Below are 72,089 nucleotides of genomic sequence, written 5' to 3'. Positions count from 1 at the left end.
AGTGTTTTTAAAATTTATGTTGTCAGATTCCTTAGTCAATCGAAATCAATTAAATCTAATATGGCTAGATTTTAACACGTTATGAATATGGTATAAATACAGTGGATGACACTTTAAAAGGAGCATTACCGCCGCGAGTGGCACTGCCACTACAATAGAAAAAGCCATATCTAATTAGTTAAATTCTATGAGATTGGTTTACTTTATATTCAGGGGAAAAATTGACAGCTCTATACTCCACACGATAGATGAATTAACAAGAATCATTTAAAACACATTGGATTTATCAATATTAATGCATAAATCTTGTTATGTTCAATTTATGTTTAACTAACAAATATCGATCACACACAGTTTATAAGTTTAGAGATCTTAAAAGTATGTAATCCAAATGGATGGACATTTGCTATACAATCAGAATACATTAGTCTAATTTCTTATGAGTGCATTATATGATTATATTATTTGATGAATAAATGAAAAATTTGTATATTTGGCATTAGTCAAATTTAGATGTATATCTTATGTTGATTAATCTTTGTTTAATTCTTTGGATTAGTTGATTTATTTATTTTTCATACAGTTCCCTGTATTAATAAAATATGCAGTAATTAAAATGCAAATCTACATTAATTCTTAGTAACATGTTGCAAAAAAACAAGCAAAAAAAAAAAATATATATATTAAATTAGACAAGTCCAACAAAACAATCAATGTCTGATACAAGAACCCCTGGAAGATGACATGTAGTTTAAGGAATACAAGTACAACATAAGTATTTTGTAAAAAATCTATAAGTGGCAGCACGGTGACTCAGCGTTGAGCATTGTTGCTTTACAGTAAGAAGGTCACTGGAGTTTGTGAATTTTGTTCTCCCCGTGTTCACGTGGGTTTTCTTCGAGTGCTCCGGTATCCCCCACAGTTCAAAGACATGCACTATAGGGGAATTGGATAAAATAAATTGGCCATAGTGTATGAGTGTGTGTGTGTGTGAATGCGAGACTGTATGGGTGTTTCCCAGCAGTGGGTTGTGGCTGTAAGGGCATCCGCTGCATACTGCTGTGGCAACCCCTGATAAGTGAGGTTTATTTATAAACTAATTTCGAGAGTAGCACACACTTATGATTGATAGCAGCTGGTCCACATTAGCTAACACTGATTCACCAATCAGACGACTCCTTAACCACTATACATAACCAAAGTATCTTACCTCAGCCATCTTCATCTTGAAGAATCCCCCTTCCACCCCTACTCCTCCATTTCCTTGTCAGGGCAAAACGGAGGCATAATGGTTAGCATCATTGCCTCACAGCAAGAATGTCACTGGCTCAGACACTACCTGGCCAAGTCCGCATTTCTGTGCGGAGTTTGCATGTTCTCCCCATGTTTGCGTGGGTTTTCCCTGGACTCTCCGGTTTCCTCCCACAGACCAAAAATATGTAACATAAGTAAATTGACAAAACTAAATTACCAGCCTAGACACTCCATAGCATTCATAATCTGTTTCCAACATTATCAAGCAGGGGGAATTCTCGAGACCTACCTGAACTTAGACTCCCCTCTCGCCCTGCAATGGGGGGAGCCCCAGGCTCGAAGATCTCATGAGCTCAGAGCTCTCTCCCGGGACAGCATGCCAAACATGCTTCATAATCAATCATCAACTAAGGGCGAACTCTTGAAATAAGGGACTAAGCCGAAGGAAAATGAATGAATGAATGAATTAATTAATTAATGAATAATCTATAAGTGCGAACTATATTTCACCTGTATTAAAATAGTAAATAGTTTTAACATGAATCTTTAAATGTTGGAATTATTAATCATATTATATACAGTGCATTCGGAGAGTATTCATAGCGCTTCACTTTTTCCACATTTATGTTACAGCCTTATTCCAAAATGGATTAAATTCATTTATTTCCTCAAAATTCTACACACAATTTCCCATAATGACAATGTGAAAAGATTTTTTGAAATTGTTGCAAATTTATTAAAAATAAAAAAGCTGAAAAATCACATGTACAAAAGTATTCACAGCCTTTGCCATGAAGCTCTAAATTAAGCTCAGGTACATTCTGTTTCCACTGATCATTCTTGAGATGTTTCAGCAGCTTAATTGGAGTTCATCTGTGGTCAATTCAGTTGATTGGACATGATTTGGAAAGGCGTATACATGTCTATATAAGGTCCCAGGGTTGACAGTGCATGTCAAAGCACAAACCAAACATGAAGACAAAGGAATTGTCTGTAGACCTCCAAGACAGGATTGTCTCAAGGCACAAAGCTGGGGAAGGTTACAGAAAAATTTCTGTTGCCCTGAAAGTTCCAATGAGCATAGTGGCCTCCATCATTCGTAAATGGAAGATCTTTGGAACCACCAGGACTCTTCCTAGAGCTGGCCGGCCATCTAAGCTGAGTGATTTGGGGAGAAGGGCCTTAGTTAAGGAGGTGATCAATAACCTGATGGTCACTCTGTCTGAGCTCCAGCGTACTTCTGTGGAGAGAGGAGAATCTTACAAAAGTACAACCATCTGTGCAGCAATCCATCAATCAGGCCTGTATGGTAGAGTGGCCAGACAGAAGCCTCCCCACCTGGAATTTGCCAAAAGGGAACCTGAAGGACTCTCAGACCATAAGAAACAAAATTCTCTGGTCTGATGAGACTAAAGTTTAACACTTTGGAGTAAATGCCAGGCATTATGTTTGGATAAAACCAGGCACCGCTCATCACCAGGCTAATACCTTCCCCACAGTGAAGCACGGTGGTGGCAGCATCATGCTGTGGGGATGTTTTCAGCAGCAGGAACTGGAAGACAAGTCAGGATGGAGGGAATGATGAATGCAGCAATGTACAGAGACACCCTGAATGAAACCTGCTTCAGAGTGCTCTTGACCTCAGACTGGGGTGACAGTTCATCTTCCAGCAGGACAATGAGCCAAAGCACACGACCAAAAAAAAAAAAACAACGGAGTGGCTTCACAACAACTTGGGGAATGTCCTTGACCTGAGCCCAGACCTAAATTCTATTGAACATCTCTAAAGAGATATGAAAATGGCTGTACATCGTCACTTCCCATCCAACCTGATTGAGCTTGAGAGGTACTGCAAAGAGGAATGTGCAAAAATTCCCAAAGACAGGTGTGCCAAGCTTGCGGCATCATATTCAAATAGACTTGAGGCTGTAATTACTGCCAAAGGTGCATCAACAAAGTATTGAGCAAAGGCTGTGAATACTTATGTGCATGTGATTTTTCAGGTTTTTTATTTTTAATAAATTTGTCACAATTTCATAAAATCTTTTCACATTGTCATTACTGGGTATTGTGTGTAGAATTGAGGAAACAAATTTATCTAATCCATTTAGGACATTTTTAAAAATGTGGAAAAAGTGAAGCACAATGAATACTTTTTGGATGCACTGTAAATTCCAGCCACAACTTTCATTTACTAAACAGAAATTAAAGTTCTCGCCAGCTACCAATCTGCAACATGATGATGGTTTAGTTCTTTGTGCACTTTTCTTGTGTTCAGTTATGCTAAAGGATGAGTTTTTGGTGGACATTCAGTAATGGAGTTTTTTTATTTTATTTTTTTTATGTTCCATTTTTCATTTGAACTTTTTTGGTGTAGATTTCACTACAATGTTCTTGTTATAGTGTAAAATTAGAAGAGTTATGATTAAAAATGATTTAAAATCATGTCAGTGAATGAATTCACATCCCTGCAGCTGTCAGACAGGTCTTGAATCATGTGTACGTGAATTTAGGCACTGGTAAGCACAGTGGGACATTGATGGTGGCATGAGAATGTCCTCGTTATACAGCTGCATCAAAGTTTGAATTTCTGAATAACAACATAACTGATATTTGATCACATTAATTTGATTAAGTTTTGAAAAATGTGTTGTAGAAAAATAATTTGATCTGTACCAGGAACATTTCAACCATGAATCATTTTTAAATGTTTCCTAAATTGTTCTGTACTTATCTAATTATGTTAATTAATGGTTAAATATAAGCAGATGATGTTTTTTTAAGTCTCTTGTTTTTGTCATGCTTTGTGATTCTGATTCACATGATTCAATATTTGCTCTTCAGAATTCCATCAAGGCAGTGTAGTAAGCATTGATTTAAGGTTAATGAATCTCACACAAAAACACACCTTTTCTATCTCACCTAATACCACTTTTCTTACTACTTAAAATAAATCATAGTCTTGATTATTACTTCATCTTCAGAATGTATCTCTGTATTTTTCTGTTTTATGAATTCTGCTTTATGTGTCTGTGCTTGGATTGTTATGTGCAGCACATTGGTACGTTGTGTGGCTGTTTTCTAAATGTGGTTCATAAATAAATGAACTTCAACTTGATGTACACAAGTATACAGAACTTTGCCACAACACTCAAAGTTGAGCTCAGGTGCATCATGTTTTCACTGATCATCCTTGTTGTTTTTACAATATGATTGGAGTATATCTGTGGAAAATTCAGTTGATTGGATACAGTTTGAAAAGATACACACATGTCTATATAAAGTTCCACAGTTAACAGTTCATGTCAGTGCACAAACCAAGTGATGAATTGTCTGTAGAGCTCTAAGACATGATTGTATTCAGTCACAGGGAAGGGTACAGAAGAACCTTTTGTAGAGTTGAAGTCCCAGTGAGCACGTTGGTCTGCATAGTCTGCAAATAGAAGTTTAGAAAAATGAAATGACAGCTCCTTACCTTAACCTGATTGAAAATCTTTGGAAAAACCTTGGCCACAAAGTTGGCTAAGACAAAGTTGGCTAAGAAACCCACTACAGTCAGTCAGAAAATTGTGATAGGCTAGTGATGTGCTGAAGTCATAATATAAGATAGATTGTGGAATCTGAAGGATTTAAGCAGTTTTGCATATTCAAATTTATTTTCAATACATTGTTTCCAAAATTAGTACCCAAAGTTGGAACAAACAGCTACAAAATGGGCTAGAAGCTACATAGATGGATGCCGTCATGATTTAGGTTAAACAATACATACTCTGTACATATTAAATGATGTGTAATAACAGACAAAGCAGTAGTGAACATGTAAAAACAGTTACTTAAACTTTTGTGGTTTGATGTTACTGTCCGATCCAATGTAGTTTTCACAGTCTCGTGTTGCTTTGTTTTTCTGAAAATTGTTTTGAAGAGTTGTGCTACTCTAGATTGTGTCTAACATTCATATAGTGCAATTATATAGGGCAAAAAACAATCACTGTGCAACAGTGTTTCTCTTCCATTAACATGAGAAAACAGAAAAAAATAAGATATTGTCAAAGACATTCAGTGTTTGTTATTGTTTCAGTGGTTTGAAGGTGAACATCTGAGTTATCTCAATTAATGTAAATAAGTTCAGACTATTTCCAAACCTAATACTCAAAACACTGATTATTTCACAAATGATTGACATCATTCTTGGTAGAATGTGATTCTATAGATTCTGAACATGTTCCTACAGCACTGCCTTTACCATAGCAAAGCCATTCAAAAAGCAGTGCACTGAAAATCTGACAAGACCAGCTAATCATTAAGGGTTGAGTATGACAGGAAGAACAGGTTGTTAGGCAAAGGAAACTTGAGTTAAACTAAGAGCATTGCAAACATGCATGACATGTAAGTACAAATTGGCATCATGAAACCTCTCGTAGTGCCAAACTCATAAATTCTTCTACAAATACTAAACTCACTCTATATGAACTCAACCAAGGTTCACAACTTGTGAAACACATCTGTAAGAATAATTAAATCCTTTTTTTCCCTTATGTACGGATTAATGTAATACCATTTTCATATAAAATATTTTTATTCATTGTGTGCCATTCATTTGATCTGCTGCAGTTTAAATTGAGTATCAGAATGGGGAAGAAAGGTGATTTAAGTGACTTTGAATGTGGCATGGTCGTTGGTGCCAGACGGGCTGGTCTGGGTATTTCATAAACTACTAATCTACTGAGATTTTCATGCACAACAATCTCTAGGGTTTAAAGAGAATGGTCCGAAAAAGAGAAAATATCCAGTGAGCGCCAGTTCTGTGGGTGCAAATTCCCTGCTGATGCCAGAGGTCAGAGAAAAAAGGCCAGACTGTTTCGAGCTAATAGAAAGTTAGACTTGTTACAACCGAGGTATGCAGAAGAGCATTTCTGAACGCACAACACATCAAACCTTGAGGCAGATGGGCTACAGCAGCAGAAGAACAGGAAACTGAGGCTCCAATTCACACAGGCTCACCAAAATTGGACAATAAAAGATTGGAAAAACGTTGCCTGGTCTGAGTCTCAACTTCTGCTGCGACATTCGAATGGGAGAGTCAGAATTTGCCGTCTACAACATGAAAGCATGGATCCACTTGCCTTGTATCAACAATTCAGGCTGGTGGTGGTGGTTTAATGGTGTGGGGGATATTTTCTTGGCACACTTTGGGTCCATTAGTACCAATTAAGCATTGTGTCAACGCCACAGCTTACCTGAGTATTGTTGCTGACCATGTCCATCCCTTTATGACTACAGTGTACACATCTTCTGATGGCTACTTCCAGCAGGATAACGCGCCATGTCATAAAGCATGAATCATCTCTGGTTTCTTGAACATGACAATAAGTTCACTGTACTCAAATGGGCTCCACAGTCATCAGAGCTCAATCCAATAGAGCATATTTGGGATGTGGTGGAATGGGAGATTCGCATGGATGTGCAGCAACTGCATGATCATGTCAATATGGAGCAAAATCTCTGAGGAATATTTCCAGTACCTTGCTGAATCTATACCACATATGGTTGAGGCAGTTCTGAAAGCAAAAGGAGGTCCAACCCGATACTAATAAGGTGTACCAAATAAAGACAGTTGTTAAAATTTTCACACTTTTCTTTTTACTTTTGAGCATTCTCAAAGTCCAATAGCCTATTACAGAATGAAACCAAAGATCAAAACCAGTTTCAATTCACCTCAATTCAATTCACCTTTATTTGTATAGCGCTTATACAATGTAGATTGTGTCAAAGCAGCTTCACATAAAAGGTCACAGTAAATAGGAACAGTGTAGTTCAGTTTGTAGTGTTTAAGTTCAGTTCAGTTTAGCTCAGTTCAGTGTGGTTTAATAATCACTACTGAGAGTCCAAATATTGAAGAGCAAATCCAACGATGCGCAGCTCTACAGATCCTGAACCATGCAAGCCAGTGGCGACAGCGGAGAGGGAAAAAAAACTTCACTAAAGGCGGAAGTGAAGAAAAAAAAAAACCTTGAGAGAAACCAGGCTCAGTTGGGCACGACCATTTTAATTTCTCCGCTGGCCAAACGTCTTGTGCAGAGCTGCAGTCTCAGTGGCGGAGGCTGGAAGCTGGCCTCAGCGAAGACTCGTCTGTCTCTGGAGCGTCATAGGAAACAGTCTCATGTTCTCCACTCTTCCATGACCATCGCAGTAGTTGTTCAGGATTCGGCCAGGTCCAGGATATGGAAACCTTGGGATCATCTCGTCGTTGGTCTTGGATCGAATCAGTGACTCTGCATAGTCTGAGGGCCTCGGGAAGAGTATCCCCAGGTGGAAATGGAGAATAAAGAAAATAATGGAGAATAAAGAAAATAGGAAAATTTCCAGGTGCGTACTCTGATAAAAACCTATGTTTACAATTCTAAAATGCACTGCATGACGCGGCACACGTGGTGGATGACCCCCTTTATGATAGTTTTGCTGCAGACAGATACAACGCTTTTTCCATCCCTGTTGAAACTCGCATTACTAGCGAATGAAGATTTATGTTAATTTGAGGCTGAACTCATTCTGTACTGTACAGAAGAAACGGTGGAGATTGATTGACAATGGTCTACAGCCAATCAAAATGCAAAACACAATGCACTGTAAAAAAAAAAAAAAACCTGTCAAGTTGCACAAAAAAAAAAAAAAATCCATGAAACTGAAACTGTGAGGCTGCGATAGGTGAACCGTGTTATAGCGATGGACCACTGTACTATGAAAAAAAAGCTGACATTTATTTATTTCTATCATTGCAACTCTCAGAGAGATTAGTAATGAATAATGGTAATGAATATGGATTTGGCAATGTTCAAATACATATGCTATGCTGCTTCTGCTGCATTAATTATTGGTGTAAGGCAAGTACATCGGCTTGCTACTGCCAGTAAATTCACATTAACAAACAGATTGTCTTATAACCCACAGATATAGCATACCTGTACATGAAACCCCCAAGACAGATCCATGCAGGTGGAGGAGGGTATTCGAAAATGTGCTGCAGATTGTTAGCGCAATGTGTGCCTGGGCGTTTAAATATTAAGGGACAAGCTCATTGGCTGCAAACAGGCGACAGCAACCAATCACATCTGTCATGTAGATAATGGTGTTGATTGAATCAGATTGGATAAGGACTTACGGTTGAAGTCAAAACTATTTGCCCTTCTGTGAATACTTTTTCTTTCAAATGTTTCCCAAATCTTTAAAAGAGCAAGAATTTTTTTTACAGTATTTACGATAATATATATATATATATTTTCTGGAGAAAGTCTGAATTGTTTTATTTCGGCTAGAATAAAAGCAGTTTTATATAAAAAAAAAACCTTCTTAAGGTCAATATTATTAGCCTCCTTAAACAATATATTTATATTTTTGATTGTCTACAGAACAAACCACTGTTAAACTTGCCTATTTACCCTAAGATGCCTAATTAACCTAGTTGGGCCTTTAAATTGCACTAAGCTGATTACTAATATCTTGAATAATATCTTGTAAAATAGCCAAATATTTCAGGAGGGCTAATGATTCTGATTTCAACTGTATATAATATTCATTGAGTGTCATTCATTGTATTAGTTTCATTGTATTTATTTGATTCCCCTCCACTCTGGAAGAGATGGAAGGGTGGAAGAAAGAAACCGAAGTGGACAACAAAGTGTTAGAAATAAGTGAAGAGAGAAGAAATCCATCATGAGGTGAATGAGGAGGTGGAAGGAAGAGGGCTAAAAGAGGAAGAGAGCTGAGACATTGAAAGAGAGGAGGGAGAGAGTTTGCAACATATGCATGCTGTGTGTCAGGTCCCCATGGTATGATGTGTTCATAGTGCCCTTCAATTTTTTTTTTTTTTTTTTTTTTTAATGAAATAGGCTGAAACCTATTTATTTATGAAATTGCAAATAAAACTGTTTTCATACTTGACTTGATCTGGTAAAAAAACATGTATAACATTAAAAGAATGGTAAAAAGTACAAAATGTTTATAATCAAATTACCTTCAAACATGTATTATGTTTTCCATGTTAATATTAAACAGAACAGCATTGATGATACAGAACACATATAATAATGATTTCTCATGGAATGGGACACTAATAGCTTTTAAAAAGTGAGCTTTGACATCACAGAAATAAATTACATTCATTTTAAATGATACATACTGTATGTGATTTATCATAGCATTACAGTACTGCTAATTTTGCTGAATTTTTCATTCAATTTGGATTTTATGGATTTTTTTATTCTCCTTTGTATAAAATAACTAAAACAAACAAATTTGAGAGGCCAATTTTGGCTAAGCGTTTTCAGCCAATAAGGGAAAACTTTTTATAAGTTTGTTTACACAAAGTTTGTTGAAAATGCATGAAAGTGGAGGTTCTAAAAAAAAAAATGTCACTGTAGGGATGGATTTTACTCAGACTTAAATGTGCCCTAATAAAACAACAAAAATTCTGAAATCTAAAGAAAAATGCTGAGGATAGACGTTACTTCATTCTTCGTTTATTTTCCACGTTCTTGCCCTCTTTCCTAAACTTGTCTTTCCCTCTGGTATTGATAAATACTCAGGTGTGACTGGTAATGAGGTTTTGTCACTATCTTTGCTAAATATTGATTAAATCCCAACAGATGAGTATTTCTTTAAGTCACTGGTTAACTTAAACAATATAACCATTCATTGTTCTCTTAGGGTATTTAAAGAGAAGGATGTGTCTTGGGGTCGTGAGTCGGTACCCAGACCAACTCGTAGTAAAGAGCTTTCAAGCTCAACACTATGCACATATAATTTGGACTTCCAGCTATACTCTTAGATTCAACTTTGAGTAATTAATGTTGTGTATTTACTTCTGAATTGGCTTTTGAATTCGCATGATACACTTTTATTTGGAAAAGAAAATGTAAACTTTTGATGCATTCTGAATTCTCCTGATATCTTTTATATTCAGTTGATTATGTGGAGGCTTTTACTATCTTAAAACTGTGTACATGATATCCAGATGAATTGTACGAGACTGGAGCAGTTGGCACAAGACGTTTCGATTTCTGGTTATCACTAATATTAGCAAGTTGTTTGTAAATTACTAAATTAACTACACTTTTAGTACAAGTGAGCAGGACTACCAGACTAATTGGTTATTAATTAACCCTGCATCCTCTGACTAACTTCAGAATGTCGAAATCTTGTTCGTGGTAACACGCAAACACCCAGACTGTGAAAACTCTGTGCAGCATTGGGTCCCTAATGAACATATCACTGAAGAGTATGGGATGAGATATAAATCAAAATTCTTAATTGATTCATGGACGACAAAAGTGACCCCTTCCTAATTAGAAATAGATAAATTTGATGGTCACGAAAAAATTGGAGTCAGATTGAATTTGGAGTTGAAAAACAAATATAAACAAATTCCAATAAATAACAAAATTTTTCTTAGGAGTAATAGAAAATGTTTACATGCATTTAACCCTCAACCATTAATCAGATTGCACTGTTGGGTCGATAGAATGGAATCTTACACCACCATTGTCATGTCCATGTAAACACCCAAAAATGAAAGTCGATCACATTATGTGCATGCATAGTACGTGTTTAGTGGAGTTTAGTTTTTTAGAATCAGAATTATTCTCAGGAAGATTCATATTCAAAGAATAATGTTCTTGCAGCAAGTGAACAATACTGAAGAAAATGCAAGAGGTTTCATTCTGGTTGCTTAAAGTGCAGACCTCTTAAGCCAGTTTTTGCATGCGAAAAAACAAATGATAAAGCATTGTCTTTAAACATTGGTCTAAACCAGGGATGTCAGTTTAGTTCCAACCCTGCTCCAACACACTTACCTGTAGGTTTCAAACAAGCCTGAAGGACTCAATTAGTTTGATCAGGTGTGTTTAATTAGAGTTGGAACTAAACTGTGCAAGGCTGCGGCCCTCCAGGAATTGAGTTTGACATCCCTGGTCTAAACGGTTCGTTTGGTAGAATCTAATTGATCATATGTTCAACTCTTTGTCAGCACAATGTTCTTGCAACTGGCACATACTGTACCAACCATTCAGTTGATTAAAAACTGCAGCTGAGAGTGTGATTATAACAAGAAACACATACATTTATAACATTAAATTTGGGTTACTTTAACAGTAGAAATAGAATCTAAATAGAAGTTCAAGAGTTCACACTTAGCTGATGATCAATTATAAGCTTGTTTGGCATGCTGTCCCGGGAGAGAGCCCTGGGCTCATAAGATCCTCGAGCCCGGGGCTCCCTCCCGTTGCATGGCGAGAGGGGAGTTTGATCTCGGGTAGATCTTGAGAACTCCCCTGCTGTAGTAGCTAATGAAGAGATAGAGATTGCTCTTAAGAGATACCTATTTACTAGGAGCATGTCTATAGTGCTGGTTTGGATTAGTCAATTAACTTAAGTTGCATGTTTTTGGACAGTGAGGAGAATCCTAGGAACCTGGGGGAGACCCACGTGAGCACGGGTAGAAAGTGCAAACTCTGCACAGAAACGTCTGCTGGTTTAGTAAAGCCTGGAACCAGAGACGTTCTTGCTGTGAGACAATAGTACTAAGCACTGGGCCACCGTGTCACCCATCTAGGAAAGGAGGAGGAGTAGGGGTGGAAGGGGGGATTCTTTAAACGAAGATAGCGGTGGTACGTAACCCAGGGTATTTGTAGTAGCTTAGGAGTCATCTGATATATTGAGAATTTGCATAATGCAGATCCAGCCGTTAACAATCATAAGCAGGTGATCCTCTCGAAATTAGTTTATAAATATAAACTTCACATATGTAAATAAATGAAATAATCTTTCTAACAACATTAAAGAAACAAAATTTACAACAATGGTGGAGTACGGGGTAGTATTGTGGTTGCTCAAGTGTTTTTCTAGCACTTCATCAGAAAAGTGTGGATTTACTTCACATTACAACCAAACAGAATGGCAAGACTTTGAGAGCCAAATCGTCATGGCATGATGTAATTTCTGACTGTTTAGTACCAAATTCTGGCCTGATATACATATAAGCTTGTTTTTGAGGATGTGTTAATGTGGATTGTTTTGAAAATGTCATATAAATGTGAAACCTTTTTAAAAAACTTTCAAAAACCATTTTTGGCTACATCGTTGTCATGTAAATGTAGTCTGAGACCCTACTTGTGTTACTGTATGTTTGTCTTGTCTGTTTTCTTGGTCTCCTGTTTCCCACTAGTCATCTGTTACCTTGCTTATTCATTAGTTCAATCCACCTGTCTGTATTTACAGCATATTTAATTGTCATTGATGTATTTAATTCATCAAATGTTCTAGTTCTTTGCCGTTTATTTTTGTTGCTTGTGGAAGGCTTCGCTCTTTTAGATTTTATTAACTTTCCATTAAAACTGCTCTTTGTTTGCTACTTCTATGTTGAGAGTTTTAATAGTAGCAGTTGCATAACAGCATGTAATACAAGCAGTGAAATGTGCAGCAGAGTGATTTCTTATAATTTCCATGTTAGCACAAAAGGTCAAGTCGAAAACTTCAAGTACATAACAATACAGCATCTGCTAACAGAATAAGTCATGCTTCAGTGTGAGGGTCTGCTCTTCTCTGAGGGGCATCCCACTCTTTCTTCCCCTCTCGTTTCCCCACTGTGAAAACAGGTCAATAAATGTCCAAAGTGACAAAGCTCACTTCCCTCCTAAGTCTCTCCATCCCCCTCTTCTAGTTGCCTGGCTTTCATGACCCTGGTGCGAGCTAATGAGTCATGGTAATGAAAGCAGACAGGGTGCAGAAGCGTTAGCCTACCGCTAATAAAGACTGACGGCATGGCTCCACACACATCCCCTTCAAAAACCTCTTCTTCTTCATTCCTACGCTCACTCTCTTGTTTTCTCAAAGCTGTGGAACCGAGTGAGAAGATGCAACGCCGCAGTTTTGAGATGCACCCAGAGGCTGCACTTGGCAAGCTAGGTAGTTACCTAGCATTGATTTCACACGTACTTTACACAATGGTGCACAGTTCCACAGTAACATGTTACAGGGTGTCCGCGGGGTTGTAAAAGTTAGTAAAAAGGTATTAAATGAAATTAACCAAAATTAAGGGCATTTAAAACATCATCTGATGAGGTATTACATTTAAGCCCAATTTTTTTAGATAAATTTTAAATTTGTGTTAAGTGCAGGCCTTTATTTAAAAATTTGCGTGGATTTATTTATATGTTGAGTGTAGGACCTGAGCGATATCATGTAAGGTGGTGTTCGTTCACACACGTGCTGAAACAAACTGGGTACCCCGGCTGGCTTGCCAGTGCCTGCAGTTGAACTCACAGCGATTTATTATGACACTTTTATCGATCAATTTTTCCTGCAAATGACAGCAGGAACTAACATTGAAGCATTGTCCTATTGACCAGCAGCACCTAATTATGTTCAAAAGAATTTAAAACGCCAAATGGGATGAATTTATACCCCATTTCGAAAGCAAAACACACTCTAATGGGTTATACAGTGTGTGGATGAGAGTGGGGCAGTGTTCTGGTTATGTTGTGGTTCTGTGACTGCTGGTGTTGCTAACAATTATGACAGGTAAAGTAATATTTAGGTAAAGTAATTTAATATTTTGGCCGTTTGTGCATCTCATCCCTGATTTAATGTGAGTGCCTAATAATAATAATAATCATAATAATAATAATAATAATAATAATTGCGACACAGTGGCGCAGTAGGTAGTGCTCCACTGGACTGAACATTGTCTTCCTTAATCTGAAAAATTAAGCAGACAAATGTTAGTATTTATATACAGTATTATATGTAAACAAAGGTAATGTTGGATTTTAATTACAATTTTTTTTATTATTAATTACATTACATCATCAATGCTGTAAAAGTAACCTTATGAAATGGAAAAACACTAACTGTGCTAAACCCCATTGAATAGCTATAGCTAACTTAGGCTTACCACTTAACAAGATCACTGTTGTTCATTGATCTTGCTAAATGTTGCCTGATCACTGCTGTTAAATATTACAATGCAAATAATTTGTTCAATTTCAATATATAATTCAGAATAAACATTGAAGCAAATCAATTTCAAATAGGAATGGGTGGTTAAAAATCATCGTGTATCCCCATATACATTGTTTGGCAAAAACTAAGCTCCTGAACAAGCTTGAACAGCATGTGTCTTTCCTACAAGAGCTTAAGACAATAAACATTATAAACTGTTAATGCCCACCTCCTAACATACTCACTGTTGATCTGTTACTTTGATCACTGCCGTAGGTGAGATTTAAATGCAAACATCTCAATCAAATCCACATAATTGAGTGAATTTTCTTAAAATAAATTTGAAGCCATCTTTCCTCAATTTTATTAGCTGAATTGCTCACTCAAATTAGGCTTAATAATTGCACTGGTTTACATAAAAAATAAGTGAAATTTATATTTTGATTTTATTGGCAAAATCTTATAATAAATTCAGATTATCAATTTTTTAAAGAAAATATGCAAATTATTTTTAATGTCCCCATCAATTTTTTTTTTTATTAAAATACAAGCCTCAAGTTTCATTTTTTACAGTGTACACACTCATTCAAACACATACACTACGGACAATTTAGCCAACCGAATTCACCTGTACCGCGTGTCCTTGGACTGTGGGGGAAACTGGAGCACCTGGAGGAAACACCACGCGAACACGGGGAGAACATGCACAGAAATGCCAAATGAACCAGCCATGGCTCGAACCAGCGACCTTATTGTTGTGAGGCAATTGTGCAACCCACCATGACACCGCATTATTAATATTATGATGTTTTACATTTTTATTATTCAGATGAGGAAAGTTAAAGGTGCTGGCAGGTTTGTTATTTGCCCAATAAATGACAATAGGCTACAGTTTATTTTATTTATTTTTTTATTTATTTTGTATGACTGAATTTTTTTCTAATGGTACAGTATATGTGGTATTAAATTAGTATTTAAAAATGAGTATTGTTTTCATATTTCTTTATTCTATATATTTAGCAAATGTTTTGGGTACCTCAAAAAGTGTGGGTATGATGACCATCCGACAAGATAATCCAGCTAAAATAGTGCTTAAAATATCACTAGAATGCAATATTTAAACATTATAATTAAACAGCACATAAGGCAAATAACTGCAAAAAAACACTTTTTGAGATAAAATAGAACCACCTTTTTCACCAGGCTGGCTAGGGGCCTGAATATGTTCAAGCACTTGAACAGAAAGCATGACAAAACACATTGGCTAACTCATGCTAAACTGGCTAAATTAAAATTTTGTGCAGGATTGGGAGTGAAGGTATCTTCTCAAAATGTGAAGTGAAGTGTAGCTGCTTATGGGGCCGTTCACATATCACATCTTTTGAGTGTGCAAGTTTGTTATTTCCAATGGAGGTGTGCGGCTTGCATGTGCATATTAGAAGTGGTGTGTGCACTCGCATTTTGCAGGTGCACCTAGTTGCAAACATCTCATCTTTTTAGAATGCCGCATCGCGAATCACGTGATAAGAACTGACTGATCTGGGGTGCGTTTCCCAAAACCATCATTAGCCAACTAAGGTCGCAAGTTCTGTCGTTACAAACATAGTTCGTTGATTTGCTATTTCCCAAATCCATCGCTCCAACGAACATTCGCAAACTTGCTCAAACTTGAGCACTTGAAACCACACCTCTGGAGCTGTAGTTAGAAACATAGTTCCTGGCTGTGTTCTATTCCCACTTATCCCCCCTATGCCCAATTCATTCAGAACGTTCTAACATTCAAAGTTGGAATTATTAAAAATAAAAAAGCATTAAAGTCATCTGTCTTAGGTGTAATTTGCTTTCAAACTATTTTTACAGTTAAGTTTTAGTGATCTTCATGTTTACAATTTTGCCCCCTTCGCAGTGCACTTTGAAAACATTGATGTTGAGATCTCAAAACTCAGGGTTCCTGGTAATACCTAGAATAGCAAAGTCGAGTAAAGGAGGTTGAGCCTTCTCATTAATAGCTCCTAAACTCTGGAATAGCCTTCCTGATAACGTCCAAGGCTCAGACACACTCTCCCAATTCAAAACTAGATTAAAGACCTATCTGTTTAGTAAGGCATACACGCAGTGCACCACTTAGCGGGTTTCCAAACAGGTTTCTGCATCTTGTTTATATACACTATGAACAACAGCTACGCTAATTATTCTCTTTATTCTCCATTTCCACCTGGGGATACTCTTCACGAGGCCCTCAGACTATACAGAGTCACTGATTTGATCCAAGACCAACGACGAGATGATCCCAAGGTTTCCATATCCTGGACCAGGCCGTATCCCGAGCAGCTACTGTGGTGGTCATTGAGGAGTGGAGAACATGATACTGATTCCTGTGACGCTCCAGAGACAGACGAGTCTTCGCTGAGGCCAGGTTCCAGCCTCTGCCGCTGAGACTGCAGCTCTGCTCAAGACGTTTGGCCAGCGGAGAAATTAAAATGGTCGTGCCCAACTGAGCCTGGTTTCTCTCAAGGTTTTTTTCTTTACTTTCGCCAAGTTTTTTTTCCCTCTCCGCTGTCGCCACTGGCTGATGGTTTGGGATCTGTAGAGCTGCGCATCTTTGGACTTGCTCTTCAGTGTTTGGACTCTCAGTAGTGATTTTTAAACCACACTGAACTGAGCTAAACTGAACTGAACTTAAACACTAAAAACTGAACTACACTGTTCCTATTTACTATGACCTTTTATGTGAAGCTGCTTTGACACAATCTACATTGTAAAAGCGCTATACAAATAAAGGTGAATTGAATTGAATTGAAAAGGGGAATTGATGTCATTTTGAACACAGCCTCATGGCGAAAGCTATAGGTGACCTATTATTAAAAGCGGAATTTATGTTACGTATGTTATTTATGTAACAAAAAACATAGCATACGTTAATTCTTTTAATTTATAGTAAGTTATTTATTAAGTATCTGTACTGTATATGACATGAGCCTGTTTGTTAGAACTTTCTGCTGTGGTTTGCATGTTTCAAATTGTAAAAAGTAGACTTTTAAAAAACAAAACAAAAAAAAAAAACTATATCCTACTTAATAATAATAATAATAATAAATCATCATCATTAATATTATCATTAAAGTAAATATATTTTAATAAATAGCCTCATTATTTTTTTTAATTATATGATTTATATATGATATTAGAATAGTGTTAGCTTTTGTAAGTGATTTTATGTTTTAGAATAATATTCTCAATAATATTTAGTAAAGCAAACAAAGGGCCTATATGTGCCATTTACATACATTTTAATTAATATGAAAGACGAGTGCATGTTTTTACCAAAACTTAAATTGGATTTTAGTTTAAATCCGTATTTGTGTAAAACAATATAATTTGCACAAAGAAATGATAGGGTTCTTCTAAAGAAGTAGTTCCTCCACCCCGTTTAGAGCATCATTATGGGCATTTTACGTCATAACTAACATAGTTCAAGCGGTGGATCTGCGACAGAGAAACTACAGGTTTTGCGAAACACTCATCACTACACTGTTCTTTTCCCAAACGATGCATCGTACTATGATAGTTCAGCCGCGAGTTACGTCATTGTTTGGAAAACGCACCTCAGCTTCATACTTTGTATGGAATATACACATTTTGGTAGACTAATTACTTCAGACAATCACACAGTAGGGTAATTTGGCATGTCATTATTTAACAATGGTTTGTAGACAATCTAAAAAAAATAGCTTAAGGGGGCTAATAATATTGACCTTAAAATAGTAAAAAATAAATAAATAAAACTGCTTTTATTCTAGCCAAAATAAAACAAACAAGACTTTCTCCAGAAGAAAAAAAATATTATATTAAATACTGTCAAAAATTCCTTGCTTTGTTAAACATAATTTGGTTAATATTTGATAAAAAAATAATAATAAAAAAAATCACAGGAGAGCTAATGATTTTGACTTCAACTGTATATGTATGTTTGTTTGTGTGAGCTCCGCTGAGGCACTTTGTTTGTGTGAGAGGTTATTTCTCCTCACGCTCCTCTGCTGCAGACACAATCACGGCTACACACAGAGATCTCTCAGATGTTCAGGTCTGAGGTTTTATGCCCTTGGGTGCCTCACACATTCCCTCATATTTATATTCAAGAATTGTTGCCAAGAAATCCCCAAAACAGCTTTATTCAGAGACATTTTCTTTTTACAAAGTTAGTTGCAGTAACTTGGGGGTTCACATGCATTTTGTAGATAGTGCAGGTAATATCTATGTATTTTTCAGCTGTACATATTACATCAGTACAGAATCCCACAGATTCTATGTTTCATGATGTTTTCCTGTCTTAAGTCGAGGTTTTTGTTTCTTGTCTACAAGTATCAAAACATTTGGAAAACCACTGCTGAATTATAGATCTCATTTATAACTCGTATGAAGTTTTTGTCAGCCTGATCACATGGGCAACACTACATACGTGTATACGGAGTCTAAAATATTAGTTTTATTCATGACCAGAATTAGCGTTGCCACAATACCAGACTAAAATATCAATGCTCAGTCAAAAACCTAGAAAGGCAGAGGAGTAATTGAATAATTGATGGCTCAACATATAACTTATAAATCTTAGTTTTTTGTTGTGTTTTTGTAAGCTCTATTTTATATGTAAAATGCTTCTGAATACCAAAAATGTTTTAGTACGGTTTGTGTTTATACAAGTGAGACAAGTGTGGTGCTATTCAACATGAGGAGGCACCAGCGGATGTGTATGAATGGAATTTTATGGTGTAAAAAGTGTAGTGTGACTGCAGCTTAATACTTATAGTATCATTAATATAATTAGTCATTAATAGAATTATTAGAAAACTGCACAAAAGGCTTTATAATGCAAAATAAGGATAAGTAATAATGATTAAATTAATAAAGGACAGATAATGATTAAGAAAATGCAAAGCAATGTAATATAAGTGCATCCAACCTTATGTGCCATTGTTTTCCCCTTTAAAGAATGGGGAGCCCGTAACATTGGACACGTGTGTCTGAGAATGCAGGGCGATGCCTTCCTATGTTCAAGCAGGAAACCATCACCTTTATAGTCAAAACTTGGGTGCTGCCCAAAGGTTTGCTTATTTCAGTGGTTTCCAAAGTGGGGGTCGGGTTGCTTTATTTCCAAAAAATTGAATTAATTTTATTAAACCATTAGAATTAACATATTTGCTCCATAACTTATTGAATATAAAAATTAATAGTTAAATAAAATAAATAAATAAATAAATAAATAAAAACATGCAAATAAAAAGTTATCAGCCTTTTAATTTTTTAAAATTGCATTTACACCCCCGGGGTGATCACTTTTAAAGTCACATGTAGCAGATTGATTTTATGGCACCAGGTTAAAATTTCTGGCACCCTTACAACACTTACATACAATAAAAATAAAAACCATGACTGAAAATGAAGGAAGGTTTTAGAGTAACGTTCTTCAAATTAAATTAAATTTGGATAGACTCAAAATTAAATGAAGAATAGACTTGGGCCTATTGGTGTGCATACAAGGTTATATATTTATACAGTATAACCACCTCAGAGGATATTGGGGGTCATGAGTCACTGTTGTTATTATGGGGGTCACAGGCTGAAAAGTTTGGGAACCCCTGGCTTATTAGGTAAGAGAGAATAGTGAGTTGATTAGGCCCGCTCTCTCTCTCTCTCAACTAAGTGCATGTTATTTCTGATTTGAGCTTTGTAGTGTCAGCGTGATTATCTGGAGTCAGCATTCTACCTTCTGAAATTTGGAGAAACTTTAGTTAACCTCAAGGTCATGAGATCCTCCATTGGTCATATGGTCGTTTTTGAGTGTATCAAAAATACTGGGTTCCACAAAATTCCTTCATGTTGTACCAACACAAATTGATTAAGTTAACTTAATTGTTTTTACAAATTTAAGTAGACTGAACACAAAACAATGAAGTTGTCCCAAAAAACCTGAAAAATTTAGCTGATTCAGCTTATTTTAATTGAGTATTTTGAACGAGCAGCAAAAACATATTTTTTGATTGAGTCAATATTTGACCTTCTGACATTTGGAGAAAACTGTGAAGTTAACCTCAAGGTCATGAGACCCTCCTGTGGTTATTTGGTTGTTCGTTGAGGGCAACAGAGGGGAAAAAACAACAACCCATCTCTCTCTACATTTTGTAAAAAATAAAGTTAAACAAATTCTATTGGCCAGCATGCGACTGCTCTGCATTTTACACACATTCATTGCCTAGTCAACTTGCAATGTTCAAATAAATTACAAAACCAATCACACTCACTATCTGAAGGCATGAGGTTGAATGACATTAAAAACTATAATGATATTTCACACAACACTTTGATTTCATGTGATCATATATCGCTATTTAGTACAGTTTTTAGTACACATGTATAAAATGACAAATATAAATAGCATAATGATGCAAATTAAAAAAAGTGCATTTTTTCAGGTTTAGGAGGTCAACTTAACATCTAAATCAGAAATGCTAGAAATGAAATAATCAAATGTAAAAATAAATTAATTCATTCATTTTCTTTTCAGCTTAGTCCCTTTATTAATCCGGGGTCGCCACAGCGGACTGAACTGCCAACTTATCCAGCACATGTTTTACGCAGTGGATGCCCTTCCAGCCGCAACCCATCTCTGGGAAACATCCATACACACATTCACACTCATACACTAAGGGCAATTTAGCCTACCCAATTCACCTGTACCGCATGTCTTTGGACTGTGGGGGAAACCGGAGCACCCAGAGGAAACCCACGCGAAAGCAGGGAGAACATGCAAACTAAATCCTGAATTCCTTTTATCACACATTATGAAAACTCATAACCATGTTGGATTTGTTTGGTTTTTTCAACCCAAAGCTTACTTAAAGCTTAATAATTGAGAAGGCCAATCAACCAACCAACCAACCAACCAATCAAACAACCAAAAATTAAATCAACCAAGCAACAATAATTGGATCAATCAACCAACCAACCAACCAAAAATAACAGAAAGTCAATCAATCAAACAGTAAATCACTAAATAAATCAATCAATCAATCAATCAATAATAATTGAAAAACTCAATCAACCAACTAACCAACCAACCAATAATACAACCAAAAATAGTCATTCAATCAGCCAAGCAACAATAATTGAGAAAGTCAGTCAACCAACTAACCAACCAACGATAATTGATTCAATCAATCAGCCAAGCAACAATAAAGTCAGTCAATCAACCAACCAACGCTAACTGAGAAAGTCAGTCAATCAATCAGCCAGCCAACCAACGATAATTGAGCCAATAAATTAATCGTCTAACCAACCAACCAACAATAATTGAGAAAGTTAGTCAACCAACCAACCAACCAACCAAAAATAGTCAATCAACCAAGCATCGATAATCAATCTATATATATATATATATATATATATATATATATATATATATATATATATATATATATATATAGGTAATACTGTCGCCTCACAGCAAGAAGGTCGCTGGTTCGAGCCTCGGCTAGGTCAGTTCGTGTTTCTGTGTGGAGTTCTTACTTTTGAAACATTCTTTAAAGGATGCTTAAGGATTAAAAGTGAAGAAAAGACTAGAAGATAAAGTTCTTCTAAAAGCAGACTTGTGGGGATTTAGGGGGATAAATGCGAGCTCTCAAGTGTAGAATAATTCATGGATATTGTTCATTACAAATGGCTCCGGTTTGTGCTGTCTTTTTTACATTATGCAAACACAATATACATTTATAAAAAACTATTAAAAATCCTGCAAAATCCTTGTTATCACTAAAGAGCTCATTATTATCACATTAGACATTCTTACTGTAGTTTGCAATGATAGATATGGTTGGTAGATCTTGATCGAAACATTTAGACCCAATCAATCAAAATGACAGTTGATTTTTATATATATTTTTAAGCCAATTCTGATTCAGAAATAAATGAATTATTCACACTGGTGTGAATAATCAAAAACATATAATCGGTTCTAATTTAAATTGATTGAATAAGAAAACGTTTTGTGGCTTGTGGTCTAACTAGAGGCCTATATAAGGTATAAAGGGTATAACATTGAGCTCAATATGTTTATAGCTTAGCTAGCTCTGCATTTGAAAGACCGTCCTAACTATTTCAGATGCATTCATGTTAATGGTTTAATAAGAGTCAAAAAAAAGTCTGTAGGTACAGTGCTGCATGCTCACAAGTTTGATTAAATTAAATGTTAGTTTGCTTATTTTACTATTAGATCTTTCTTCTTGATGGTAATTTCTAACATGAAGCTCAATTATGCAATTATGATAAAAATAAGAGAGTTTAATAGATTATAATTTGGACTAAATTGCTGCTTTGGAATGGTAATTATTGTGAAAATCTCTATACAAGTAAACCTCAATTTAATAATTATAATTTTTCAAAGATATTTTATTGGTTATACTGTATAAATCCAAACAGAGGCAGTCGCTGTGTTCAGCCCTGACTTTGTAAGAAAATACCAACCGCCAACATCCTGTTTTCTCTCGTAAAGCTAATAAGGAAGTAAGTGAAACTGCCATTCATCAAAGTTTCGCTAGGCCTGGCTCCAAAATAGAGCACATTTCTTTTGACCCCTATGTTAAAATGGCCAACTTTACAGCAGAAAAAAGGCTGTTTACAGCGTGGCGCAAATTTTTTTTTGGTGTATATAGCTAATACTATCCTTCACGTCAACTATGAGGGGGTGTTTTTTTGAATAACTCATTAATTTCATTTAAAATAAGTTATATTAAGTCTGCATATATAAGGGCATGGCCACTTGAGTGACACTTCACCTCAGCTGATTCCGGCTGATTAGCTGCTGAACTCAGCATTTATATCGTATTTTTTGTTTTGTTTTATGTTAGTTTTTGTTTTTTGTTTTAGTCAATTGCCTTTTGGAATAATTTCTTACAATTATCAGATAATTTGGCATGCTGTGCACTTAATTGTGTTTACAATCCATTCAAGCGGCCTGCGTTTCCCAGGTGAGTGAAATTCTTATATACTTCTACACCATATCTATAAATGTATTTGTTTTAAGATCATTTATAATTTTCTTTAGAACTTGAATGCACTCCAGAATCTGACAGATTGATTAGCTGTAGGCTATAAAACAGTCATCTGAAACGTCATACATTATAATGCCTGGATTTCTTAAATATCCTTGCATTTACTAACACAGATTATATTTGAAGTATTTGGAAGTAATTAATGTTTTCCTCCTGTAGAAAAACATCATAAGAACAATGCTTAGTGGCTCAATGTGTTATAACAGGGTTTTAGAAGTCTAAACACTTTATTGATAAAGTATACAACCAAGCACATGTGGTCAGAACACAAACAAGTTGCAGGTAATGAAGTATTAAGTGTTTCTCCCAAAGAAAAGTCAGTCTAAGCAAAATTCTAGCAGGCATCTGTAGCTTACTCACACTCCGCCTCTTTTCCCTTTTTCGGTTACCCATGGTCTGCGTGATGACGCGCGAACAAAATGACGACGGTTGGCAACGCCCACTTGTAGCTTCATTTGCACTCTCCAGAAACCTATAGGTGACGTCATGAATACTACATCCATATGTTTTACAGTCTATGGAAAATACATTGCTGAGTGGAAAAATAAATACATTTGCTTAGAAAAAATATTCTTCCTGAGAATTATTTTTCTTTGTATCCTTGGGTCATTAGCTTCTGTCGCACATACAGACCTTTGCAGAAAATTACTGGTTAATTACTATAAAGAGATCATGTGTGAACAAGCCATTTTTAAAAATACCAGGAAATGAGTACTTGCAATTTTCTAAAATGAGAAGTGGTAACATTTCCAGTAAATTTCTGGAATTTTCAGTAATTTCTTCTGTCTAAGGATGTACAAATTCAGAAAGCACTGACTTATGAAATCTACTCCAGCCAGTCAGAATATTCTGATGCTGATGACAAATTCCTGTTTATGAAAATAAAATCCTTTGAATCTTTTGTGCAGATTCATTTAGTTGCTGCTTGTTAGTCAGACAACACTTATATATTCCTCCTTTGTGCCAAAAAAAGATCAATAAAATACTTACACAGATAAACTGCTGTGAGATTACCTGCAAGCACGGCATTCAACTGTGTGTTGCACATACAAGCAAAGTGAAGTGCATTTTGCCAATCAGGGAGTCAGATTTCAATACAACACCAGCAGGCTTTCCTTCTAAGGAGGGTCTCAAAAACTGCAGCACATCCTCAAACACAAGCAAAAGTGTTCCATCCATATCTCTTCATCTGAGTTGTTAAAAAGTGCTTTTTCATATATCTTCAGACTTGGTTATGTTTTCTGTGTAGCCATATGCGTAAACATAATTGCTTTTTTAGCTTCAGGTAGCGCCTCTGCCTTAGGCAACATTTATTTTCCTCTCCTATAGTTCAGTTTTATGTTTTGTTTTTGGGATTACAGCAACTGTGAAAGTTTGAAATAAAAATTAAACCATCAACAAAACGATCAACATCCTTCATGTTTACAAATTTAAGTGCAGCCGTTTAACCCGTGTGTACTATTCAAATTGACTACCATTTCGTTAGGGTCGTAGCTGATTTTGCCCTACTGACTTCTATTTATAATGACTTTTTTTGATTGCAAAGCCATGACAGCATGTAGTCATGCATTCTTGATTGTTAGTGGTTTTCCCTTTTCGGAAGCGGTACAGTGTGTAATTTGTTCTGTTAAACGGTAGTGAATTTGGCCAGAGTGTATTATTGAATTTAAAAAAAAAATTAAAGCCTTTTCTCAAAATATGTGTCAAAATAACACACGCACACTCACATGCCACTTTAATAGGTATACTTGTCCAACGTCTCTGTTAAAACAAATTTCTAATCAGCCAATAACATGGCTGCAACTCTATGCATTTAGGCATGTAGACATGGTCAAGACAATTTGCTACAGTTCAAACTGAGCATCAGAATAGGGAACAAAGGTGATTTAAGTGACTTTGAACGTGGCATGGTTGATGGTGCCAGACGGGTTGATCTTAGTATTTCAGAAACCGTTGATCTACTGGGATTTTCACACACAACTATCTCTTGGGTTTACAGAGAATGGCCTGAAAATATCCAGTGAGCGGCAGTTCTGTGGGTGCAAATACCTTGTTGATGTTAGAGGAAAATGGCCAGACTGATTCGAGCTGATAGAAAGGCAACAGTAACTCAAAAAACCACTCTTTACAAACGAGGTATGCAGAAGAGCATCTCTGAAAACACAACACATCCAACCTTGAGGCGAATGGGTTACAGCAGCAGAAGACCACACCGGGTACCACTCCTGTCAGCTAAGAACAGGAAACCGAGGCTACAATTTGAACAGGCTTACCAAATTGGACAATAGAAGATTGTAAATATGTTGTCTGGTCTGAGTCTTGATTTACCCATCTTCTGATGGCTATTTCTGCAGGATAATGCGCCATGTCATAAAGCACATCTCAGACTGTTTTTTTGAATATGACAGAGTTTACTGTTCTCAAATGGCCTCAAGAGCTCAATCCAGTAGAGCATGTTTGGGATGTGGTGGAACCGGCGATTTGCATCATGGATGTGCTGCTGACAAATCTGCAGCAACTGTGTGATGCTATCATGTCAATATGGACCAAAATCTGAGAAATTTTACAATACCTTCTTGAATTTATGCCACGAAGGATTAAGGCAGTTCTGTAAGCAAAAGGGGGTCCAACCGAGTACTGGCAAGGTGTACCTAATAAAGTGGCCAGTGACTGTAGATAAACACTTGTCACTAAAAATCATTCCATTTGTTGAAACAAAGAGTGGACGTAAAACATCTCCAACAGCACAAAAGGGTTATTTAATGATTTAATTTACAAGTATTTTGAAATGGGGCTTTTCTGTAAAACAAACAGAAAATCCTTGCTTGTGTGAACAATTTATTATTATTGTTTTTAATTTACTGCTAAAGCCATTGCTATAATTTTATGAATATTTAGCTGTATTACTGTGTAAAAGTTTAAACGGGACATATTTGAGAACCAAAACAGTCAGCAGAACAAAAGACCAAAGTCATAGAGGATAATGCATAGTTAGGGTATCCATCAAAACCAATGACAGGACTGCTTACACTTCCAAAAACTCTACAAAGTAGGGGTTAAAGCTACACTTGCAGATTGTCTGGGCAATATTAACTATTATGTGATGTTTAACATCAGCTAATATGATCAAACGAGAGGTCATCCTGCTCTGAGAGGAAGAAAATCAAGCTAGTCATCATTTACTAACCCTCACGTCAGTACTGCGAAGACAAAGGATGATACTATGACAGAATTCTCATCCTTTGGGAGGACTTGAATGCTAATAGACCGGCATTGCCATCACACATTTCTACTTACCTGTTCCAAATGTTTAAATAGCTTCTCAAAACTTGACATTTTTCTGTACTGTTATTCTGCCGCTGTTTGTTCATGTGTTTTAGGACAGTTTTCCTAATGCTGGTTGTGGTTTCAGTCTGAGTGCACCTTTTTGTAAGCTTTAAATTATCAACATGATCAGAACTTGTGCACAGTTTTGCCTTTTGTTGTTCACACAGAAATGTGGTTTGTTTAGTCAGTTTTAGCCCATTTGGTTAGTTTTATTGTCCCCAGTTGAACAGTTGAGGAAAATATTTTTAGATGTGGCTCTATATCGGCACTGGTGACAGACATGCATTGGCACAAGGCCACAAGCTAGTATTACGAATGTGATATTACACATTGCTACGTGTATGATATTGCGTTTATACAACAGTTCGACGGCATAATCGTGTACAATAGAAAATCAAACACGGAAAGTCTAAAAATCCTTTTGTATGAGGAACTACTTTCTTCCGCCATTCATTCCCATCTGCAGCTGACTCATTCACCAACATCACTTTATAGCTAGTATTTGAATGATTCTATAGGCTAAAGTCTAAAGTGAAGACAAAGCTGCTGATTTTGCTGACATTTTAAGATTATAAGGCTGAACCGCATGAAATGCCATCAGTCTAGAGACATTTCTAGAGACTTGCAGCATATGAATTTTGGTGCCTAATTCCGGTGCCACTGGTGCTGCAACAAGGACGTAAAGCAGGTCGCACACCAGAAGTGCCGCTCGGCAATGCGCAGCACCATGCAATTAAAAAATTCGAAATAGCCCAGAACAATACCCAACCCTATTCCTGATATGTGAATCCCATCTCACACTCAATACACTACAATTACTATGGTATAAAGACAGCACTACAACATACAAATGAGAGAGATCAACTTAGAATGTCACTTACCTGTTTTAAAATGATTTGATCAGTGATTTTTTTCCTCTAATTTTCTCTTCTATTTTCTCCTCTTATGCAGTCTCTGTTGCCATCTTGTGGATAGACAACGTCAACCGTCTTTGCTCTGCTACAAAACAACTACATTCTCGACTAAAAAGCCTCAGAAGTATATTGTTGTCCATTAGCTGCAATATTTGTCAAACTGTAGTCCTTTGCTTGCCACTCTATGAGGGCAGAGTAATACACAAGAGTGAAGAAGCTCTATTACATGGTTTATTAAAGAGAATGGTCAGGCAGGCAATAGTCAAAAACAGGAACAAACAGGAGCATAAAGGTAATGCAAAATATGTAGTCAAAAAACAGGCGAATGATCAGGACAGGAGGCGAAAATAGCGGAAACAATAAACTATACAAAAGGTGAAAAACATGGCAACAATATGCTGTGGTCACACTACAGTTTGAGCATGCAAAACGCGGCGATGCGAAAAGGGGCGGGGTTAAACAAGCTACGACATTTTAAAAAGCGAGCAACAGGTTCATATTTTACATTTCTTACCAGAGAGGTCATGTTTGATCTTCGATTTGTCTCATGCAGTCACATGATGCAATTTCGCAGGTCAGAGTTCATCAAGCTTGAGCTTTGCATTGCAGTGAACTGCGAAACTTGTTGCACTAGTTTGCTTTTCCAGTCTGCCGTATTCGCGTGTTTATGAATGGAAGTCTACGGGGGAAAAGTGCAGTGTAATCATGAGTTTCAGCTGTTTGTGTGTGTGTGTGCTGCGAGTATCCGGATTATAGTCAGCTGGAGTAGATGTTGATTGGCGCTCAACATAATGGTAGTTGTAGTTCTCTAGCAATCTGCGTAGAGATAGAGCGATCTTCTCTAGCGATCGTGACAGATATTTATAAGTTAATAATGATAATAATAAAAATAATAAAATTATTACAGTATTATTACAAAAATGCTTTGTTTCCTCCTCTTTAATTATAAACTCTGTATTTTTATATCATTATACAGAATATTAGACCCCTCCAAAAAGACTAGATGCCTGAAATATACTCAAAGACATTTTATATGTTTTCAGTAAAAATAAATATTTAATTTATTATTTAAATAAATGAATAAAGGTAATTGCAAAACGTTTGCAAAAATGTTTAAAAAAAATTATTCCACTCTACTATTTCCCTCTAATTTTATGCTTTTTAATTTAATTTAATTTAATTTAATTTAATTTAATTTAATTTAATTTAATTTAATTTAATTTAATTTATGATTGTTATTTCATGTCATTCTTTTATAGGGTTAAAAGAAATATTGCCCTAAAATGTAAATTCTTTCATGAGTAACTCTATCATGTCCTTCCAAATTTTGATCTGTTCCTCACACAAAGCTGTGCTATCGCTTCAGAGGATTTGGAATATAGCACACACAGTCATATGGACTACTTTTACAATACTTTTTTTAAAATCATTTTCGTAGCTTGACAGTCCCAGTTACTATACAAAAGATCAACCTGGATAATATCTGGACACATCTAACTCTATTTAGTTTCCAGATGGGAGAAAAAAAGAAAGTAGGTTTTGAAAGACGTCTCTGACCTCATTGCAGCACAATGATAAAACACCGACGTTCTGTTGAAAAATGACACTGTTGTTAGATTTTCAAAGACCTTAAGATCACGATATCACAGTGAATAATTAAAGGCGCTTTTATTTGATTCCACAGCACGATATGGAATGTGGAGGGGGATAAACGATGTGTGTCAGGCCTGCTGGGCTCCATATGGTCCATCACCAAGGTTTTCACACTACATCACACCCATGAGATGGATGAACACAGGCTGCCTGTTTACCAGACATCCTTCAGATCAAATGATGAGGGCCAGCAGAACAGGTACCCAAGGCTGTGGCCCCTCAAATGTTTATTGTCTGTTACAGTGTCGCCATGCTCAACCATATTTTATGGTTTTTATATGTCACGCTACTATAGTGGAAAAGGACATTTGTTGGACCGGTGACTGAGAGATTTAAAAAGGTGTCATTCAAGGTTGAGATTTGACAGAGTCACTGAAGTGTCGAGCGATAGAGATAACTGCTTCTGACTGAAGCCTGAGCAGGATGGATGTACATTCACATTTAACCATTCATCTGCCTGAGGTATTTGGTGCTCAAAGAAGAAACGGTCACACTTTGTAACATTGAAACATAAATGTTACGGGTTTATGATGTTAACCATTATGTGCTGTTGGGGATGTTTTCCTTCACTCTGGGGTGATATTGTGTATTACTTTGGCCATAACTTTTTCTGTGTTTCAGCTAATTAATCAACCTCAGTCCTCATCAAAACTACTAAATTGTTTAGAAAATTACAGTATTTTAACTCTTTAATTGACAAATTCCTAAATTATGTCACTGATTTGCTAAAAAAAACCCACACAAAATTACTTATTTTTAGTATTAAAAGTAATCGTGGACTAGATTTTTTTGTTTTACCTTTTATCAAAGTCTTGGCCATGTGAAAGATTTGTAACAACATTGCCTTTGATGCATTGTTAGTTTTTGTGCAGCATAAATTATATATTTTTTCCATTTACTGTTGGTTGCTGTTTTTGCCCCATTGACTTCCATTATAACCACATTGTTTGATTGCAAAACCATGAGGTCACACTTTATTTTGATGGTTCGTTTGTTGAATTTAAGTTACATTGCATCTACAAGCCAGCTAATTCTCATTAGGATATAAGTAGACCCTTAGGTTGGTGTTAGGGTTAGTGTAAGTTGACATGTACTTGCAAAGTGTCTTATAGTCAGTTAAATGTCTGTTGAAGGAGCAGTATCAGCAGATATTAAGCAGACAGTCTACTAATAAACAAATGGACCATCAAAATGAAGTGTTACCAACTATGACACTATGTAATCATACATTTTTGATTGTTAGTGGTTTTCCTTGTTGGGAAGAGGTAATATTTGTAATGTTTACTGTTGAACAGTTCATTACATTCATTACAGTTCATTACATCATTAACCCTTTAGATGGGTATGTGGAAAAAAAGCTTAGTTTTTGGATTTTATATGAAGTTAAATGGAGTAAGACAGCAAATTAAAGCATGTGTATTTGTGTCTGTGAGTGTGTGACCTTTGTGCAGTTACCTTGATGTGTCAAAAAAAATCAAAAATATGCATCTTATGCAAGGAAAATGTCTACAATTTTATTTATAAACATTCATTCATTCATTTTCTTTTCGACTTAGTGCCTTTATTAATCTGGGGTCGCAACAGCGGAATGAACCACCAACTTATCCAGCATATGTTTTACGCAGCGGATGCCCTGTCAGCCCCAACCCATCACTGGAAAACATGCATACACACTCATCCACACACATACACTACGGCCAATTTATTATTTTATTTAGTTTATTCAATTTACCTATAGTGCATGTCTTTGGACCGGAGCACCCGGAGGAAACTCACATGGGGAGAACATGCAAACTCCACACAGAAATGCCAAGTCACCCAGCTGAGGCTTGAACCAGAGACCTTCTTGCTGCGAGGCGACAGTGCTACCCACTGCGCCACCACGCTGCCCCTATTTATAAATTTTTTTTTTTTTAATAATTAGTGTTAGATCTTCAGTGCACATGACATCCGATCTAATCTAATTAAACTAAAAACTAAAAACAAACAAACAAACAAAATGAAGAACTACAAACTAAGGGTCCTTGTACGTTGCATTCATTCAATTTTTGATATTAAACAAAATTTAAAAAACAAGGAAATTTTGCCACAAAAAATTAAATAACTGATTTTGGCTCGATTTTTGTTTTTGATTCAGGGTAGGAAAATGGATAAATGACTTTAAAAGTTTATTATCCACATGTAGGCAGTTCTGAAATGCCCATTTCCTCTGATTGGTCAACCAAATTTGAGCTTGTGACGTCGCCCTCAAAATAATAGTCCTGTAGTCCTCTGTGGATCAGCAGCCAGGCATTTAATTATTATTGAACGAAGAGTGAACATAACGTACACAGACCACTAAGCTAAAGCAAACATTAAAATATGCCATATTGCTCAATTTAGTATCATACAACAACCATCAAAGCAGTTCCTACTTAAAGCTAACGATGCTCAAAAGATGAACTCGAATTAAATCAGAAACCTGAAGTAATAAATCAGTAAACAAAGCATAGCAAAAAACCAAATGGAAAACAAAGGGTTGCTGAGGCAGAGCACACACCACACAGTGAAACTGCAGGCCTTTAAATGCACCCAGCTCGTCAGCAGATTGGTGGAACTTGTACCGTTGTCATGATGATTGGCATTTGAATAGACCAATAAACAACCTAAAGGTGTAGTAAGAGCAGAGACAGGAGGGTGGGAAATAAAACACACAAAAATCAGCAGTCATTATGTAATCATTAAACATGCTGGCAAATCACAAAACAATATGACTGTAGATCTAATAATCCATTAAACAATTTAACAAGCAACCGTTTATTTGACGAAGATAAAAACAGTCTATTATGTGGTCAGCTGCAGCATTTGTCAAACTATAGTGAGTTAAGTCCTCCGCTGGGAACTTGCTGTGGGCGGAGTGATACACACAGGTGAAACTCTCAGCCTATCAGATTTAAGAAACAGAAAGAGCTGTTGTACACACAGTACAGACTTCTTCACAGAAAGCAAGTGGGTCTTTACACAATTAAAAAGCTTAGCTCCTTTCTTTTTTACAATGTTCGACATTTTTTTTCTCTCCTCCACACACACAAGGAGTGATTTATGTGCATGTACCACACATGAAGTCAATATTATTAGCCCTCTCGTGATCATCTTTTTTGTTTTATTTCGGCTAGAATAAAAGGAGTTTTTAATTTTTTAAAAACCATTTTAATTTGAATATTATTAGCCCCTTTAAGCAATTTTTATTTTCGAACAAACCACTGTTAAACAATAATTTGCCTAATTATACCTTACCCATACCCATATCTAATTACCCATACCTTAATGTCACTGTATTGTTTACAATTTTATTACCTATGTATATTTTTTAGACCACATTATGTGCAATGTATATACTGTAAATTTTCTTTTTCTTAAACTCTACTATTTTTTATATATATATATTTTTATATTAATGTTAAGCACCTTGGGTCTGAGAGTAACGCAATTTCGATTCTCTATATGTCTTGTACATGTGGCTGAATTGACAATAAAGCTGACTTTGACTTTGACTTTGACTTGACCAGTTAACTTAATTAACCAAGCCTTTAAATTGCACTTTAAGCTGAATACTAGTATCTTGAAAAATATCTAGTAAATAGTATGTATCGTTGTCATGGCAGACAAAATAATTCAGTTATTAGAAATTAGTTATCCTAATATGTTAGTTTAAATAAGTTTAATAGTTTTGTTTCTTTATTATTCAATCAAAAATATTTAGTTTTAGAGAAAAATTATGTACATAGTAATTAAAAATTAAACATTTAGTAAAATAAAATGTCAATAATAATAACTTTTTTTTTATCTGCAAACTATTATAGAACAGAAAACAAATTGAATAAACTCACAATGAAAAACATGGGGGTAACTGAATGGCAATAGTTTATTTAAAAATTTTTTACCAATGGCATTTTTTTTTTTTATTTGAAATCTTAAATTTTTTTAATTACAATGTGTCTAATTTTGGCCTATAACTTCTTATGTTTATTTGAATAATAAAGACACAGAATTAACTTTTCAACTCGCAAGCAAAGATTCTAGATGTGCAATAAATGACAGCAGAACAGAGAAATGAATGAAAACTGTGACAACTACATAGTTAATTTTTTGCAATGCAAAACATTTTATTATCTTTGACTTAATTTTTTTTTATTAAAGGTTTTTTTTATTTGCACTTTTTTTAAAAATTACTATGTACATAATTTTCTTTCCGTAAAACGAAATATTTTTAATTTGAATAATAAAGAAACGAAACTAACTCCATACAAATATACTAATAATTCAGGAGGGCTAATAATTCTGACTTCAACTTTGTGATTAATATGATTTACAAGATTCACACACTCTGAAGCTGTGGAATTAGTAGTAATGCTTATGTTGCTATAATGACAGTACTACAGTACCATGTTAGGTGTGCTTTTTCAGTTGTTCCACTTTTCCTTATACGTGTGTTTTATATAATGCTTCGCTGTGATAATGTCTACATTTAATGTTATAGTTCCTCAATGTTTCATGGTTCCGTCACTGCAATGGACACACAGTCAGTTGGTGAAATGAAAACACACAGATTACAATATGACAGTAATGATCGTGCAAAGCTACAAAACAAGTGAGTATCAATCCTTGGAAGTCATTATATGCAGAGAGTCTTGGGGAAAAAGGAAGCATCTGGCGTATTAATTGCGTCTGCTTTACTACTGCTTTACCTCTCAATGCAACTGCTTGACTTACAAACACACATCCTTTAACAGATGGAGAATTTTATGCTAAGTGTTTTATGGAAGCAATCTGAACAGTAACCGGTGACAAACAATTTAGAAAAATCAGGATACCTTTAGCACACTGCATTTGTCACCGGACTCGCGTTTGGGTGAATAGTCACTTAAATTGAAAGCCTCAGGAAAGAATAGATTTTAATGGAGACCCATAATAAAATAGTGAATGTATGACCTTCCACAATGCCAGATCTGTATATATATCATTTCAAAGGACGCAAGACCTTTAAAAAGTGATTTTAATGCTATTTAAAGCAGCTTTTAAAACTGTACGTTTTTCATAAGCTACGGTCACAACAAGGTTACAAGCACAAAAGTTTCAATGGATGTTTTCAGTATAGCAGAGGTCATGAATAACCAACATCTGCGTCCTGAACATGAAGACGAATCTATTTTTTATGTCAACCAGCTATAACTTTTATGACTCCTTTATGACATTTATAACGGTGGAGCCGTAAAAATTGCTGTCTCGGCTCAAAGCAAAGCCAGTATTTTTCCTAATATGTGAGGGATTGTTAATTTTCAAATATTCACCCAAAAAGTGAAAGCAGAAGCGAAAATGACTGCGGTTATTTATCAGGTGCGATTGATGTTGTTCACAGCAGAAAAGCTACATGTGAGGAGAACAACTCACTATGGTTACGAGGGGAATGAAGTATTGAAGACTTTCTTGTGTTAATCCATGGACGCACGCTGTGTCTGTGAAGAAGCGAGTGTCATGCTGGGTAGAAAAACAACACGTATAATGAATATATATCCTTTGCTTTTAACAAAGAGTCTTTCTCCTTACCTAGCTGGCAACACACTACATGCTAAAAATGTTTAAAAGATCAGATGAAATCTTGCTAAAGTGGTGTCGCTCTGAGTTAGTTTTGCATTTTGATATTTTACAGAATGCTTTAAAAATGCCGGGTTGTTGTAACACAACTTGGGTCAAAAATGGATGAATAGAAGTTGGAATGAAATAAGGCGAGCAAGGCAAGTTTATTTATATAGCACATGTCATGCACAATGGTAATTCAAAGTGCTTTACATAAACAAGAATGAAAGAAACAAGTATAAGAGAATAAAAACATAATAGAAAATATTAAAAGCAGAATAAAATGTGTTAAAGCAGGTTATAAAATAATGAAAAAGAAAATAAAGACATAGTTGTGCAGTCTGCCATACATAGCACAGTGCTTATTCAGTAAGCTAGTCTTGATTTTGAATTGTAGCACATCTAATAATTTCTGGAATTCCAGCAGAAGGGGGGGCATAGTAGCTGAAGACGGATTTACCCTGCTTTGACTAAACCCTTGGATTTTCTAGTTTATTTGATCCTAAATATCTGAGTGATCTGTTTGTATTCAGTGAGCCTGTAATGTACTGTAATGTATTGAGCTCCTAGGTCATTTAGTGAAATATAGACGAGTGATAATACTTTAAAATCTATTCTGAATGTAACTGGGAGCCAGTGTAAAGACCTGAGGACAGGTGTGATATGCTCAGATTTTCCCGTTCTGGTCAGAATCCTGGCAGCAGTGTTATGGATGAGCTGCAACTGTCTAAAGCCACCTTTCCACTACAAATGACAAGCGACAGACTGGAAGTCATTTGTTTCCAATGAAGAGTAGTCCAAGAGCTGCGTGGAGTTCCGATCACCTCCGTATGCAAAAAATTTGGATCTGATTTGAGCTGCAGATACGTTAAAATATTTAAACCCCTGCGACTAGACTGTATGCAACTGGCTGACCGGATGTGATGTATTCGAGTGTTGTCCAAGCAGGACCGTGCGCGCGAGATAAGGAATACTAGTTTTTATTGTTTTTTTTTTTTTAAATCAGAAATAAGTCTATATTAAAAAAACATTCTATTCATAAATGAGTCATTTTTTTTAATGTTGTCTCCACATTCCCTTCAACATATTTAGCGGTCTATAGGTTTCCAGTATTTAACCATGGTGAACGCATGGATAATAAAGGCTCTTGCTTTTGCACTTCTTTATTTCGCACACTGCAAGAATCAACTTCTCTCCCATGGTGCACGACAAAACTGAAAATTCTGAGTGACTGCCACAAAGGGCCGTATTCTGACAGTCATGTCCAAATGTTGTGTGCAGTGGAAAAACGGCTTTACTGCCTTTTTGAGAAGGCTGGTGAGGAGCCCATTACAGTAATCCACCCTGCTGGTGATAAAAGCATGAACAAATTTCTCTCAGTTCTCACTTAAAACAAAGCATCTAATTCTTGTAATGTTTTTGAGATGATAGTATGCTAATTTAGTTACTGCTTTGACATGACTACTAAAACTCGTATGTGACTCCAGAATACCACCAAGATTCTTGACTTTATTTTTAGTTGTTTGACCCTTAGAGACAAGGCACACACTCAAAATAAAAATGTACTCTTCTTATTTGTATATGCATACAGTGGTTGTTATAAACCATGTATCTTCATTATTTTATAAAAATTCATCTGCTCTCATAATCTTTTGTCAAATACCTTAACCTTCCCTCTGTCCTTTCAAAATGACTTTTCACTTTTGGTCACATGGACTGCCTTTTGGGAGGAGCTATGTGTCTTGTTTCTGCCCTACTTTTGTCCATTCATCAATCTTCCTTCATTTTATTAGCAGCACCCACCCATATTACAACAATATAATTCATTCCCCAAAATACAAAATCATACACCGTCCTTCATTTTCCCCCTAATTTAAGATCATTTCAATGTGATGGACGTCACGATATAGGAAAAAAAAGACAAGCTTTAATTCGGTTTTAGAGCAAATTACATTTTTAAAATAAAAGTTAATGTGAAATCAATAAAACTTTTTTAGGTGTTCATTTCAATACGTTCATTTTAAAGGTGCTGTATGTAATTTTTTGACTCTTCTAAAGCATAAAAATACTATGTTTGCAGATATTTCAGAAACATGCTAAATGAGCACTCTTGTTCATCTGAAAAACAATGCTGAAGTCAGATATTCTGCTTTGAAATTGTGCACATTTTACCCGCCTGATGCCAATTAGATTTAGCCAATTATATTTTAGCAACCCGGGTTGCCTTTATAAAAAACAGTGCATTTCATTCAGTCAGGTTGGCTCTCGAATGAACCGAAATACAACCTCCGGTCAACAGTAGCAGCCTCTGAAATGAGAGGCAAATTCAGAGTTCCAAATGTAGTTATTAATATAAATATAAATACAAATATAAATATTATGAACATAAACATTAGGTGAGCAGTTTACATTGTAACCTCATGTCCTAACAACACGCTACATGATGAGATACACAGTGATAAGCAATTAGGCTGCTTGCACGAGATGAAACATAGCAGAAATTTAAATACAGCCATTCAGAAACACAGAGTAGTGCACTTACTGCACTCCAACGGAATGATAAGGTTTATAATCTATTTAATGCATGTTAAACCTCTTTAACTTTATTAAATGTAGGTGCTTAATCACTGCTATGTGTTGGCTTGCTCTGAGTCAAAGTTCTAAAGTTTATCTATAATCTAGGTAATCTATTATCTAATTCACATTTAGAAAATATAAATGTTCAAAGCTTTAGTTTTGTCACTTCAGGCTGAACATTTTTAATGTCGCCTCATACTTCAGTTTCTCATCAAATCTTCTGACCTAATGCTCTCTTGTATTTCGTACATCCTGCCTCTTTCAAGATGCTATTACTGCATGCTAAATTGGTCATTTATTCAACTAACCCTCCATTAAACACCATTAAACACTTGTAAGTATAAGAAAATAATAAAAAAGGAAATAAAGCTGCGTTGATCTGAACTCCTTATTCATTTTTTTAAATGTGCTGTGCTGTGGCATACCCAGAGGAGGAAAGAACACACACATATACACACAGGAAATGAGGAGATTTAAAATTAAAACCGTTACACACACTGTTTGATTTATTTGGTGAATAGCACTATAAAGACAGTGCAAATATGATTTCCTTTGGGGTGAATGAAGTCTGCTTTCGTGTTTAGGTCATATGAAGTGGCGCAGAATCAAGGTGTGGTGTGATTTTGCCCAGAGAAACAGCAGCACAGAACATATATGCAGAAAGCTGAATATTAAAGTAGAGAAATGGTGAGTCTGACTCTGCATTACTACTGTAGCACTTTTTATATTACTATTAGACTATGCTAGTCTTTAGTCCAACCCTTCTTCTTTAGTTTGATGCTAGACCTCAAAGGTGCTTGACAAAGGTTTGCCAAAGTAGTCCTGAGCCCATATGGCGATATCGCTTATAGATGAATGACGATTCTTGATGCAGTGCCTCCTAAGGGATCGGAGATCACAGTTGTTCAGCTTAGGCTTGCGCCCTTGTCCTTTACACACTGAAATTTCTCCCTATTCCTAGAATATTTTAATGATGTTATGCACTGTTGAAGGTGAAATATCCAAATGTCTTCCTGTCTTTCTTTGTTTTATAATTATCTTTTAGGGGTTTTCACCTTTATTGTATAGGACAGTAGAGAGTATTGACAGGAAAGATGGGGAGCAGAGAGAGGGGAAAGATTGGCATAGGACCTCGAGACGGGAATCAAACTCAGGTTGCCGTGAGCATCGGAGTGCATGTCTCGACGCACTAACCACTACACCACTGGCACCAACACGTTGTTTTTAAACAGTTCAATACTTTTCTCTCGTATTTGTTGTCAAACTGGTGATCCTCAGCCCATCTTTGCTCCTAAAGGACTAGACCTTTCTTGGATGTTGTTTTTGTACCAAATCATAATTGCAAAGACATGTTGACATCACCAGTTTCAAATCACACCATTATTTAGCAAGTTTACCAGATTATAAAGCTGCGGTCACACCAGAGTTTGTGTGTGTGAAATTCTGTTGTGCGGCGCTGCGAAAAGGGGCGGGATTAAACAAGATGATTAGACATTTAAAAAAGCGAGCGATTGCTCCATTTTTAAAATTTCTGTCCAGAGAGGTCCTGTTTTGATCCTCGATTGGTCTCACACAGTCAAGTGATGCGATTTCGCAGGTCAGAGTTCACCAAGCTTGAACTTTGCACTGCAGCAACCTGTGAAACTTGACGCATGACCTCGCGTTTCCGGTCTGACGCATTCGCGTGCATATGAATGGAAGTCTATGAGAGGAAAAGTCAAGTGTGACCACAGCTTTAACCTTGAATTGCTCCTGTCTCAACTTTTTTTGGAATGTCCTGCAGGTCTGAGAGACGAATTATGTAAATTTACAATTGAAATGAAGTTGACCAGACAAAACGTGAAAAACTTGGTGTTCATATTGTCCACAATGAAATACAAGTCAAAGTAAATTTTGAAATAACTACATTCCTTTTTATTTTGAGCTTTCCATACTCTCCCAGCTTTCTAATTTTGGTGTTGTGTATAAAGAAAGAAACAAACTCTTTACATCCTCTGTTGGATGTAACATATGGATGAATAAATAACATATTTTAACACCACTATTAATTTCATTGCAGATAGCCCTTGCTTCAGCATTTTTATTATCTAATATAATAACGTTTGTTTTTTTTCCGTGTGGATTCGATTCCTTTTTGAGTGACTCCAAGGTCAAACTCCTTATTCCCCTTTTCTTTGATGTTAAACGTGTCTTTGATTTTTGTTTTCCTTTCAATTTCTTTAAAGCCTCAGTCTATCCTCTTTATAAAGCGCCTGAAGTTTTACTTACCCCTGTGTGACAATAACCTGCGCCAGAGAGTGTTTGAGTGGTTGTCTAATCTCTAGCACATAGACCTTGAAATGACTTCGTATTTGTTAATTTCTTTTTCCAGAAAGTGAGACACGGTCGTCTTGGGTTTTGGGCTTGGCTTCCCTCCAGCTGTGTGTCCTTCCCCTGCCATCCTAACTGGAGCTCAGGCTGCACTGGCAGGCTGGGGAATGCTTTGAATGTTAATGAAATATGTCATCGCGAGTTGTCTCAGTAATTAATTGTTCACATCACATATTTGAAAGGCCACCAGGAAGCGGTCCCAGTAGCGCTGCGGTGTGTTGCCTGTTTAAGAATGGAGCTCCACTTTGAGGTTGGAATAGGAATGCATCTATTGAAGGGTAGTAATATCTACAGCTATTGCTGTGTGTATATTAAAAGCAGATTAAATAGAGTAGAGGTTAACATACTAGCTTTTGTTACCCCATAAATGCTACTAGTTTCTACACTCCAATACTCTCCTCCATTTTGTGGAGTAATGCAATGATTGATTCAATGGCTCAAAGTCACTTGTTTATCCCTAAATGGATGAGTGGTTTGAATGGACTTCAGCTACTCACTTATAAAGACACTCACTGTAGTTTTATTCTGAAATTTATAAGCGGTTAAAACAAACTGGAGTATTAAACAATTCAGTGACTCCCTATTAGAAACATCATTTAGCTTCATTTTTTAAATAATCGAATGAATCAATGGTTTCAACAGACTTGTAGAAATAATGATTCAATGATTAATGATTCATTCATTGACACTTTCACATGTAAGTTTTAAATCAGGGTGTACGCAGATCCTTAAAAAGTCCTAAAAAGTCTAATAGTATAAAGATAGTTAAATAGTCTTAAATAGTCTTAAAATGTCTTAAATCTGCTTTTCATTCAATCCAACTGACCCCAAAAGGAAGATTTTGTTTCTGTTTTGAAATCTACTTAAAATCCTAAAGTCTGTTTGTCACCCAGAACGAAATAGGTGGAGCCCAATTCAATAAAAGCTTGTGGGGATTTCGCAGATTTCATAGGGATTATACTCAAAAATAGCTGTTGACATCTGCGTCAACTCGTACATTAGCAAATACAGGACTAGAGATGCACTGAATCTGAATTTTTTGTCTGACTGGTGACTGATTCTGCTGAATCCCAGTTATTATTATTGTTTGTTATTATTAGTCAGTTCAATGATTTTTTTCAGTTTTTTTTACTTTTTCTATATGCAATAAAGAGTGTTAGGGTGGTATTTAGTTAGTTGTGCAGTGTGTTTTCTTTTCAAATTCAGTACTATGTATTATAAAATTGTATTATACTTCACAAATGGTCTTCAATTTCATTCTATGTGGCATTAAAAAGGAATTAAAGTTATAAATATAACTCGTAGAAATTATTTAGAATGCATCACTAAATTTCCCATGGCAAGCTTATAATTGGAAACACAATTATTTATACAAATATTGTGTATTGTTTCATTTTTTTTTCTCTTTTCTGCAAATATTACCAATCGTCCTAATTATTTTGTGAAATATCTGATATTTTGATTCTCAAATATGTGTAATAACTTGTATTTTGTCTTTTAAACAGCTTAATAATGATTATTTTATTTGATTTATGACAGTTAATGGGCATTGCCACATTTAGTCTACGCTGCTGGAGAGATCAGAGATGCTGGATTTACAAAATTTGTATATATATTTTTCTTCCAAAATACATGAAAGTAAGAGGCTGTTTAACTAGGAGAGCAACAGAGTAAATGTTCATTGTGTATATTACATGAATACAACACATTGTCAAAATACGCTAGTAGTTATGCATATTTAAATATCTGAAATAAATTAATGATTTTTATGAACTGGTAAACTTCATAATTCAATGATTCATGCATTAACACACTTACAAATTTCATTACTAAATGAATGGAATATTTGATTGGAGTGATTGGATGAATGATTCAATGACTCACCCAAAGACCATTATTAGTTTCATTCCTAAATGAGTAGTTTCAATGAACCTGTTAAATTAACAATTTATTGACTCATTCATAAAAACACTCACCAGTTTTGTTCATATAAGATTGAGTGTTTTAGATGAACTGGTTAAATGAATTATTCAATCACTCACATGTAAAGACACTCACTACTAGTTCCATTCTTAAATTTATGAATAGTTAGAATAAACTGGAGAATTGAATTATTCAATAACTCTGCATTAAATACATCAACTAACTTCTAATTTCTAAAAGAAGAAATGGTTTGAATGGATTCCTATAATTAATGAATCATTGACTATGTTTACATAGATATCAGTAATCAAATTATTTGCCTTAACCTGAGACAATAATATGAATACGGTGTTTGCAAAAGTTGCTTTTTTAATGTTCCTTTCATGATCCCGTTTTACATATTATAGCACATAATTTGATTAATGTCATTGCATCACCACGCTATCCACATTTCCTCCGGAGTTTCATGTAATTTCAGGTGTTTCATCTTTAATTTGTCGACTTTAATTGCAGTTTGGCACTTTCACGTTCATTCAGGAAGATTTCATGCATGCCCCACTATGACAAATGAGATATTGAATGCGAATATGAACTGCTGGAAGAGTGTAGTTTTAATGGAATTTGATACCACAGGCTACTAGGGTTGGGTATCATTAAGAGTTATTTCGATACCAGTGCTAAATCAAGACTTTTAAAATGGTACCGGTGCCAAAACGGTGCCTGAACCAATACTTTTAAGCCACTAAATTATGGTGGATGACTCAAGAAATGTTTTAATAATTAATTATTTTAATAGAACAATATAATTAAAGTTTCAATTAAACATCGATTAATATTTTATATATTTGAATTACATTAATATATTTCCTTTGATCATTTGTTGGTTAGCATGAATTTAAAATTTGCATTATGAAATTACATAAGCTTACTACTAATCTGTCATCAAAATAGTGAACTCCTCTTTTCTGGGTTTGGGGCTTGTGACTATGTTTACATGGTTATCAGTAATCTAATCATTTGTTTTAATCTGAACAAGACAATAATATGATTAAGGTGTTTACATGAGTTGCTTTTTAAATGTTCCTTTCATGATCCCGTCTTACATGTTATAATAAATAGATCGATTAATCTCATTGGTCATTGCATCACCACCCTATCCATGTTTCCTCCAGAGTTTCATGTAATTTCTGGTTCAAGTTGATTCCATGCCCCATCAAATGTGTTACACGCAACTTTTGCAAAGAATCTGCTTCACGTTGCAATGTCAGAATCCTTGCTTGTAAAATAAGTTTTAGAACGCTTAGTTTAAGCACATTTGATGAACGCGATCATGCGTGTTGATCTGAAGAGAGTCGCTCTCGCTCACCGAATGCACTGTACTGCGTGCATCCGTTCCGTAGGCAACAGGAACAAACACCTGGCATCGCCTGTCCATATTCCTCGAAGTTGTTTAGAATTAAATGTTTAGAGATGGTGTGACAACGCATACCTGTGTGCCTTTGATGCACCCCTTGATGCTTCTTACGTCCTTGTCGCAGCACCAGTGGCACCGAAATTAGGCACCGAAATTCATATGCTGATTCGGTCTGGTACATAACGGTTACAAAGGTACCAGTGCTATAATGGCACTGGGTTTCGATACCCAACCCTACAGGCTACATGAGGAAAAATAAACCTCAGCATTTCGTAATGCAGGTGTCTGTAGTCCTTTACTGACTCGGTAGGTGCAGAGAATAGTGTCAAACAGTCGTGTGTGTGTATAGACTATCCTGTTGCAAAATGCGGTGAAATCCTAATAATTTGATTAATGTGTTTACATGTCTGTACTGCACTTTAATAATCGGCATACCCCACATCTTAAAGGGCTGCTGTTCTCGTGTGAACCCACCAGAGGCCGCTGTTGACTGACTTTTTGACAGACTGTGCGAATGATCGACTGACCCACCCACCCCCTTCCCTAAACCCAACCAATTTTATCGATTTACCCCCCCACCCACTTCCCTAAACCCAATCAACACATTTCAAAAGCAATCCAAAAAAAATAAAAGCCTTCATCTGATTTTTTTTTTACCCCGTTTTCAGATTTTATCACATTCTCACCCTGCTATATACTTGTTTGTTTTATTTTTTTGTTTTTGTCTTACCCGCTTTCTGGAACCGCTCTTCACCGGACTCAAACCCCGTCGTCATGGTCAACTCTGTGTCTCAAGTCCGCCAACGTACATGGCGCACTAACGGGACAAACTAGTTGCAGCCGGAATGCTGTCCATACGGAGGTAAGCAGTACCTCCAACTACATAATTTGTGGTCTCCAGAAACATCTGTAGGGCTACGTTTTCAGAATGAGCCTGTGTTGTAAGATAGTGACTGTTTTTGTTTGTAAATAAGTGATTAAATGGACTAAAGCAGTGGTTCTCAACCACGTTTCTGGAGGACTAGCTCCACTGCATTTTTTTTGCACATTTTTAAAAACACACCTGTTTCAGATCATCAGCTCATTAGCAGAGACTGCAAGATCTGAAAAGGGTGTGGCGGACAAAGGAGTATGCAAAATATGTAGTGCTGGTGGTCCTCCGGGAATGTGGTTGAGAACCACTAAACTAAATGACTAAAATTTAGTTGTAATTTTTTAAAGAGACTTAAATTGACTCATAACAAATGATCATAAAGACCTAAATTGAACATAAAGAGTTGATATTTTGAGAAATGTTCTTTTAGTGCTACATTGGTAGTTAGTAGTCTAGAAAACAGATTGGTTACCAATAAAGAATGCATAAAGTCCTAATGCAAAAAAATAAAAATAAAAATAAAAACAGCACCTAATAAAAAAAAGCTTTTTTTTTCTTTTAATTTTATTTAATTGTATGCATAACATAAGCAGTACTAATAGGACATTTCTCAAAATATCTTTGGTTCACAGAGAGAAAAAGAAAAAAAGATTTAAAATGGCATCAGTGGGAGTAAATGATATGACTATTTTAATTTTGAATGAACTATAAAATGAAGCCTGTTTGGCTATCCTTTGCATTTCATTACAATCGAATATCTACAAAATAACAAAAGGTTAGAGCACAGTGCTTTTTTGTTAGTGAAACAACAGTAGCTACATGAACGTTTCCAAAATCTAATTTTAAAGTTAAGGAACATTTCAAAACTTATAATCAAATAAAAGGCTTGCTTTTATCAAGTTAGTGTTCTCAGGAAAGACTGTATCCTATGAACATGAACCAGAATGACTCGAGTTCATAATGCGGAGGAGACAGCAGTTAAGTAGTAGACCTCCTAAGTATGATGGAAACATTATTTAAGAACGGTAACTACCTCTATCATTACTGGTTCGTGCAGAACTATTCAGTCTTAGAATAGTCCTAATGCAAGGGCAGCAATATCAATTTGTGACTGTACATGCACTTTAGGCTTAAAGACAATCAATAGCACTCCATGATAACACAATTACTAGACTGTGGCCGAGATGAAGGAGCCAACCAGAACCCCACGTGAGGTTATGCTGGATCAATATATATATTTATTCTCAAATAAAACTCTTATTTTTAAAGGTCTGCTGTTGTATTTGGTTGACTGAAAACTAAAATGTTTTGTGGTGACATGTACTGCATCAAATTCTAATATTAACTTAACCTTAAAGTATAAAACGATTCTTCTATTGGGCATTTATAACATTTACCTAATAAATGTTTAGGCAATGTGTGTGTGTGTGTGTGTGTGTGTGTGTGTATATATATATATATATATATATATATATATATATATATATATATATATATATATATATATATATATATATATATATATATATATATATATATATATATATATATATATATATATATAATTAATCTAGTTAAGCCTTTAAATGTCACAATGAGTATTGTGAACAACTTTGATGAAAACATATGGTGGAACGCTTTTGCATGTCGAGATGTACATTTGTTTCTGTGGTAGCACTCCCCGGTGCACTCCTTCACATGAACAAGTGCCACGTAGCTAAACGCAGAGCTTGCAGGTAATGACAGTGGTTTGTCATTATGTCTGTATGTGTGAAGGGGGTAATGGTTACAAGTTTCTTAATTTCAGAATATCTACTTGTTGGAAGGAAAGTCAAACAGGTTTGGAACAAGTAAAGGGCGAGTACACAGACTTAATTTTTTTATTTATTTATTTTTTAAGTAAACTATGTCTTCTAAAATTGATTTGTTCAACTGGATTACTTATGAAGTCATATACATCATATATACCATTTTGGTATTCCCTAGTGGCTCAAACATTGTGTTGAATTAATATGAATTGTGTGGCACGATGGCTCAGTGGTTAGCACTGTTGCCTCACAGCAAGTAGGTCACTGGTTCGAGTTCCGGCTTGGTCAGTTGACATTTCTGTGTGGAGTTTAAATGTTCTTCCCATGTTCACGTGGGTTTCCTCCGGATGCTCCGGCTTCTCCCACACTCCAAAGACATGCGCTATAGGTGAATTGAATAAACTAAATCGGCCACAGTTTGTGTGTGTGTGTGAATGTGTGTGTATGGGTGTTTCCTAGTACTGGGTTGCGACTGGAAGGGTATCCTCTGCCTAAAACATATGCTGGATAAGTTGGTGGTTTATTCCGCTGTGGCGACCCCTGAAGGAATATGAATGAATTGCCTAATGAGGCAATAGCTATGCTTTCATCCACCTGTTTTTTGACCATTTTATGGAAATGCCAAGATGCACATACAGTACATTTTAAAAATGAGCATAACAACATGCACACAGACTAGAATAAACTTTATCCAATAAAAAAAAAAAAAATGCATAAACTATGATGAAAACACATTTACCTAATAAATTCTTGTAACGCCACGCCAGTAGAGGGAGCCCTCTACCGACTACTGACTCAGCTCCGCTCCCTCTGCGGTTACTTCCTGTTTGTGCTGTATTTCAGTGAGTGCTCAAGCCATGCTTCCTTGCAAGTATTGCCAGTTTACCTGCCTTACCAAGTGTTGTTCCAAGTGACTTTCATGCCTGTTATCCTGTGTATGACCTTGCCTGCCTTGTTCACGTACGTTCTCTGTCTTTGCTCTTTTGATCTGTTTTGGACTGATTGTTGTGTTACTGCACTTCTTCCTGCTCTTATACTTCGTCATCTGGACTTTCCCCTGTGTTTGTTGTTTGGATTGGACTGCTTCTATGTTGCCGACTCTCTGCTTGTTTACTCGTTTATGTCTCTGCCTAACCCCTTAAATAAACTTCTGCACATGGATTCTAAAACAGTCTCAGCCTCCACATTACAATTCTAAAAATAAGTTGTTGGCGATTCATTCTGCTGTGTCGTCCCCTTTTAAATCAAGGACTAAGCTGAAGAAAAATGAATGAATGAATAAATCAAAAGTGATTTTGTTTTGACAAATCATGTGATAAGAATGATTGCAGTGGGATGACATTAATGGGCAAACTTATCACATTGTAAGACATCTGAAAAGTCAGCCTTATCTCACGAGGAATCTTAACTATTTTGTCAGTTTAGTGTGAAGGATTCGGATTTATACCTTCCAGTCCGTCTCAGCATGGATCAACTTTTATCCTTTTCTCATCATCCTGTGTCTCATTATTTTTATTAAATATGATTATTTGATTATTTAAATGAGTATTTAACTTTTGAAAGGATTTTAACTAATGAATAAGTTAACACACAGCTTCATGTAAGAATGTTCAGTGCATTTGCCAGTCTCTTTGTAACTATTTTTAGGAGCCACTAAACTAGGTCAGAGGTCACAGAGACCTTGAGTGGAACTGAAGGGCTGAGGACTGAAAACAACTGTTTCTATTGTTATTTCTATGAGTTAATACTATCTAAAATGTGTAAAAGTGATTTTGCTATTTTTACGGTTCATTCTTTTAAAGTGATTCTACTTTTTATTCAATACAGACTTTGTGTAGTAAGGATATAACTGCCTGAATGTAGATTATACCGGTTTTTTAACCAGTTTTGATAAAGACGGCTGAGAGTACACTCAGCCTTGGGTAAGAAACAGATTGTGCTTTAAGTGTGTGTGTTCTATTTAATAGTGGAACCGTTTCACATGTCTGGTGTCAGCTCTAAACAGTCTACGTGGATGTCTGACGTTTATATGCTTAAGATATTGTTCAGAATTGTACGCACGCACCCACGTGGAAATTTGTTCTACACTCTCAGAAATGAAGGTACGCGAGCTGTCACTGGGGTGGTACCTTTTCAAAAGGTACAAATTTGTACCTAAAAGGTCCATATTAATACTTCAAGGGTACATATTTGTACCTACAAAGCACAAAAGTGTTCCCCTTATTTTTTAGGTACTAATATATACTTTTTCAGGTGCAAATATGGACTCTTTAAGTACAAATGTGTACCTTTTGAAAAGGTACCACCCCAGTGACAGCTCGCATACCTTCATTTCTGAGAGTGTAGTCTATCTGTGTTTTAACCAATCAGGTTAGAACACCTTTATGTATGACCAGCCTGATCTCATGAGAAAACGTAAGTATTTTACGTTTTGTCAGTTTAGTGGCTAATTCGAAATCTTACGATTTTAAAAAGGAGGCGTGGCACCTAACCCCACTCCTAAACCCAACTGTCATTGGGGGATGAGCAAATCGTACTAAATTGTATGATTTAGATCGTACGAATGAGCCACTAAATCAAAAAGTTACGACTTGCTGTGAGATTGTGTTGGTATGACGCAGTTAATGATGTTATGTGAGAGTATAATTGTTATTGATTTGTGACTGTAAGCAGAGCGGCCTAGGAACTCATTGCGAGTGTTGAAGCTGGCTTCTGCTGATGAAACTGCAAACTATCTTTAGTAAACTTTATTTATTTATTTGAATCTCTGACTCCGACTCTTCTTCATCTGACAGACTGGTCATTCTTTGGGTTAAAACTGTAATTAATCCCTACAAGTGGCTAATTTGTACAACTTTATACCAGTTCAGTAGTATGAAAATGTATAATTTTTATAAGGAGGTGTGGCACCTAACCACACCCCTAAACCCCACCTTCATTGGGGGATAAGCAAATCATATTAAATTGTACAAATGAGATTTAATACGAATTAGCCACTAAATAAAAAAATTTTAATTGCTGTGGAAATGTTGTTTCAGCCATTCTAAAAGCCAAATTCAGTGTTCTTACCTCCAGAATTGTCTTGAGTGGCTGCACTTCTGAAAATCAGTCTCACACCTCCAAAAGTCACAATACGTATATTGCCTTTTATCTTCTGAGGCAAAAATAATTTATCATATAAAATAAAACACCCACAGTGGGTTTTTCTACTCAGCAAATAAATAGTACTTTTTGATATTTGCTGCCAGTATATCAGAAAGTGATGGTTTTGTTCTCTTTGGCTATAATATGGAAATGATGCCCTTTTATGCAGTATTGTTGTACGCGATAGTCCAGTTTTGCGCATAAGTTTAATTCACAACTTATGTGGGAAGTATAGCTAATTATACTTTTATACCTGAAGTCTCTCTGCATAATCATTCGATGCAGATGTCCAAAGCATGTAAAACCTTCGCTGTTTAGTTGTTTAAAGTTGGACGTTCCCCTGCTTATTAAAAATTGTTGTCATATACATTATAGTGACCCATAAAATTGGTGGACAGACAAGAAACCTAAATATATTTGAAAGAAATGTCAAAGTAGCTAAAGATTTGTGCTTTCTACAGTATGTAATTGTACAATTAGTCACAGTGTTCTAATTTTACTTTTATTCATAGAGCAGGTGAACTGCAAATGTTTTGACAATCTTTATTATGGAAAATTATTTAAATGCCATAGTTTGAAGAGTCTAAAATGGGTTTTTATACACGTACACACACACTCACACATACACGCACATACAGTACAAGCACAGGAAACATATACATGCACATGCACAAAACACAGACACACACACATAAAATCACACACACATACTACTCTGATCCTTGCCGGAGAAAAGCCTTATACATTGTAAATGAGAATGCAGCACGACTCTTAACTGATGTCACAACCTTTTCATTTTAAGTTAAGAGTGAGTACAGACCTTGTACTCTTCATGATGGCTTATGAAATCAAGTATTTATGGTGCATTAAACAATACAGCATATGTTCTTTACGTGTTTCTGCACTTAAGATGTCATGTCATCACGGCTAGAAAAAATAGAATAAAATCCCACACTACGTTTATTTTCATTTCGGAAACTTGCTTTAAATTTTCATACTATGCACAGCTATTGTGTGCTGCCAGTTACAATGTTTTGCCAATTTTCAGCCAATTTTCCTCAATTCTTTTGACGTATATTAAATATCTACAACTGAAAGCAATCTTGGCTGGAAGTGAATGAGACTGCAATGTAAGAACTCACTGAAGTGAAGCAGCTTGATTTTCTCTCTTTGTATTGTGGAATTTTTTTCTTTTGATATTTCAAATATTATGCCATATCAACCAAGAAATGAGTATCACTTTTAAATATATGTAAATTTTAATTATTAATATTAATGTTTAAAAAGTAATTACATAAATACATATCACATATACCTGTGAGTGGGCCACTTTATTAGGTACCAACTGCTCATTAATACAAATTTCTAATCAGCCAATCACATGGCAGCAACTCAATGCATTTTGGCATGTAAACATGGTCAAGATCTGCTGCAGTTCAAACAGAGCATCAGAATGAGGAAGAAAGGGGATTTAAGTGACTTTGAACATGGCATGTTTGTTGATGCCAGGCGGGCTGGTCTGAATATTTCAGAAACTGCTGAATCTACTGGGATTTTCATGCACAACCATCTCTAGGGTTTACAGAGAATGGTCTGAAAAGAGAAAATATTCAGTGAGTGGCAGTTCTCTGGACGCAAATGCCTTGTTGATGCCAGAGGTCAGAGGAGAATGACCAGACTTGTTCCAGCTGATAGAAAGACAACAGTAACTCAAATAACCACTCGTTACAACCGAGGTATGCAGAAGAGCATCTCTGATTGCACAACACATCCAGCCTTGAGGCAGATGGGCTAAAGCAGAGAAGACCACACCGGGTGCCACTCCTGTCAGCTAAGAACAGGAAACTGAGGCTACAATTCACTTCGATGATGATGAGTCTCGATTTCTGCTTCGACATTTGGATGGTAGAATCAGAATTTGGCAATAAAATTATGAAAGCGTGGATCCGTCCTTCGTTGTATAAATGATTCAAGCTGCTGAGGGTGGTGTAATGGCATGGGGGATATTGTCTTGGCACACATTGGGCCTATTAGTACCAATTGAGCATTGGGTCAACGCCACAGCCTACCTGAGTATTGTTGTTGACCATGTCCATCCCTTTATGACCATAGTGTACACATCTTCTGATGGCTACTTCCAGCAGGTTAACACGCCATGCCCTAAAGCACGAGTCATCTCAAACTGGTTTCTTGAACATGACAATGAGTTCACTGTACTCAAATGGCCTCCACAGTCACCAGATCCTCAATCCAATAGAGCACGTTTGGGATGTAGTGGAACGGGAGACTCACATGGATGTGCAGCCAACAAATCTGCAGCAACTGTGTGATACTATCATGTCAATATCATGACCAAAATCTCCGAGGAATATTTCTTGTTGAATTTATGTCACGAATGACTAAGGTAGTTCTGAAGGTAAAAGGGGGTCCAACCCCGGTACTAGTAAGGTGTACCTGATAAAGTGACTATATATTAACAGGAAAAAAAAAAAACAATAATTTAAAGACATTAAATTTTTGTGGCAGTTCATATTGTTGCAAAAGTGTCTAGAAGCCATTCTCAGTATACTGTAGGTATACTTTTAATACAGTATATATTTATACAGTATAATACAGTATGTTTAAAATGTTTACAGTATAAACTTTTAATACAGTATATTATTTAGAAAATAGGATTATTAATTGCCTTTAAGTAATTACTTACTCAAATAAATGTGGATAAAAATTTAACTAATAAAATAAAATACTGAGACATTCATATTGTGCTCTACCAAAAATAAGATTATAAATAAATGCTGGAGCTAGAATCCATTTGTAATCTCTGGACAATAGTCAGACTAATATTAATGCTTGACAGCAAGTGCTATGCTTGCCGTCCATTCATAAAATACTTAAAGATGTGGTTTTCCACAATTTTTGATGACAAAATAATAACAATGTAATTTTTTAGCTGCCTGATCTCAAGCTGTGACAAGTCAACATGATTTGACTTTAACAAATGCTTTGCTTTTCTTGCTGTAACTTATACATGGACACTGATTACAGACTTTTAATGACCTGGAACAGTTTAATGACAGAGTTTTTAATAAAATGACAGTTTGGAAAGTGTTTTGTTTAGTTAATACTGCACATTGTTTTGGGCTATTCTGTGTGCCAGAGCAGAGTTTTGAGGCTCAGACACATTATACGTGTATATACTGGAAGAAGCCGTTTGTTGATGATCTGGGAGCAATTTTCTTGTTCCTTTAATAATAATGCAGGGTTTGCTTTGGACTGGGGTGGTAATTTTTGGATCATTGGGCAGAGGGAATTATATAGGAGAACAAGAGTGCCAGAGAGGCTTTGTATATAGACTTTCCCTCATTTAATCCACTATTGTCCTCCAGCTAAATCCTCGCCGCTGAATGAATGGCAGTAATTACAGTTGTCCCAACATTTTCTTCTTTTATAATAATGTTGTTACATTACATTCGAAGGGATAGTGAATGAACAGCTCAAACCCTCAGCATTATTTTGGATCCAGTGACCTATTTGACTAAACATCAGATTTTCCCTTTTCCTGAAACGAGGAAAACTCTGTTGTCCTGAAATGCTCTGCTCCCATGGGGACAAATTCTTCAAAAGGATATTTTAAAGGGGTCATATATCATAAGGAATGGAATTATCCTTGATCTTTTGAGATAAAAGAGCTAGACATAGTATAAAAACCTAGTGTAACTTTCAGAAGTCAAACGTCCCCTGTCCAGAAAGACCTTTTATTGAAACTAAGCTGCAAAAATTGCTCATTTGAAACTTCTGAAACTTTTATTGTGTGGATAGAATGTTAAAGAACAGATCAACTAATGATTTGAGAGTAAAACTGAGAAATATGCCAGTATTCAAGGCAAGTGTAGTATAAGTAACTGTAATTAAATTACCTAAAATAAAAGGTCCAGTTTTCAGAGTTGAAGTACAGTTCAGTTCAGAGTGCTTTAATTTCACTTCTGAAAGTCCAAACACTAAAGAGCAAATCCATCGATGCGCAGCTCCACAAATGCCAAACCAGGCAAGTCAATGGTGAGAGTGGCGAGGAACAAACTTCACCAATTGACGTAAGTGAAGGGAAAGAAACCCTTGAGTGAAACCAGGTTTACTTGGGCATGCAGTGTTGCCAACTGTTTTCAATTAAAAGGTGCTAAGATCTGCCTAAAACTTGCTAAATGTCGCTAGATTACATCATACGTCAATTTGTATATTACTGACGTCATCACGGTTTACCGTTTCTTTTTTTTAACCAACCTTTGAACTGCCTATGGTTAATAAAGAGGCATTTATATCTGTACTACGCTTTATGTATGCGTGTCAATTTAACTAAATGTATTGCTGTTTGAATAGAGTATATCACTATAGATGTGTAGTGAATTTGCAGTAATCTCTAAGGTGTAATAAACAGACAAGTTCCAAAACTGTCAGTAAAATATCTGTGATTAGGAACGAGAAAAGAATAAACGGTCAAATTAAATTGTTAAATATAAAACAAAGGAGAAGCAGATCAGTTTGACTGTACAAGGGAAAACCTCACACTTGCGGTGCTAAATCATTTACCATCTGTATGCAGAGGAATGATTTGCTCTCAGGCTGCAGGTGGGAGAGACTGCTGTACGAGGACTAGGCCACCTGTAAGTGCTCTGAGGTGGGGGATGGGCCGACGGCATTACCTGCAGCTCGTGGAGAAGAGTAGGAACAGTGCAGTACGGACACATGGGGGGATGGGGGGAGTTGCTAAACATAGTGGCTAAGTTGGCAACTGTGGGCATAACTATTTCTCATCTGGCCTTTCTTTGTAACTAAGTACACCCAACACTGGTTACTATGATAAATCGCATTCAGTTACTGTACGCATTTGTCTTTAAAGCTGATTCTGTAATTATTTGTGAATCTCCAATCTCTTACTACACAGAGCCATAGTCTTTTGCCAAACTACTCAAAATACTGCATGCAAAATCATCTTGCAAAATAGTTATTGTCACTTTGTAGTAAATGTTACTTATGTTAAACCCAAAGCATGTGCAAAAACACCACATGGCATTTTTACTCAACTCACTTTGCAGCTTCAATCGAGTGTTTAGAATATGTCCCGTGAAATGATGTGTCTTCTTACACAGAATAAAGCTTGCAATGTATTTCATAATAGCATTCTAAGCAGTGGCAAAGGTGTTGCATCATTACATACTTTGTCAGGAAAATTATAATAAGAAGAACTTACAGGGCTTGGACTATAACACTGAAACACTGGCCAATTTAGTGTTGGAGGTTTCATGGCTAAATTTTACCAGCCTGGTGGCCAATCTTCATTGATTGCACATTCCTTCAGAAAGAGCAGAGTGTTAATGCTTAATTAGCAGAGGTTTCAGCCAAAATCTTGGGCTGTGGACAGTGTAAACCGTGTATTGTTCTCTGAGTCTACCTTCACGGTCTTTCCCACATCCAGGAGAGTTATTGTGTGGAGAAGCCCCAAACAAATGTACCACCAAGACAGTTGCATTCCCAGAGTGAAGCATGGGGGTGGTTCAATGATGGTTTGGCCTGCGATATCATGGCATTTACCTAGGACCAATACTTGTGCTATATGGGCCAAGGTGTTATAATCCCCAGCAATCTAGCCTTTGTAGATCGCTGAAATCACCCGAACTACAATTCTGCCACCAAACTGCACTACATTTCCTCTCAGGCATCTCACTCACACACCAGTTCCAGATCCACCTAATTGCACACAGCTGGAAGCTCATCATGGATTGATATTCTAGACAATTTATACACCACACTTGCACACACACACACACACACACACACACACACACACACACACACACACACACACACACACACACACACACACTCAAACACACACACAAACACACAGAGTGCTGAGTCTTGTTTGCTGTAACATTTCTAAGCAATCCCTGCTTTTAACTGCCTGTATTGATCATTTTGCCTGTTAACACGCCTACGCTTCTGGATTACCCTCATGCTTCTGTTTGCTCCTGCTTTGACCATTACCTGCCTGACTCAGAGGTAATAAACTGCATTTGAACCCTTACCTTCGTTGTCACTCCAACTCCATATGTTACAGGACTACCGAACCATTCCGGAAAAACATGGCACCCAGGGGTTCAAACATTGTATCCTGAAGGCGGTGCTTTATGTTAGTATGATAATACATCAATACACACAACAAGACTGGTGACAGAGTGGTTTGATGAACATGAAAGTAAAGTTGAACATCCCCAATGGCCTGCACAGTCACCAGAGCTAAATATTATTGAGCCACTTTGAGGAGTTTTGGAGGAGCGACTCAAAAAACATTATTCTCCACCAGCATCATGTGGTGACCTTATCTGCTAGACGAATGGGTCAAAATCCCTCTGGCTAATTTGTAGGACTTGTATCTGTCATTTCAAAGACAAATTGATGCTGTATTGGCCACAAAATGAGGCCCTACCCCATACTAATGAATTATTGTGATCTAAAACCAGGCGTTTCAGTTTTATTTTTCAACTCCTGTAGATAAAACACATGTTGTCATGGTCATATCTTTATTAATCTCAATGAATCAGATGAAAGTTCTTCCTTTTATCCTACCCTATAAAGATTTACCATAGGCTGGTATTTCCTGTGTTTCTTCAGAGTGTATTTAGCTGTTCTGTGCGACTCGCAAGAGAGAGCACCCTCTGGCCTTTAGAGGAGATTTACTACTGATCGCAGTATCATACTTTCCTCACATGATTTGAAAGACAATACTTTTGCTAAACCACAAATGTGATTTTAGTTTGATTAATCATTCAGGTCTAATCTAATGCACACCCAGCAGCTTAGAAATCACCTGCGCACAATATAGAAACTATAGATTCTGCACGTTCATATCCATGAGTCTACATACTGCAACCCATTTCCTGAGCCAATAGCAAGCATCTCTACAACCCGATCTAAAGCCTGAGTGTCATTTACATGCACTCAGCACAATACCGATAACAAACTCATCTCGCTCAATGAGATTAGCTAACCTTTTCTACTTTTTCCAAGAAAGCCTACGGAGAAGTGTTGATGGTGACATAACCTTCAGAACACAATCCCTGCCTGCAGGCGCCGCCATGTCATGTTTCATTATTGCCTTTTCCCATCTCTACTCAGTGGCTTAGGGCTAATCTCCGCTATTCTAAATCAACTATTTTAGAGGAGCATATTTTGTTATTTCTGTCTCGTGTTGGGTTTGACACTGAATGTCAGGCATCTGGAGACAAGTCAGCCTTGTGTGCTGATTGAATTTTCAGATTTGATGGATGTATGATTTGAAGCCTCTGGTGTGTTATTCAGGTGTTTTGCAAATAGTGTAACTGACAGTTCAAAAGCTGTGGTTTCATTGCGATGCGACCAAAAGATTTCGCTCACTGCCAGAATAGTTTGGATTCCAGCAGGAAGATTCACAGTCTGTTTTGCTCACGGCTGGAAAGAAGCCGCACACTTTCTAACCTGGTTCTGTTACGGTCAAACTTTATTATTTTTATTTGTGGGTTTGTGCATGCTTGCTTTTCTTGTATTGATTGATTTTTTTTTCTTTTAGGCCTAACTTAAACCCTTTACACTAGTAAATCTAATTTTTTATCTCTAATGAATAGGGGGGATTGAGTCCTGGCCTTGTGTGTGTGTGTTTTTTATGTTAATCAATGCCTCTTCAAATGAGCAATTAAATTATGGTGCATAACAGTGACTGCAGTTTATTACCACTGTGAATTTTCTTTAGACATAGACCAACATGACATGCTTATTGTAATTTTATATAATTTCAGTTTTTTTGGTCAGTTTTTTCACAAAAATGAAAACAAAAAAAGGAATATAATAATTATTTGAGGATACAAATAGTCTGATTATTTAAGAGTACAAAGAAAAGAAATATTCAATTATTAATACGAACAAATACTCAATAACAATTGAAAGGGAAGACTATGTAAGTGAATATATATATATATATATATATATATATATATATATATATATATATATATATATATATATATATATATATAATACACTACCTGACAAAAGTCTTGTTCTAATAACTTGACATCCCAATCATCACAAAAACTGCAGAAGACCCATTGTAACCTGCATAGACCCAAGATTAGTCAAGTTTGGTGAAGGAAAGATCATGGTTTGGGGTTAGTTCATTCAGTATGGGGGCATGCTGAGTGGATGGCAACATCAACAGCCTGAGGTATCAAGACATTTGTGCTGCCCATTACACTGCAAACCACAGGAGAGGGCAAATTCTTTTTTTTTTTTTTTTTTTATATTTTTGTTCCCTGTCGATATATATTTCTCAGAATACACAAAAATCTATAAATGAGAATTTGGTTAACACTTAACATTTTGCAAATTTATTATTAATGTATTTTATTAATAGTTATGTTATAAAAATATATGCTTTAAATTGATGCTGAATCTCAGTAAACATTGTAAAATTAATTACTGTAAATCAAGTTAGTGATTGCACCAGAACTGGACAAATTGTATTATAATTATATATTGAGTAACAAACAGGCTTGTCAATGTCTTGTTCATTTATAAATCTAATTGAAAAGCAATGTTTACCGAGGAAAAAGGAAAAAGAAATACACTAAATAGCTAATTAAATGATTACTTATTGCAGACAGGGGAGTTGAACTATTAATGTAAGACATGTTTTGAACTCAGACTTGCATGTTTTAATTAAATGTTCATAGAGTGTTTCAAAAAATAAACACACACACAGACACACACGCACGCACGCACACACGCGCACACACACGCACGCACGCACACACACACACACACATATATCAAACAAACTAATATAAGGTATGGCATATCATGAGGGTGTAAAGAATCGAGAGAACTGTATTTTGGTCTTCTACTGTGCTTTATTTTAATTGATGTATACCTTATACCTTATGTGCTTTAGCTATTTACTTATTAATATTTATACTTAAGTATAACTTATTAAAAATATAAGTATACTTAATAATATTAATTTTAACTTGTATAAAGGCATGTCTTTGTGTTAGCATATTTAATTCTGAATCTGCACAATGCATACAAACAGGCTAATACACATTTTATTGTAGAAGAATATAAGTTTGGAAATGTAGTCCATTCATCTATGGTAGTTAAATTGTAATGCCTTAATGGGGCATTTGCGCACAGACTTTTAATTTCAGCCAGCGAGCCTCAGTGAACTATCTTTCCATTATAAAATTGCCATGTTTATAGTCTGATTTCTTTAAAAATCAGCAATCTTCACTGCCTGATAGATATACAATATAAAGTGGGTCTCAGACAGGACAAGAAGCACAGCATTAAATTTCTTAAAAGGTACCTTATGAAATTGAAAATAGTCACATTAAGCTTTCACCTGAAGTTTATCATTGGCTGAAAAACAATAGCTGTTCATATAGCCCATTAAACAATTTAAAAGAGTAAAACCTGACTAAAACAGCATTTTAGTTGAACAACATGACTAAAATAAAATAAAAAATAATGCCAAAACTGTTGGAATCAGCCTAAATGAGACTACACCCTAAATGTTAAAGCTTTTTGCCCCAAAATAAGCATCTATGCTGTTTTATTTACTGCCATGTTGTTACAAATTAACTTTTTGTGACAGGGTCATTGTGGGTAACTAAAACTATTTTACTAAAAGCAACATTAACTAAATTAAAATTTATTTAAAAAAAAAGATTTTGTTTAGCTTGATGTACTGTGAAAGGTGGAAAAAAGAGTACCTTTTTGATTTTTATCAAGACTAACAGACTATTTTATAATGTCTTTATTTATTTATTACAACAAATGCCCTGAATTTATTAACATGGGTTGTTAGGGGGTACATCAAAAGCTAATCAAATGTAATGCACTCATATTTATTTTTAAAAAGAAAAAGATGATTAGTTCTGATGTGTCAAACATATATGGAGAATTTATTTTTAGTACAGAATTCTATTAAACACAAACATGCATATATTGAGATGTGAAAATGGCACTGTGACAAATGTTCATGTCTTTAATGAAAAAAAAGACAGGATTCTTGTATGGCATGTGTAAACACTAACATTTAATAAAAAATAATTACGTTTAGTGAGTGTAAATAGTCTAAAGAGCAAAAGGTGGATTTAGTCAGAGAATAACAGCTTTTTTTTTCATGATAAAATTCATATTTACCACATCAAAAAAATTGTAAACAAGTTTTTTCGACTAAGCTTAATGACTTTCTAAAGTTTTGGAATGATATGAGGGGAAGTAAATGTCAACAATACTTTAATAATTTTTTTTATGTGAGCTGTTCTTTTAGTAATTGATTTAGTCTCGCAAACCAACACTACAAAATGTTTTCTTGTTTATTATAGTGAACATGCTGTGTTACTGATGCCGTTGAAGCCAGCTTTTTTAACTGAAGAACTAAAAAGCTGTCACAAAAAATTGCACTGAATAATTTCACTCATGATTTGAGTTTGACGCAGGTATGAAAGTATATGAATCCTCATCCTTGATGTTTAGAGGCAAACATCCATATTTAGATGTTACAAATGTTACTTGCATGTCAGTGTATAAAGCTTGCTCTTAGCACAACCAAATAAGGGAAGCTGTTTGAAAACTTTTCAAGAAAGGATATTTCAGAGCAAAGGAACAAATATATTTTAAAGTTAAGTATAACAAACTTTTTTGATTTGCAAGCTTTTTGTCAACTTAAAGCCACATACACCAACAATGCTAAATATAAATATGCAACATTATATTATATTGATTCAAAACTATATTAGCATTCACACAGCAAAGAATAATGCTATTGACAAATTAATTGCAGATGGTTTCTAATTGCAGAAAAGATCTCTATTATCATTCCGCCAATATTGTTCCTTTTATGTTTGCTGATTTAGCTGTGGTGTGGACTTTTTTATTCCTGTGGAATTGTAAATATATCCTCAAAAACTGATAATAAAACCTAGAAAAAAAAAATTCTAGAGACTTTCATCAAATGTCATAAATAAAATGGAGATGTAATCCATCACTTATAAAGCCTAGTAACTATATTGCGTGTAAACAACATGTTAAAATAAATTAAAACATAACATAACATAAACATTAACTGTATAGTAACGTGCTAAAACAAGTAAGGAACAAGTTAGGAGCATGTGAGCAATGTGAGTTCGTGTTTGAAAGTTGTTCGCAATATGACATGTGGTAAAACATGCTAGAAACAATCCAATCCAAAATAATACAATGTGGTAAACATTAAACATGCTAATTCATATTAGCATACTTTCAATATGGTATATACAATACCAACACATTAATTCATAGTAACTATATTAAAATCCTTAGTCAGAAACATTCTAATTAATGTTAGAAACATGCTTGCAATATGTTAAAATATGGTACCAATTTTTAAAATATGCTAGCAACATGGTATCCACATGATAGAAACATGTTAGAAACATACAAAATCATGCAAACAATCAACACATAAACAGTCTAGTTCACACTGACATCATTAAAACATTTCATTTGTGTGGTAAAACATGCTAGAAACATAATCCAATGTGGAAAACATTTAACATGCTAATTCACATTAGCTGTCAAGATGGTAACTGCATTGGAAATACAAAACCAACCTGCTAATTCATAGTAACAATATGATAAATATATTAAAATATGTTTGAACATTCTAATTATTGTTAGAAACATTCTTGTAATATGTTAAAATACAGTAACAATGCATTAACCATGCAATATGCCATGTGGTAAAACATGCTAGAAACATAATCAAATGTGGTAAACATTAAACATGCTTCATGTTACTGTAGCTGTCAAGATTGCAACTTTGCCAGAAAGTCAATACCAACATGCTAATTCATAGAAACAAAATGATCACAATTTAAAATATGTTTGAACATGTTAATTCCTGTTAGAAACATGCTTTTAAAATGTTAACATATGGTAACAATGCACTAACTAGCCTTGCAATATACCATGTGATAAAACATGCTAAAAACATGATAATCAAATGTGAAAAACATTAAACATGCTAATTCATATTAACTATCAAGATGATAGAAAGTCGATACCAGCATGCTAATTCATAGTAACAATATAATACATTTATTAAAATATGTTTGAACATGCTAATTCCTGTTAGAAACATGGTTGTAAAATGTTAAAATACAGTAACAATACCATTAACCATACAATATGCCATGTGGTAAAACATGCTAAAAACATAATTCAATGTGGTAAACATTAAACATGCTAATTCTTATTAGCTATCAATATGGTAACTGTGCCAGAACTACAATACCAACAAGCTAATTCATACTAACAATATGAAAATATTATAAAATATGTTCGAAACATCCTAATTCCTGTTAGAAATATGCTTGCAATATAATAAAATATGGTAACAGTGTATTTACCACATAACATATTGCACGGTTAAACATGCTAGAAACATGATAATCAAATGTGGTAAACATTAAACATGCTAGTTCATGTTACTGTAGCTTTCAAGTTTGTAATTTGGCCAAAAGGTCAATACCAACATGCTAATTCATAATAACAAAATAATACATATATTAAAATATGTTTGAACATGATAATTCCTGTTAGAAACATGCTTCTAATATGTTAAAATACAGTAACAATGCATTAACCATACAATATGCTAGTTCATATTAGCTATTAATATGGTAACTGTGCCAGAAATACAATACCAACATGCTAATTCATAGTTACAATATGATATGTATAATAAAGTTTGAAACGTGTTAATTACTGTTAGAAACATGGTTGTAATATGTTAAAATACAGTAACAATGCATTAACCATGCAATATGCCATGTGGTAAAACATGCTAGAAACATGATAATCCAATGCGGTAGACATTAAACATGCTAGTTCGTATTACATGTATCTATCAATATTGTAACTGTGCCAGAAATTCAAAAGCAGCATGTTAATTCATAGTAACAATATGATAACTATATTAAAATGTTTGAAGCATTATAATTCGTCTTAGAAACATGTTTGCGATATGTTAAAATATGGTAACACTGTATTAACCATCCAATATGCCATGTGGTAAAACATGCTACAAACATGATAATGCAATGTGGTAAACAATAAACATGCTAATTCATATTAGCTATTTCCTGTTATAGAAACATGCTTGCAATATGTTAAAATATGGTAAAAATGTGTTAACCATGCTAAAAATATGGTACCCACATGACGAAACATGTTAGAAACATACTAATACATGTTAACAAACATGACATACCTGTAAAAATTCCAGTTTTCTGACATCATTAAAATATTTGTGTGGTAAAACAGGCTCAAATGAGGTCAATATGGTAACTACACCAGAAATACCAGCCTGATCTCACGAGGAAACGTAAGTATTTGATATTTTTTCAGTTTAGTGGCTAATTCGTACAAATTCGAGTTCAGTAGTACGAAAATGTACGATTTTAAAAAAGAGGCATGGCACCTAACCCCACCCCTAACCCCAACCATCACAGGGTGCCAACATGCTAATTCATAGTAACAATATAACTATAAAAATTTGTTCGAAACATCCTAATTCCTGATAGAAACATGCTTGCAATATAATAAAATATTAGAACAGTGTATTTACCACATACCATATTGCATGGTTAAACATGCTATGATAATCAAATGTGGTAAACATTAAACATTCTAGTTCATATTACTATGAAGATTGCAACTTTGCCAGAAAGTCAATACCAACATGGTAATTCATAGTAACAATATGATAACTATTTTAAAATATGTTTGAACATGTTAATTCCTGTTAGAAACATGCTTTTAAAATGTTAAAATACAGTAACAATGCATTAGCCTTGCAATATACCACGTGATAAATCATGATAAAAACATAATTCAATGTGGTAAACATTAAACATGTTAATTCATATTAGCTATTAAATCAGTAACTGTGCCAGAACTACAATACCAGCTTGCTAATTCATAGTTACAGTTTGAAAACTATATTAAAATATGTTCCAAGCATCCTAATTCCTCTTAAAAACGTGCTTTCAATATGTTAAATATGGTAACAATGTATGAACCAAGCAGTATGCCATGTGGTAAAACATAATCCAATGTGATAAACATCAAACATGTTAGTTCATATTACATGCAGCTATTAATATGGTAACTGTAGCAGAAATTCGATACCAACATGCTAATTCAGAGTACAAAATGATAACTATATTAAAATGTGTTCAGAACATCTCGATTGCTGTTAAAAACATGCTTGCAATATGTTAAAAATGTGTTAACCATGCTAGAAACATGATATCCACATGACCAAACATGTTAGAAACATACTAATTCATGTAAACAAACAAGACATAAACATTCCAGTTCACACTGACATCATTCAAACATGTCATTTGTGTGGTAAAACATGCTAAACATGATAATCCAATGAGGTAACCATGTTGACATCTCAACTGAAATATAGGGGACATATATTAGCTCCTCTCCTTTATTAAAAACAGGCAATGATATTTTGTTTAAGCAAATGCATGTAAAGAAAATCAAATAAGATGCGTCATGAAGGGGGCGGGACATCTCAGATCGCATAGAGCAGTGTTTCCCAATCCTGTTTCTAAAGGCACACCAACAGTGCACATTCAACCTCTTCCTAATCAAATACACCTGAATAAACTCAGCAGAACATTAGAAGAGACTCTAAAACCTGAAATGAATGGTTCAGATAAGGGAGACATCCAAAATATGTACTCTTGGTGTGCCTCCAGGAACAGATTTGGGAAGATTTTGAGATTTGAAAGACTGCCATAGAGCGTTTGATGAGAAACTGATGAGGGTGATGTCAAAAAATTGTTGATCCATTTATGTGTAAGTGATAAACTGCAAGATTTGGATGTTTATATCTTATAAAATATTATTTTTGTCACTGTTTTGGAGCACACTGTCTTGTAGATATCCGTAAGACCAACGTCTAAAAAAACTTTTAATTTTACAGGACCTTTAAAGAACAAAACACTTTTAGAACTATGATTCACTGCTCCCTAAATTGGTCTTTTGATGGCATTGACAGTAACGTTTTAAGATTGGGGTGAGCTTGTTCTGCAGTCTCTGTCATGCTATAAGGTCTCTGTTTACTATGGGGAACAATGATGCAGCAGACAGTTTCCTGCTGTCTCTTGCTCTCTGTCCCTCTGAAGTCTGCTGCTTTGAAGAGAACCACGAACACCTCTTTGATCTCTTTCACTCCTTTTCTGTCATCCTTTACACTGCCAGACAAGATATTACAGGTGTCCACACACTTTTCACAAACAAATAAAGTGATTGCTCATTAAATGCAGTTGGACGGTGTTACGGTGAAAGAGCTAAACTATAAATTATATGCTATAAATTAGTTTGAAGCTCATAATTTTAGAACAGCACCTCTGTTTTGCCTCATGTATTTCAGTATAAAAACTGTTGTTTAGATACTCTTTATGCAGTTTTAGGGTTAGTGTTTAAGGCTAATTAATGCCAAATAATTCATGTTAAAAGCTACTAAGAATGTCAAATTAGGCTGTCTGGAGTACTTGACTTTGATTGGCCAGTCAAGTCACTCCAATGGCGTTTTCCCCCGCCCGATCTCACGAGGAAACGTAAGTTTTTTACGTTTTGTCAGTTTGTGGCTAATTCATACGAATTCTTACAAGTTCAGTTGAACAAAATTGTACGATTTTAAAAAGGAGGCGTGGCACCTAACCCCACCCCTAAACCCAACCGTCATTGGGGGATAAGCAAATTGTACTAAATTGTACGAATTAGATCGTAGGAATTAGCCACTAAATCAAAAAGTTACGAATTGCAGTGAGATTGTGTTGTTTTCCCATACTGATTTCTTATTTTTGCATGTTTGTCACACTTTGTTTTAGATCATCAAACAAATTTAAATGTTAGTCAAAGATAACACAAGTTAACACATCATGCAGTTTCAAAATTAATGTTTTTATTAATAGAAAAACTACATAACCCTTTGTAAAAAAGTGTTTTCCCCTTAACCTAAAAAACTTGTTGCACAACTCTTAGCAGTAAAAACTGCAATAAAGCATTTTTGCTAACTTTTTGCCGTTTTCGATAACTTCACTGTGGAGGAATTTTGGCTCATTTTGGCCACATTGGAGGATTTTTAAGGATGAACTGCCTGTTTAAGGTCATGACATGGAATCTCAATTATACTCAGGTTAGGACTTTTACTAGGCCACTTCAAAGCCTTCATTTTGTTTGGTAACACTTTATTTTGATGGTCCATTTGAGTATTAGTAGACTGTCTGCATAATATCTGTTGATACTGCTGCTAAACAGACATTTAACTGACTATACTCAACTTTGCAAGTACATATCAACTTACACTAACCCTAACCCCAACCCAACAGTCTACTGGTCATGGAAGAGTGCATGAGACTGATTCCTGCGACGCTCCAGGGACAGACGAGTCTTCGCTGAGGTCCAGCTTCCAGCCTCCGGTGCCTTGACTGCAGCTCTTCAGAAGACGTTTGGCCAGTGGAGAAATGGTCGTGCCCAACTGAGTCTGGTTTCTCTCAAGGTTTTTTAATTCTTCACTTTCGCCAATTGGTGAAGGCTTTTCCTCACCACTGTCGCCACTAGCTTGCATGGTTCGGGATCTGTAGAGTTGCGCATCGATGGATTTGCTCTTCAGTGTTTGGACTCACAGTAGTGATTATTAAACCACACTGAACTGAGCTAAACTGAACTGAACTTAAACACTGAAAACTACACTGTTTCAATTTACAACAATCTTCTATGTGAAGCTGCTTTGACACAATCTACATTGTAAAAGCACTATACAAATAAAGGTAAATTAAATTGAATACTTATAATCTAATGAGAATTAGTTAGCATGTAGATGCAATGTAACTTAAATTCAACAAACGGACCATTAAAATAAAGTGTGACCTTTTGTTTTACTTCTGCCATTCAGAAGTGACTTGTGTGCTTTAGATCATTGTCCTGTTGCAGAACTCAAGTTTTCTTCAGCTTGAGGTCACTAACTTAAGGATATTTTTTGGTAGACAGCTGAACTCATGGTTCCATAAATCACAGCAAGTCTTCAAGGTCCTGAAGCAGCAAAACAGCCCCATGACAAAACAGACTATGACACTACCACCACCACATTTTATTGTTGGTATGATGTTCTTTTTCTGAAATGCAGTGTTACTTTTATGCCACACATAATGGGACACACAGTTTTCGAAAAGTTAAATATTTGACTTGTCAGTGCACAGAGGTTTTTACGAAAAGTCTTTGGGATCATCAAGATGTTTTCTGGCAAAATTGAGAGAAGCCTTAATGTTATTTTTGTTCAGCTGGTTTGCTTTTTGGAACTCAATTTTTGCCCAATCTCTTTGTTATGGTGGAGTCATGTACACTCACCTTAACTGAGTCAAGTGAAACCTGCATTTCTATGGATGCTGTTGTGGGGTCTTTTATTTGTTTATTTATTTATTTATTTATTTATTTATTTATTTATTTATTTATTTATTTATTTATTTATTTATTTGTACACCTTTTCACACAGGTCTATGTAGTTTTTTTATTTTATTTTCCTTAATAACACAAACCTTCATTTCAAAACTGCATGATGTGTTTACTTTTGTTGTCTTTGACTAGTTTGATCTGAAACAATAAAGTGCGTCACATGCAAAAAATAAGAAATCAGTAAGGAGGTAAACCCTTTTTCATACAACTATGTTTTTTTCCCAGATAACAACCACTGAAACTAACACAGGCTCATTTAGAACTTGACTCAAATATGTTTACATCCATATGCTTGTGTATACATATGCTTGTCTGTCTGCTGATTTTTTTTTTGTCTGTTTGGTGCCATCTTGTGATGAATAACACATAGGTTAGTGTAAGCTCCATCAGCTCCATTTTTCAGCTTTGTTTAATTATGACTCAGAATAATGTTTTTGTCTATGTTTTTTTTTTTAATTGTGTGGCAAGCAGCCATGTAATAAACCAGACAAATACAATAAGATGGTTGTTTTTAACAAAATTAAGCTCTCAGGCTATGATAAGCCTTTCACGCTTTATTCTACTATAACAACTGCCTAGATGTTATTCCTTACTTAACAATATTAGAAGCAACTTCTTAGCAATATGATAAAGCTTAAAAAACATTTAGCGACATGCTAATCCTAATAACATGTCAATCATGCTAGAACCAAGAGAACAAAATTGTAATTCATCCTAGCCATTACAAGCTAGCCATGTGGTAAAACAAACAAACAAACAAACAAACAAACAAACAAACAAACAAACAAAACTAATCCATTTAACATGCTAACACTTACAAAAAAATGTTTGTAGTTAAATCATTCTAACCAAATACTAATTAGGGTTTTATGATATCCATAGTTTGTTAATTATATTTGTATTAAAACAATGGTTATACAAATGTCTGTTATAGCACAAAAAACATGACTACTACACTTTTACTATAAGAAACCTATGGTTAATTTCCATAAGTGAAATCATGGTAAACATGCTAGCAACACGGTAGCCGATTGCTAATTGATATTCTCTGACTTCTTGAGGTTAATTGTTCAAATTTCAAAGTTTTTAACTGTCAACCCTAAATCAATATTCAGGTACGTGAATTAGAGCTGGAATACTTTTGTACACCATTTTAATTAACATAACATCAATTTTGAACATTGTTTTCAATTACTGTGCCCTTAATCAAAGCTTCCCCTCCATCTTACAACGCTCATTAGCTTGAGTAGTTTATGCATTGTTCTACAGTAAGTTTACTAAAATATGCTGCACTCACCACAAACCCGTGAATGGCACATTTCATCCCTGTTGAGTAAATTCGGTAATTTAAAATGTGTGCAGTTTCACCTCACACCTCAGATTGTGTATCTTGTTCTTGATAAACACTTTCCTCAGTGTCTAACACAGCCAAATTTGACGCTCTCAAGCTTGATGAAAAGTCTCATTAGTAGACTGAAGGAGCGTGTGTGGAAGAGTGATGTCCCAGCGATCTGCACTCTGTGGGTTTAATTAAAGAAAGTGAAAAACAATACTCACAATTCATGGCTGACAACTTCACGTGTCTTAATAAGCCTCTTCTCATTAAAGCCCAAAGTAAACTTGGCTTTCCTTCGTGTGCTAGGGTGCAAGTATAATGCAAATTATGCAAATTTCACCATCACAACAGTGTGCATGTACTGTGTACAGTTGACTTTGCTTACATGTGCACTTTAAGTTGTTTTGCTGTTTAGTTTGTTCACAAGATTATAACAACACAGATATAAACTTTTTTTTTCACAGTTGAGCAAAATGAGCATATGGAAATAGGTTAACAATACACTTTCAAAGACCGCAAAAACATCTAAAGTCTGTGTCGATCAGTGCTTTTGTGAGCGATTATACAACACTAAAATGCTGGGTTTAACACAATTCCTTCATGTTGTCCCAATGCAAATTGATTCAGATTTTTTTCTTCACTTTCGCCATTTAGTGAAGTTTTTTTTCCCTCTCTGCTGTCGCCACTGGCTTGCATGGTTCGGGATCTATAGAGCTGCGCATCGTTGGATTTGCTCTTCAATATTTGGACTCTCAGTAGTGATTATTAAACTGAACTGAGCTAAACTGAACTGAACTTAAACACTACAAACTGAACTACACTGTTCCAATTTACTATGACCTTTTATGTGAAGCTGCTTTGACACAATCTACATTGTATAAGCGCTATACAAATAAAGGTGAATTGAATTCACAATTTTAAGTTGATTGAACATAAATTAAGTTATGCCCAAAAAACTCAAGAATTATGTTGTTTCAGCTCATTTTAATAAGTAATTCGAAAAAGCGAATATCCACAATTAAATTCTTAACAAGTACAGTTTTATTGTTCATAACCTTTGAAGAGAAAAAAGACACTGGATGATGACTTTCTAGTAAACATGTTTCGAGTGCCTGTGTTTGTTCAAGATTGTTCAAGTTAGTCAAACTAACAGCTTTTCAAAACAAGACTAGAGCATGTTGAAACAATAGACATATTAACTTAATGGGGCAAATAAGCATTACATTGTCATAACTACAAGTGATGCTGCAATGCACTATGAATTATATCTTCATGTTAAAAAGTGTTTTGTTTTACTCTTCTAGTCATCAGTGATGGCTGATGACTAGATGCAAAATTTCTATTTGAGAAACGGGATCCATTTTCTGCGACGTCACTGCTGAATAACAGCATACATATATGCTGTATGCTGACAATAGCTACTTTTCCATCCACCTATTTTATGTGCTTTTTGGATACGTGCATACAAAAACGTTTGATGGAAACGCCAAGATGCGCATAAATTAAATAAAAAAAACATATGCACATAACTGAGTAGGATAAACTTTTTATTCAATAAGAAAAGATAAACTACGATGGAAACACTTTTACCAAACAAATTTCAGAATCCGTGTTAAAAAAGGTCAAGTGTGCAAATGGACAAACCAGCAGGCTGAGCACTTTGTAAAACATCTGAAATGTTGTTTTGGTCCTTCTAAAATGCCTTAACCATCACAGTGTTAGTGTTATTATATTATTAATGACCCCCAGATTTAAGAGCATATGAGCTCTGCGTCTTGCACCTTCAAACGCCACCACGCGTTCAATGCGAGTCAGGACTGTCTTCTGAGGCTCAAGTAATTTATTTAAAGAGGAAAAGATTCATGCAGCTTCTTTTATCGCAGCAAATTCCATTTTTACGGTTGATATTTGGCACCAGATAATAACGAAGTTACGATTTTGTTCGCCTTGACTCGTTGGTTGGAAACGCTGCTTTATTTGAACATCTTTTATATGATAATCCAGTTTTGCACTTAAAAGTTAATTGACATTTTTAGATGGAAACATGGCTACAAAACACCTCGTGTGTTGATTATGTGCTTTCACACTGTTAAATGTTATCAATGAGTGAGTTTGAAAAGCATTATAGTTGACATTTATTGCCACACAGAAAGTGGAAGCAGATGCTAAAGTTACTAATTTAAAAAAGTTACTGTTTCAAACTGTGATCAAAACTGGCTAGAAGTACCTGTGCATTTAATGATTTCATTCTTTATACTTTTTGTTTTCATCTTCTAGCAAATCAGATTTTAAAAAACAAAAAACAAACAGACAAATGCATACACTGAAAAAAGAATTCTTTGGATTTATAAACATTTTTAACACAGGCTAGTTGCGGTTACGTACCCCTTTCTACGTTTCTGGAGAGCACAAATTATGTACTGTATAGATAGAGATACATCTGGCTGTGTTTAAAATTAACAATATAATGCTGCAGAAGGGGCAACGCAGTGGCACAGTAGATAGTGCTGTTGCCTCACAGCAAGAAGGTCCCTGGTTCGAGCCTCGGCTGGGTCAGTTGGCGTGTCTGTGTGGAGTTTTCATGTTCTCCCTGTGTTCGCGTGGGTTTCCTCCGGGTGCTCCGGTTTCCTCCACAGTCCAAAGACGTGATACAGGTGAATTGGGTAGGCTAAATTGTCCGTAGTGTATGAGTGTGTTTGGATGTTTCCCAGAGATGGGTTGCGGCTGGAAGGGCATCTGCTGCGTAAAAAATGTGCTGGATAAGTTGGCGGTTCATTCCGCTATGGTGACCCCGGATTAATAAAGGGACTAAGCCGAAAAGAAAATACTAAATGAATAATTGATGCTGCAGATGGCTTCTTTTAGCAGCTGACCGTTTACAGCCGTATGGATGATGGGGTCTGAGTCTGGCGAAGAAGGGTTCTAGAAACCAGGTAAAACAAAATAAAAATAATTATAATAATAATAAAAAAATAAATAAACAACAGGCTGAAAATGTAATGAAATCACATGACTGTGATGGCTTTTCTTTTTCTAGATTACTTTTGAAAACACTATCGGTTGGGTTCAGGGAAGGAAGGTGGTGGGTGGGTCAGTTGGTCAGTCAGTCAGTCAACGGCAAGCTTACCTGGTTGACTGAAGTGTATATTGCACCCTTTGGTGAACTTATGTGAGGATAGGACGTACGAGTGAAATTTGAGCTCATCAAAAGGCGCACATAGTGGCCTCTGGTGGATTTAAAAAAACAGAAACTGAGCAGACGTACCTCCGGGTACATATTTCACTGTCCCCAAAATGCAGACCTAGATATGTATCTTAAGCCTGGGTTGACATTTTTCTAAGGTAACTGGTCGCAAACAATTTATATGGGCTGAATTTAAACAAACAAAATAAATGTAGTAATGTTCAACATAAGTTCAGCCCAAATAAATTGTTTGCAACCACTCACCTTAAAAAATGAATCCAATAAATCATTTTTTCCGTGTACACTGCACCTCCAATTTAGTCAAATTCATGTAGTTTTGGTCTTGAAGTATAATGTCAGTCTAATACTAGGACAAAAAGAGAACAAGTGAGGTCATTATTGAAATGATGCAAACCTTTAAAAAACTGAACTATTCTTAGAACTATTTGTGGAAGTATCAGTTTTTTGTCATGTTTGCACTGCAGAATCTGGGAACAGTCTAGTTATAGTAACTCCTTGAGGGTGAACTCGATTAGCTCTTACTTCACAGTGCTGTTAAATCCAGCACAATAGGAACTGCCAGTGCTATTAGTGTACACTGATTAGGTGAAAACATGCCATAACAAAATACATGGTATTGGTATTTAAAAAAAAGACATTGTGTTAAAAGACATCCACATACTAAAAGCTAACATTTATATGTCAATTTTATGTGAAGCATTGTGTATTTATTCTGTCAAATGAAACTCTGCAAGTTATGGGAGGTGATTTAGGCACTCTTAGTACTCCTTTTTGTTTCTTTAGATGCATAACTTATTCATCATATCATAAAACCGACTGCACAAAACAGCTTGAATCACACTGTCCTCCAACCTTCAGTTGTGGATTTAGATTTGTTCCACATTAGGTGTAGCTAATTTGCTGTTGATTTGGCTTTCGACATCTTATATGCAAATATAAGCAAGAAAATGCTTTGAGGGTGGAAAAT

Source organism: Danio aesculapii, chromosome 5 (assembly GCF_903798145.1).
Source record: "Danio aesculapii chromosome 5, fDanAes4.1, whole genome shotgun sequence".
Taxonomy (NCBI): Eukaryota; Metazoa; Chordata; class Actinopteri; order Cypriniformes; family Danionidae; genus Danio; species Danio aesculapii.
This window is presented reverse-complemented; position numbering follows the sequence as displayed.